This window comes from Castanea sativa, chromosome 6, assembly GCF_040712315.1.
Source record: "Castanea sativa cultivar Marrone di Chiusa Pesio chromosome 6, ASM4071231v1".
Lineage (NCBI taxonomy): Eukaryota > Viridiplantae > Streptophyta > Magnoliopsida > Fagales > Fagaceae > Castanea > Castanea sativa.
In genome coordinates this window covers 25,721,458-25,793,546 of record NC_134018.1, presented here as the reverse complement: position 1 = coordinate 25,793,546, position 72,089 = coordinate 25,721,458, and the positions used below count along the sequence as shown (strand labels likewise).

The 72,089-nt window shown below is 36.8% G+C and overlaps 1 protein-coding gene and 1 non-coding gene across 2 annotated transcripts; one reads left to right on the top strand and one right to left on the bottom strand.

Moving 5' to 3' along the window:
• Positions 1-67,666: 67,666 nt before the first annotated feature.
• On the top strand, positions 67,667-68,491 carry LOC142639706 (uncharacterized). The gene has a single exon (XM_075813849.1). The coding sequence runs from the start codon at positions 67,667-67,669 to the stop codon at positions 68,489-68,491; it is 825 nt and encodes a 274-aa protein (XP_075669964.1).
• On the bottom strand, positions 68,051-68,157 carry LOC142641865 (small nucleolar RNA R71). Its single transcript, XR_012845539.1, has one exon. It is a non-coding gene; the product is annotated as a small nucleolar RNA R71 (small nucleolar RNA).
• Positions 68,492-72,089: the final 3,598 nt, after the last annotated feature.

Below are 72,089 nucleotides of genomic sequence, written 5' to 3'. Positions count from 1 at the left end.
TATTTTTTATTTTTTATGAAATATCTTTTCTTGTAGTGACCCTTTTTTTTCCTTAGTTATCGTGATGTTTTTCTTCAAGGATTCGCGAATTGGTCAAGAACCAGCCTTGTTTATTTGCAAGGAGAAAGATGACAAAGACAAAAAAGCCACAGCTTTGATTGTTCGTCAACCCACAATTGGGAGATTTTCAGAGACGTGGGGCCATAACTATTATCCTCATAATTTGCCGAAATGGTCACAAGTTATAGCCCCTGATGAAGGTTCTAACTTGGAGACAATCATCATTTTTGCCTCGCATCACAAAAATGTTGCTAACTCACAACCATATAATACTTTGGGCCGGGAGACAATTGTGAGATAAGCTAATTGGGATTTTTCCTTCCGCATGATCGGAGGGTTTTCTTATTTCCCACTTTATTAGGAGTGGCTAGAAGTGTTGGAAAAACACATGGAAAATACGTGTTTGTATCTCATACAAAACATGCGCAGTGAAAAATTAACGAATCTACTTCATTCGCAATTGATAACATGTACTATGTAAGTTTCAAAATTTAATAACAAGAAAATGTACCTTGGTGTGGTGAAATTCGAAACCAAAGATTATAAATACTTGGGAACACTTTTAATCTTCACTCCAATTCCACTTAATGCCCAAGAATTGTGGTCTCTTAATCAGTTTCCAAGGAGAGAATAAGAGAGTGTCCAACACTCACACACAAACCATTTCATTCCAAGTATGATCTTAATGAAAACACTTATGAAAAGGACTTCTAAAAACCTTAATGAAATCCTGTATGTTTCTCTCCTTATATATAACCAATTATCTAATTGGGCTAGCCTTTTGGGTCATTCCAATTAGGCTCTTGTGTGTGGCATGGAGTGGGACCAAAAGGGACCAACAAGACACTAGCTCCAATGGGCCTTGGGCTTTTCTGTCAACTCTTGACAAGTCCAAAGTTACCATTAACTCTATTTAATACCACTATATAAATATAGTTGCACTCTAGACCTTATCTATAAATTATATCCCAAGACTTTATTGTACATGCAACCCCTTCATAAAATATTCGTAGTAATACAAAGTCATAGGTGTAGACTACCACTTTGAAGATTACTACATCTTAATCCTTGAGTACCCAGTTTAATCCTTTAAGTTATTCATCATATATTTACGAAATCTAATTCCATAAGTATATACTTTAGTAACTCCTTACTAAAGTGGTTAGGCCTAACTCTCTGAATAACCAAACCCATTAAACTTATCTCAAGGGAATATTTTGTATCTTTGTTAAGAGACTATGAATTTCATCTTGAAAATATATGTTCCATCAACACTAAATGTGGCTGCCCAATATACTGAGGTTTTGAGCGTGACTTATAGATCTCACTCCTGATGTATCAAAGCAACCTACATCTCATGATCAGATCCATTATTCTCTCAGGATTTAGAGTTGATGTAAATAGAAGTCGTGAGTTTATTATTCATTTGACAGTCGTTAGGAGAATAATAAATCTCACAGTGGTCCAATTCAATATGTTTTAACTGTTAAAACATATTAACATACCAACTAGAAATCTCCATTTCCATGATCAAGACAAATCATCTTAGTTGATATGTTATAGTCTTCGCAGATGAAACGCCCAATTTCATCACCGACTATGAATTACATTTTGAGTTTACAAGGAACTTATGATTTACATCTTCTGTGACTAAATCACATACAATGCATCTCATGGACTAAGATAATGTCCCATTAGTTCATTTATAGATAGTCTCATATAATTAAACAATTTAATTATTTATGACATGCCAATAAATTGGATTTTAGGGTATAAACCTCAACAATCTCCCACTTGCCCTTAAAGACAATTTATCATATATCCGAAACTTATCTCCCTTTAGAGTAATTCGTAGTTACTCTAAGGCAAGGCTTGGAAACAAGTTTTAGTCAGATTTATTGCATAAATTATCTTTTCTACTACTATTTCTCATGTACTCATATCTCTCTAATGAGATGATACTATTTACACTTAAGGTGTATCTTTACCACCTTGGATGAACACATATCTTGAAGTCCAACTTCATGATGTGTATCTTCACCACCTAGGATAAACACATATCTTGAAGTCCAACTTCATGATGTGTATCTTCACCACCTAGGATGAACACATATCTCGAAGTCCAACTTCATGAATCACAATCAAACTACAAATCAGTATTTGTACATCTAGTAATAATCAAAACCTCACTTTGGTGGACAAGCATATAATCCCTCATTTTCCTAAGATATTTGAGTATATGCTTTACTCCCACTAAATTAAGTGATCTTTGATTCAATTGATATTTTCTTACGATGCCCACCACAAAATAGATATTTAGCCTAGTATTTAGCATAGCATAAAGACTTCCTATCGAATTAGCATAAGGAACCGTCTTAATATGCTCTTCCTTTTATATGTCTTAAGACCACAGTCCTATATAAAGGAACTTCAAACTTAAAAGGAAAGAATCCTTTTCTTGAATTATCACATGCTATACTTGGGTAGAATCTAATCTATTTAAGCAGTTTAAGATAGACCAAACATCCTAAATTTTGAATTTTAACAAAGTTTACTTCTTAGGATGTGACCAGTCTTTTCCAAGTACTTTATATCAAACTAGACTAGACAACCAAAAACTCCCTTGATGACAATAGCTCTACATCATTCTAAATTATTAGAATGTCATCAACATATATTAAGAAATTTATTATTTTATATAGCTTTTTCACACATAAGGCCTTTTAATACTTGATCAAAATCAAACAATTTGTTTTCTTGATCAAAAATGATATTTTATGATTCAGTTGTTTGCTTTAGTCCATAAATGGAATTTAAGCAACTTGCATACTAAACATTACTGGTTCTTTGTTATGTACAAGTCTAGTTGCATCATATAGATGTCTTTCTCAAGATTGATACTAAAAGAAGCTTTCTTGACATCCATTGCCATATTTCATCCAAATGAAATATAATGGATAAGAGAATCTAGATAGTGTCAAACTTGACTATTGGTGAAAAAATCTTTTCATAGTCGAACTATTTCTTTCTGAACAAATCTTTTTGCCACTAGTCTTGACTTTGAAGGTTTGCACCTTCAATTCTATCAATCTCATTTTCTTGTAGACCTATTTGAGAACAATAGGCTTAATGCCACTTGGCACCTCTACAAGTTCTAGACTTTAAATAGAATCTAATTCTATTTACATAACCTTGATCCAATAATCCATATTCATATCATCTATTGCCTCTACATTGGACCGAGGATCAAATTCATATCCTTGTGGAATGACTTCAAAAGCTTATTCCAAAAGTATGAATTTATTTGGTAATTAACAATCCTCCCACTACGATATTGTACTTGTGTACTAGCTATATATTTAGAATAATGCCTTGTGGTGTATCTAATACAACCTTCTCATTTCTAAATGTATTTCATAGTTGTCCTACAACAAATTCTGACATTGTCCTTCTAGAACAATCCTATGTATAGTTTTAAGATTATTCACATAGACATCATCAAGAACTTTGTATTTGTACTTTACAAACATCTTGTCTTCTTTATGACTACCAAAACAATCTTCTGCAATTCCTTTTGGATACCCAACATAAACACACATTTTTCTATCTTTTGATTTCAATTTGTTAGACTTCCTTTCTAGCACAAGTGTTGGACATCCCCAAAAGTGGAAGTATCATATACTAGGTTTTCACCCAATCCACAATTTGACAAATGTCCTAGGAACAATCTTTTGAAATCAGGTTTAGAAAATGTATAGTAATAATTGCAGTATATCTCCAAAAGAAATAAGCAAATGGAAATACTTATCATGTACTTTACTATTTCTAAAAGAGTCTCATTCCTCCTTCATGTATGCACAGGCTTAAAGAAGTCATTGAAACTACATTCCTTTAAAGGAGCCCTAGATCATATTATCCTCTAAATAGAATTCATAGACTGGGAATATAACAAAATAATAGTTCTAAAAGCCCATCTTCACCAATCAAGAATGCCATTTAGATCAATAAGATCTAGACATAAGTGCCAAAACATTCATTGCTAAAGGATGAAAACTTTCTCTTTAAAAAGTAAAACATGTAAATATCCATCTAGAAAATAATCATGGACAATGCTTAGCTTTACCAAAACTGGAAACACTTTCCTTTGGGCCATGCTTTTAAGTCTAATTTCCTTTTGGCAACTACTAGGGCAACTAGCTTGTCCAACTGTTTGGTATTATAATTCCTCTTCTTAGCACACTTACCTTTCGGTCTAGGCTAAGAATTTGATTTAAATCATATTGATCCTAGCCTTAGCTTTTAGGATGTCTTTCTTTGCGTAGAATTCACTCATCAATTCAGATAATATATATATATATATATATATATATATATATATATAATTATTTTCAAAAGAATCTGAATTGATCAAATGAAAAAAGGACTTATGGATCATATTCATATGAGATTAACATTTAATCTCTACATCCAAGAATTCCAATTCATTTTAAAAAATAAAATATTTTCATAAAATGATATAGAATTGGAACTCTTTAAGCTTTTCTTGGCACTCAATATGACTTATATTGAATATCGTCTAGTAGCACAATATTTCATACCAAAACTCTCATTTAGACTTAATATAAAGTCTAAGTCTAGTACTAACTCTTGCATCTCATGCTGTAGTACAATTGAGATAGAAGCCAATGTTACATTTCAGCATTTCAATGGAGACTGTGATCATATCATAAGCTATCTTCCATCAATGCATTATGCATGGGAAATTATGACAATGTTGAATCGAAACATATTTATGTACTTCAGCTCCTTTAAGCACCATGTCCAAAATTATTTCTTAGTTAATGTGATTCAATTAAAATAGTAGCTAGAGAACAAAATTTATGACAACTTTATTTTGAGACTATGAACATAATTACAGGGACATTATATTTTGCATCCATAACCATATAGTATGGAACTCGAAAAACATACTATACTAGGTGCAACGACAACATAATCCCACAATTAATATTCCTCAGCATAGAGTGAATACCAACCACTATGATTAGGCAAGAAATATTCTCATTATTAATGCTATCATGGTAACTCTTACCAAACAAAAATCATTTCTTTAGCCTCTAAGTCATAATAGTAAGAACTAAACATAGAGGATACTATCAAACTTAGTCTAGTGTACACCATTGCCTAGAATCATGTGTAGCCACATTTTATCCCCTTAACAGGCTTATTATGTAGTGCCATGATACAAAACATCCTCCGCATGGAATGCAAAGCTCGAGGCTAAGACAAGGTGTTTGATCAAACTTCTATAAACCAAGAAATTCAATCCTGTAGCACCATGAAATAAATACTCTTCGCATGGATTGCTAAGCTTGAAGCAAAGACAAAGTATATATTTCACACTACTATAAACCAACAATGGAGGCCATGAGATCCAACCCTTGTATCTCTTCCACTAGAAATTTTAAAACAAGTGGATTGTTTTAAAATCATTGTGATCTCATCACAATTTTAACCCTACATATCATATGTGTTTAATTGTTTAAATTCGATGTGATGTTACTAAGTCACGTCACAATAGCATAACGAACATTCGCGCAATCACAAAGGAGTTTAACCTTGTAATTCCTGAAGTAAATACCCTCCGCATGGAATGCAAGACTTGAAGTCAAGACAAGGTATCTATTCACATTACAATAAACTTAACAAAAGAGTTATTTCAGCACTCCCACTCATTATTTGAGTTTTTCTTAAATAATTGCGATCCCATCACAACTTATAACCTTGCACTTGTTGAAGACTCTAATCTCATTAGAATCACTAACTAAAACGGAAGTCCTAAACCATTTAGGATTCCTTAAACACTGATGAATCAAAAATTAGTTATAAAGAACTCTATCCTTAATTTCCTAAAAGAAAAGTTCTATTCTCATTAGAAACTATATACCTTTTAATTAAGCTTTAATCTCATTAAAACTTCTAATTAAATAAAATAAATTAAGGACTTCCAATCATAGATCAATTCCAATCTCATTAGAATGTTTGTTAAAAGACAAGTCCCAAACTATTTAGGACTAAGAGTTCTGTTTAACTAATACCATTGATCTCATTAGGTCTTTTAGTTAGAACTATGTGTAATCGCATCATACATAGTCTTGTTTTATATATATGTAAAAAACACTTAAAGAAAATTCTGGATCTTCAGACCTCGATCGATCAAGAATGAACCTCGATCGATCGAGAAAAATTTCATGAAGCTCGATCGATGATCGACAGATCCTCAATTGATCGAGAAAACTTCCGGCAACTCGATCAATGCTCGACAGATTCTCGATCGATCAAGCTTCACAAGTTTTGAATTTTCTAGAATTTTTCTAAGACAGTTTTTTAACATTTTTATGAACAAAAAAAACATCATATGAACATAATGGAGAGAGATTGATATCTAAATTGAATATCATTGATGATATAGCCTTAAATTTCAATTTAACATACTTAAACTCAAATTTAAACAACATCATAACATCAAAATCAGTTTTCATCAATCAATAATTTCAACAACCATGCAGAAAATTAATTTCTAACATCATGAAACTATTGTCCCTAACTCCAAAACTCACAAAACATGTTATACAATTCAAAATTGAAGACTGCTCTGATACCAATTGTTGGAAAAACACTTGGAAAATACCAATGATTGTCACTCAAAGGATTCATCTTAAAATACTGGAGATGCTCAAAGTTGATGTATCAAAGATTCGCCGGTCATACAAGTTAAGGATGCCATCAGAATTTCTGAGGAGGAGGTGTGTGACAATTCTGACCACAATTGGAAGCATTTTAAGAGTCCAATGAGAGGTGCTCATGTAGGGACTTCCATTGATCATGCCTCCTCTCTCACGAACTGTGAGTCTTCCACCTCGAACCCATCTGCCGAGGGTTCAGGTGTCAAGAGGTGTAAGCTTGCCGATGTTGTCATGTTGTCCAAATTTCTAACAAAAAAGGAATCTCCGTCATCCTTGCAGCGAATTAATCCTTTGAAGATTTTGATGTTTTAGGCCACGATGCATATTTCTTCCGTACATAAAAAGAGGGCTTCTATGTTGGGAGATGTTCTTCTAAACAAGCTTTCGAATCTTTTTGTTGACAAGATTCTTCTGCAAGTTGAAATAAATGAAATTTATCGTGGGATTGCAAGTGGAGTTGAAATTAAACTCCTCCTTTCTGAAGCATCTCACAAGAAAGCTTCCTTGAAGACCAAGCTTCATACCATTAGATTGAGGATGGATGACTTGCGAACCAAACTTGCTCAATTAGAACAACTGATGTCCTAAATCGAATCTCATCAAGCTAAACAAGATAACATCATGCAAGTCCTAGAAGAACAACTTGAAGAAGTCAAATCAGCTCTTGTTCTTGAAGACTAGGATATGGAGGCTTTAGAGAAGATATGAGCCCTTCTAGAAGATAGTCGTTCTAGTTTGAAAGACTTGAAATGGATTTCATAATTGTTTTATTAATTCTCTATTCATACGCTTTCAAAGGTAATGGGAAGACATCATATACCCTTGCATCGTTGCAGTGAGCAGTTTAAACTCTTACCGAGGAGCGATCTTCAATTTTCAAGCATAGAAGTGTTTAAGGAATTTTTATTGATGGGGTCGATCCTTACACCATCATTGTCAATCAATTTGTAAGCTTGGTTGGTGTAGACTTCTTGCACAACATAAGGTCCATCCCATTTTAAAGTGAACTTATTACCTGTATAATGAGTAGTGATGATAGGTCTTCGAACGGTGAGGACTAAGTCACCAACTTGGAATGATTATGGTCTAACTCTTTTATTGAATGCACTTGAAAGACGAGCTTGATAGCACTTAAGACATTGTTCAGCTTCAAGCATTTTCTTATCGATTGCCTCTAACTCTTGTAATCTGAGCTTGGCATTTTGTTCTTCAGCTAGTCCTTCCTGAATGGCAATAGGTAATGATGGGATTTGGCATTCTAAGGGCAGGACAACTTCCACTCCATAAACAAGGTAATACGATGTCGCTTGAGTAGGTGTTCGAAACGTTGTTCGATATGCCCACAATGCCTCTCCGATTTTTTCATGCCAATCTCGCTTTGTCTTGAATACCACCTTCTTCAACAAACTGCCAAGTGTTTTGTTAACTGCTTCAGCTAGTCCATTTGCTGGGGTGTTATACATGGAGGAATTATATTGCTTAAACCCAAACTTCTCACATGGTTCCGTCATCAGCCTATTGTAGAAAGGTTTTCCGTTATCAGTTATGATGTAACAAGGAATGCCATACCGATAGATCAAATGAGTTCGAATGAAATTGACTACTATTTCTTTCTTCACCTCCCTAAGAGGCATAGCTTCCGCCCACTTTGAGAAGTTATTAGTTGCAACCAATATGTAGAAATGACCGCCAGATGACTTTGGCAACGGCCCTATTGCATAAAGCCCCCATGCATCAAAAGGCCAAAAAGCTATAGTTGGGTGTATAGGTTCTAGCAACTGGTAGATGAAGTTGCATGATATTGACAAGCTTCGTACTTCTCAGCATACTCCATGGAATCTTGCACCATCGTAGGCCAATAGTAACCTATTCATTTGATCCTATAGTGTAACTTAGGACCCGATTGGTATATGCTCCTACCTATTCTCCTTCCTTGGTATATGCTCCAATGTGATGGCCTCAAAATTTGCTAACAACCACTTTGCATATTTGCAATACAAGATAAGGTCTTCTTTCTTGGCATCATATTGCCCCAAAATTTGGTTGATAATTAATTTGGAATCCCCAAATATCTTAAACTGCGATATGCCCATCTTAATGGCCATTTGTAGACCAATAATCAATGCTTGATATTTTGTTACATTACTAGAGCAAAGTTTGCTTAATGAGAATGAGTATAGAAGTATTTTCCATTGTGGAGAAACAAACACTACACCTGGCCCTACTCCTCTCATCGTGCAGTCCCATTGAAAAACATCATCCATATTGGCGATACTTTAATGTAAAACATCTCTTCATTCGAGTAATCATTAGAGAACTCCTAATCAGACGAAACTGGGTGATCAGCTAAGAAATCTACCAATGCTTGTCCTTTAACTGTTAGGATGTGTGCCGTTAAATCTTATTGTATGATACTATGTATGACATTATGTATGACATTAATGTTGTGATTCATAAAGTTGTTTTATTATTATCTAAAAATAATGGTAACATGAATATTGGGAGATTATCATATAATCCATAAGATGCATAGTATGTGATTTATGTGAAAAGTCACAAAGGATATAAATCACAGGTTCTTTGTAAACTCATAATTTTAGTTCGTAGTCAATGATGAAATTGGGCATTTCATCTGTAAAGACTATAACATATCAACTAAGATGATTTGTCTTGATCATAGAAATGGAGATTTCTAGTTGGTATGTTGATATGTTTTAAGAGTTAAAACATATTGAACTGGACCGCTGTGAAATTTATTATTCTCCTAATGACTGTCAAATAAATAATAAATCTCATGACTTCTATTTACATTAACTCTTAATCCTGAGAGAATAATGGACTTGATCATGAAGTGTAGGTTGCTTTGATATATCAGGAGTGAGATCTAAAGTAACGATCAAAACCTCAGTATGTTGGGTAGCCACATTTATTGTTAATGGAACATATATGCTCAAGATGGAATTCATAGTCTCTTAACAGAGATATAAAATATTCCCTTGAGATAAGTTTAATGAGTTTGGTTATTCAGAGTGTTAAGCCTAACCACTTTAGTAAGGAGTTACTAAATTATATATTTATAAAATTGGATTTCATAAATATATGATGAATAATATTAAAGGATTAAACTGGATACTCAAGGAATTAAGATGTAGTAATTCACAAAGTGGCAGTCTACTTTCATGACTTTGTATTACTACGAATATTTTATGAAGGGGTTGCATGTACAATAAAGTCTTAGGATATAATTTATAAATAAGGCCTAGAGTGCAACTATATTTATATAGTGGTATTAAATATAGTTAATGGTAACTTTGGACTTGTCAAGAGTTGACATAAAAGCCCAAGGCCCATTGGAGCTAGTGTCTTATTGGTCCCTTTTAGTCCCACTCCAAGCCATACACTTAAGCCCAATTGGAAAGGCCCAAAAGGCTAGCCCAATTAGATAATCAGTTAGATATTAAAGGAGAAACATACAGATTTTTATGAAAGAGACACTATTGTGAAATGGTGTGTATGTGTGAGAGAAAGCCACTCTCTCTAATACTCCCTTGGAAACTGATTGGGAGACCACACTTCTTGGGCGTTAGTGGAATTGGAGTGAAGATTAAAAGTGTTCCCAAGTGCTTCTGATCTTTGTTTTGAAATTCACCGCTTCAAGGTACACTTTCTTGTTTTTGAATTCTCAAATTTACATAGTGCATGTTATCAATTGCGAATGAAGTAAATCCGTTTATTTTCCGCTGTGTATATTTTGTATGCGATACAAACATGTATTTTACCAACAATTGATATCAAAGCGGTCTTCAATTTCTAATTTGCATAACATGTTTTGTGAGTTTTGGAATTAGAAACAGTAATTTCATGTTGTTAGAAAGTTATGCAATTGATTTTCTACATGGTTGATTGAAATTATGTTTTGATGAAAACTGATATTGATGTTATGATGTTGTTTAAGTTTGATATTAAGTATGTTAATTTGAAATTTAGGGCTTTAACATCAATAGAATTCAGTTTTGATATCAATCTCTGTCTATTATGTCGATATGCACCAAACACAAAACTCTGTTAGATTTTCGCTGTGAAAATGGGGCATCCCCATTTCCATATTCTCGCGTCAAAATCTTGGTGAGAATAGCATTTGGCGTGCTACGACGCATCTGTGGTGAAGCGCTGCTGGATTTCCTGCACAAAAATAAGGCGAATGCTACTGGATTTTCGCCGTAGAAATTTGGCAACGACTTCAAAAACACTTGGAAAGCATCAATCGAAACCACACCCATTCCTAAACCAAACTGCAAAGCCCAACACATTTAAAGCTCCAAAAGCTAATGCCAATAGCTTGTTTTCAATTGCCAATGTCTAAAAATTACGACTTTACCAAAACAAAGGACTGTCTACCGACAGGCATATGGGATGCCTAACACCTTCCCCACATGTAACCAAACTTCCGAACTCAAGAATCAAGATTTTTTATCCATCCATATTAGATTAGGAAAAACGATCTTTTTCTTAAGTTAGGATCGGTATTAAAATCAAATAGAGTCAGGTGACCGATTACACCTTAGAAAAAACCCAATGATTGGTGGCAACTTCACTTACCCTTAGTCATTTCCAAAAAAATCAACTCACAGTCCAATCACACACCCAAGGTACGACACACCTCCTCCACATAGGACGTGCATGTACACACAATGCGCGCATGTGTCACCGTGATGGGTGGTCGAGTAGCCACGAGGCACCAACAAACTGGCAAATCCATTGGGGATACTTAAAGAGTTTAGCCTTTAGAGCTTTTGATAAAATCCTAATCTTTGGATATTGGCTTTCAAAAACATTGAAATTGGCATTAGCCTTCGGGGCTTTCCTTTTGAAAATTGCTTTTACTATACCCTAGTAAACTATTTTCAAAACTCAAAAAAAATATTCCAAAAATGATTTTCAAAATAATTTTCCAAAAACCGACTTTGAGGTATTTTCGTATGTGTGAAGCTTTCCTGCTTTCCCAAAGCATGCTTTACAACTTCCCTTCACATGTACAAACCTAGGGTAGTAAGATTTGTTGGGAAATTTAGACCCCGGTTGATAGAATTAACAAGTTTTAAACCTAGGTTGTTAATTAAATTGATTATGAATAAACCTTGTTAAAACAAACTAACATCAATATCATGTCAAAATCATGCACAGCGGAAAAGTAAATAAGACAAGATATGATGACCTAGGAAAACTAATGACACAAACTAGTTTCACAATAAAAAACCTGGGGGGAAACCTTCCCAAAAAGCAATTCATTATAGTAAAGAAAAGTTTCAGATCTAGAACAAAACCTTTGTCCCTAGACTCTACAATCCTCGTAGATGAACTTACAGTAGAAACCTTCTATCGTTTTAGAACATTTGAACTCTTCAATATATGAAAGCCACCATTTTGATGCACGAATCCCAATACTTGACTAACCAATGATGCACGGCTCCCAGTACGTAACTAACTCACCAACTTGAGGAAGATTGTTGGCTGCAAAGTTCTTCACTTCATTAACAATGAAGATCAAGAAGCACTTGGTTACAAAACCCTATGGCGCAAAGACGCAGTAGCTTCTTTTAGAGAGAATGAGGCCTTCGATCACCTTTTGCTTGTGTTCTCCTTGTATTCTCATATATGACAGCCTTTAAAATAAGTCTTATATATGTCTAAGGTTGTGAGAAAAGAAACCCTACACATACATGTCAGCATGGGCCGAAAATCAGATCTAGAAATCTAAATTTTGTAATTCTCGATAGATACAGCTATCGAGCAATCTATCGAGATTCATTAACTCTCGATTGATATTATCTGTCCAGCTTTAATGAACAACTTTTCTTCACTTGTTTCTTGGTCCAATCTTTATGGCTTTAATACTAGACTTGAACTCTTGTTCTTTGAAGTATTAAACACATCCTTGATCTACCCAATTACAAGTAAAGTGCGTTTTGTCATAGGATTAGCCAATTCTAAATGACATATGTTCTTAACATGATTCACATATGTCCTAACAAGATTTATTTCTGCTACACCTTTATTTGTGCTTGTATCTATTGTGCTTGGAAAGTCTTTCTCCTTTCATTTCAAAATGCATGACATCGCCCCCCACATTGGGTTGAACTCGGACTCATTGTTGAAGGCTAATGTTGGATGCATACACCTTAGATAGTTACTAGATGCCAAATTGTAGGCTTTTCCTAGGTACATGGGTGGACAGGATTATGCTGAAAATGCCCCCTTAATCTGCTCTATCCCACAACTTCTATGAAGGGAATGATTAGATGATCGAGGTCCCCCTTAAGAATAGGACCAACTCACCAATTAAGTCATGTCTCATATAGTTGGCCTAGACTATTTGAAACCCGTGAGGACTAGGAAAAGCCAAATCCAAGTGAACATCCTAGCCTAGGGTAGGATATCCTTCATAGGATTGTTTTCAGAATGAGTTAAAGGGAAAGTGTCCCGTTTCTGTCTGCAGGTTTACCCTTTTCGCTTGCATCAAAGAGTCATGCTGTACTCTAGGTTCTATCCATCCTATTTACACAGCATCTATGACTAACCCTAGGGAAAAGCAACCCTATCACTCACACATTAGATCATACCCAGTCCCTAAGGGTTTCCAACCCTACAAGGGCATGCATGCATACACTAATGGCTCCATTATGTAAATGTGTACAGATAATTTTGTGGCAAGTAGCCGAAACTGCGCACCAAGAAGGACATTGCCAAAGTTCAAGATCTTCTCCGAGAAAGCCAAGCTATCAAGAATGAAGCTTTTCCTTATAAAATCGAATTTCCTTATATTATAAAGGCCCACTATTGGAGCCATTGTCTACGGCCCATGATCTTAAGGCATTGTAAAGAGTCAAACTTTTTTAAAGCATTACTTTTCCATGTAACCAAAAAAGAATGGTCCATCACGCAATTTCAAGCATGATATGAAAGTTCCAGTTACTTGCCAAGCTTGTGCATTAATTCGGCATCACTATAGAACCTCACCATGATGAATACCCGATCAAGGGTCTATGCCAATATTTTGAAATAGGTGCATTTTAAATGAGCAAGAACATGAACTAACTTCGAATTTGTTTTGTGTTTCCACATTGTCAAATTTTCAAATGTACCCCATTTCTTTCCGATCTAATTCTTTTCCTTTCCAAGATCCTAAAGAGAAAATATTACTCAAAGGAAACAGTCCAAGTTACCATCACACCATGATTCTATCATCACTAGGTCTTATGCTAAAAGATGTCTACTAGTGGTCCTTCACTTATCAAGGAAAACACTCATGAAATTGATCTCTTAAAAGAGCAGATGGTGGAAATGATGTGCATGATGCAATAGCAATCATCCACTGCCAAAGTTGAATCAAGACCAAACTACACCAACATTCATCCCATAAAGGAATAACCAAGAAGTGGATCATCCTAAGGATAAGACCTCAAAGTCTGGTTACGGTCATGTCAAAAGTCAAGTAGAGACCCTGATTGAGAAAATCTATATCATAGAGGGCTCTCGCGCCTGAGGAAGTGTCAATCTAGACAATCTGACTAGTTTCCCTCAGGTCATTATGCCTTCCAAGTTCAAGGCACTAGAGTTCACCAAGTATGATCGCACTGGAGATCCTTGTGCCCATCAGCACTTGTTCTATAGGAAGATGGCACCCTATGGAGACAATCATCCTTTGCTTTGCCAAATTTTCCCTAATAACTTGTTGGCCCTGTAGCCACCTGGTATGTGAGATTGGAAAAGACCTCTAGCTGGAGAGAGATGGCCAATGCATTCTTAGAATACTACCAATTCAATACTAAGATAGCTCCCAACTGCACAGTTCTTTAGAAGTTAGAAAAGAATAGTGGGGAATCCTTTTGTGAGTATGCTCAAGATGGCGTGAGCTAGCCGCCCAAGTGCTTCCTCCTATGATGGAAGACAAAATGATCAAATGGTTCATTGATAACCTTAATCCTCCTTACTATGAGAAGATGATTAATGCCCAAGTCACTCACTTTGCAAGCCTGATTCCTATTAAGGAGAACATTAATAAGGGTATTAGGTGCAAGAAAATAGTCGATCCTGAGGCTCTGAATTCTATGATAGAACAACAAGGGAAAAAGGTAACCGATCTCAAAGGGAATGAAGCCAATGTTCATATGATTAACAAAACACCTGAAGGACCAAGGGGTGTTATTTCTGCTTATACAGCCCTGAATGCCCAGCCTTATCATCAACAGGTTCAGCCAGCCCAAGCACCTTACCGAGCATTCAATCAAGGGGAAAGCCCGATCCACCCCGATATCCCAAGGCAAAACCATGAAAATTCACTCCATTACCCATGCCAATGGCAAAGCTTTATGACTATATGTTGGAGAAGAAGATAGTGACTCCATTATTCGTGAGACCTAGAGACGATCCTCCTTTGCCCGGTTTTGATCCATCCAAGAAATGTGAACACCATTTTGGAGCCGAGGGACATACCCTAGGAGAGTGTACAAATTTGAGACACCGAATCCAGGATCTCATCAACAAGAAGTTAGTACAATTCAATAACACGGTCAGGCCGAATTTCATCACTAACCCCTTGCCTCCTCATCAGGAAGGGAGCGTGAATGCAATCTCTATTGTGGAGGAGAGGATCCCTAATTTCTCATCCCCCTCATTCCCTTGGAAAGCCATGCTATGAGCCCTAGCCCAAGAAAGTCACATTGTTCTCGAGAACATAGAAGCTCCAAGTTTTGACTGGGGAGTCTAGTCATTCTGTGACAATAAGAACCGACGTGCCCTATTCGATTGTAGAGTGCTCCAAGCACAAGTTCACAGTCTAGCTAACCATGGTATCATTTGGATTGAAAGAGAATTAGTGGAGCAATTGCACGATAGCCAGCCTATGCCCTCCAAATACCCGAGCGGGACCTAGTCATAGTGATATAACAATAGGATCAAGGAAAGATTGAGGCGAATACTTGCGAGAACGCTTATGTAAGATTCCTTTAGCTCCTCCGACTTTGGTCATTATCAAAGGAATTATACAATCACTTATGGATTCAGGGGCGGCAACTCCAAAGAAAGGACAAACCATGCCAGCCATTAAAGGTTTTACTCCTCTAGTCTTGGCACTGCCTGCAGTCGCAGAGCCATCTATAAGATTTATACAGAAGGAAACCCCTGTCGTCCCTGCCATTCGAGGTTCAATCTTCTAATTTTGCCAAAGTCTATCCAGGGAATCTCTAGTGCTCCTGGCCCAAAAGTTTTAGAAACTGCTCTACCCAACCCAGTTATCATCGGTCTGAAGATGTTCTCCTTGGTGCCAAATCTGCAAACTCAAGAAGGTGTGGTCATCCACATGCCGAAGCCTTTCCCTTACCAGGATAGCCATCATGTCCCATGGAAATATGATGTGACTTTGATTTCCACTAAAACTAAAAAGGAAGAGGTTTGCTCTAATATCTCTTCAGGCCTAGCTAGACTCACTAGAAGTGGTCGATGTTATACTCTTGAGGAACTAGAAAACAGGAGGAAAGAGATTGGAAAGAGCACAACTGAGCCAGTCAGGAATAAGGTCACCACTGAAGAAGCCAAGGAATTCTTGAATACCATCCAAAAGGCCGATTATAGTGTGATTCAACAGTTGAACAAATCTCCAGCTCAAATATCTATTCTAGCCCTATTACTATCTTCCAAGATCCATCGTGAAGCTCTATTAAAAGTATTAAGGGAAACTCATGTTCCTACTAGTATTATAGACTCCTCCTTCGAGGGTATGGTATCATTGGTGTTAGCCACCAACCAAGTCTTTTTTTTTTTTATGATGAGTTATCTCCAAAAGGTAGAGATCACACCTTGGCCATGCATATCATAGTCAAGTGTGAATACATGATTGTCACAAGGGTGCTAACCGGCAATGGATGAGCCCTGAACGTTTGCCCGATGGCCACTCTTGAGCACCTGAAAGTGGATATGTCTCTTATCAAGCCTAGCACTATGATTATTAAAGCCTTTGACGGCACACATTGTGAAATGCAAGGCAAAATTGAGTTAATGATCGAGATCGGCCCGAGAACCTTCATGGTCAACTTCCAAGTGATTAAGGTTGACTCTCCACACAACATGCTTTTAGGGAGACCTTGGTTGCAAACAACAGATGCAGTCGCGTCTACCATCCATAGGAGACTCAAGTTCATCTCCAAGAATCAGTTGATAACCGTTATGGCTAAAGAGCCCATGACTCTTTTCCAAGAGACATCAATCCCCTACATCGACACTAACACTTTTCCGAAAGCATCCTTCCATAGCTTTGAGCCAGTTTCCATGATTCATAATGCTTCAGAGCCTGAGCCCATAAGACATGGGACGTGGGAGCCCTACTCTTATTGACCTCTCTAACAAAAAAGGAAGATTCGGTTTGGGGTACAAACCCTCTCAAGAAGAACTCCTTCAAGCTTCTAAAGGAAATAAAAGGAAGTGCAACACTTCTGGGATGTCTATTCCGCATATCAGAACCACTTTTCTAGCTCTAGTCGAGGTCATTATGCTAGAACCATTCAAGGAATTGGATGATGAAGAGCCTTATCTAGCTTGCATTATTCGGCTCTATCCTAAAGAGTTCTTCATGAACACTATCATATCTCTCAAAGATAATCCGACTTTTACTATCCAACCAAGAATATAAGGCAAGGTGACAGGCCTTTGGACCATTAAGCCTTGCTTTGTGGTTGCACTAGTTGAGTAAGGAGTATTCCATCATTGAGTGTTGGGCCTCCCAATCACCTGAGAGGGTTGGAATAGCATATCTAGTTTGTTTTGCATGCTTATGTTATTTCCTGCTTTATTTGTATTCGCTGTTCATTTCCCAAATTTGCATTCCCAGAAACAACGACAACAAAAAAAGAACATTTCCCTTTTATCATTATCAGGCATGAACTTTGTTTTCCCCCTACCCATAATCCATTAATGAAATATTCAGCGTATTATTTAGAAAATTCTTGCATCTCTCCTTATTGTTTTCTTATGAATATGTGTGTGCAAATTATCTTATATTTCTCTGTATATGTTCCACTCTATAGGATCTATTTTGATTCCCAAAAAGGTATATTGTCCATTTGCCATTACAAAGGTGTAGATGTTGTGAATGAGACAATATAGTTGGATCATGATGTTGAAGGAATGAAAGAGGTCTCGAACTTACCTCAAGACATCTTAGAAGCTCTAAACAGAGAGAGCGAAGGGTCCAAGCCCAATATAGAAGAGACAAAGGTGTTAAACCTAGCCGATGGAGGCGAAACAAAAAAAAAAACCGTCCAGATCAAGGTAAACTTCCCAAAGAAATGAAGGATGAGCTAATAAGTCTATTGAAGTAATTCAAGGAAATTTTTGCTTAGTCTTATCAAGGTATGCCAGGACTGGATACCGAGATCATCATCCACTGTATTCTAGTTAAATCTGAATGCCCTCTAATACGGCAAGCTCTTCGAAGGATGAACTCAAAGATTATCTTGAGAATCAAAGAAGAAGTAGGAAAGCAATTGAAAGCCAGTTTTCTTACCATCATAGCCTACTCTGATTGGGTTACCGACATTGTTCCCATGCCAAAAAAAGATGAGAAAGTACGCATGCGTGTCGATTGTAAAGATTTGAATCGGGCCAGCCCAAAGGATAATTTTCCCTTGCATATCGACACCCTGATTAATAATACCATGACCAACATGTTCTTCTCCTTTATGGATGGATTCTCGGGTTATAATTAGATCAAGATGGCTAAAGAAGACAAAGCCAAAACAGCGTTCACCACTCATTGGGGAACTTACGCCTACAATGTCACGTCATTCGGCTTGAAGAATGCTAGGCCGACCTAACAGTGAGCCATGGTAACTGTGTTCTAGGATATAATACACAAGGAGATGTCTACATGGATGATATGATCATCAAGTCACACACTCCTAAAGATCATTTGATAGATTTGAGAAAAAATTCAAGTGCCTCGTCAAGTACAGGTTGAGCCCCAATCTCAATGATGAGCTTGACATGTCTAAAAAAGGTAATTGAAGTTATTTTGATAGTTTGGAAGTAGTCACAACTAAAAGTGCTCAAATCGCTTTGAAAACAATGCTGAAAAATGACCTTTACTCACTGTTTTGGCCAAAACTTTTTACCCACAAAGAATTTATTTAGTAGACATCCTAAGCTTCAATTTGAACACAAATCTTGACCAATTGAAGCTTAAATTGAGTGAGTTATGACTATTTCAAGTTGGGCCAACAAGGCAGTCTAATTTTTTAGGTTTTCAAACTTCATTGTAAGGGCCCAAAACATACTATTTTGGTATCGGCTCAGGAACCCTTGAGAACTTCCAAAGATCATTAAAAAGTCAAAAAACCCTAATTTTAACTTATAAATACTCATCTTATGCCTCCAAACTCAAACCTAGCAAGAGAGAGCCATTTTTTAGCCCCCATCTTTTCTAAAACCCTAATTCTCTTTTCTAAAACACATACACAGCACCTTTGCATTTTTTTGAAAAATTAAAAACCTCTCTTTAGTTAGGTCTAAGGCAAAAACTATTTTCCCAATCTGATTTCTCAAAAATCTTTTCAAAACTAATCTTGGTTTTGAGTTGTGATTACCTATAAACTATTGAAATCTTCTTTTACCTTGATATCTCATTGAATCTTGTTGTGTATGCATTGAAGAGCCAGTTAAATATCAATTAAGTTTGTATTCCATAGCAAGGTGAGTCTCTCTTCATGGCTCCTTCTTGGTTTTTTTATAATTTGTGTTTTTGTTGTTCTTAGTTAATTTATATGTCATTCATGCTTAGAAATATGTTTTTTTTATATATATATTATTTTGTTTTGTCTCATCATGTTTTGATTGGAAAGTTGATATGATTTGATATATTGATGAATATGATTTAATATATTGATGAATATGATTTGATGTGTTAAGTTGTGCTCTTGTTTGATTGGAATAGATTTTGCTTTGTTTATCTTTAATATCTTTGTTGTTAGTTTAGGTTGTTTAGTTTTATATTAGAAGCATGCTAGGTTTTGTTTGATTGTTATTTTGTTGCTTGCTTTAAAATTGTGTCTTTGGGCATGTATGTGCGCGCATACTTATGTATGCGTACGTATACTAGAGGCTTGCATACGCATGCTCATGTATGCGTAGGCATACTCATGCCCATAAATGCAAATTTAGGGTTCTTGCAACTTTAATTGTTTTGCTTAGTTCTAAATCCTCTATTTAAGTCTCATTCAGTCTTATATTCACATGTTTAGGCCTAGGGTCAGTAGAATAACATGTTCCACATGCTTTGATTGTTGAATTGATAATTAGGGTTTATATCTTGGTTGAATCACATGAACATGCATATGAACATGGACAGGTGAGGTAACTCATGCATAATTACATGGACATGCATTTGATTGGGATGATGAGCATGATATGGTTTATGAACATGATGAATATGCTTGGCTAATACCATGATGCTATTCTTGGATGTTTGGGATATGCTTGATGTTAATGCCTTGTTAATGCTACCGTATTGTGATATGCTTGCTGCCTTGGATGAGATGAGATAGAAGTATGCTTGGGTTGTGATATGCCCTGATAAATGAGTGATTAGGTTTTGGGATGATTGATGCCATGTTGATTGTTAAATGTATGCTAGTGTGTGTGTGTGAGTATAGATGCAATGTTGAATGTGCCTTTAATAGGGTTAAGACATAAGACACAATGAAAGGAAGCCAACCTTAGGGTTGGGCAGTTTTGAGTGCCTAACACCTTCCCTAGACCGCACCTTAACTCTAAACCTATATCTCTGGTAGTAAGATCAAAAGGTCCTTCCTCGAGAGGACGTAATATATATGGTTCCTAGACCATTGCAAAAACTAGGTGGTGACTCCCCCTTATGTCCACAGTGGTGACTCCACTAGGGATAGTGAGTTTAATTCCTATGTATCCTATGTCTTAACTTTAATAAAGGCTCATTCAATACTTGTTTGCACACAAATCACATGGTTCTTTTCTCCCTTTTACCTCGGTTGGTGATGAGTGGGAAGATGGAATGCCCCATTCAGGCCTAAGTCTTTTGAAGTTCATTCCACCAACTCACAATCAGTGCCATTGCCTATGATGGGCTTTGAGTACATTAAAGGTTTTCCATCAATCCACAAAAGTCCACTTAGGCCCTCAGTTGGAATCATGGCCCACCTAGTTATGAGTGACATACTTATCTATCCTATTAGCTTTAAAGAGCCTACCCACACTTAAAGAGATCCCAAATCCTATCAAAAGAGGGTACCTTTTTGTATCTCTTGTTTGTTCAACCATATATCTTGTGATCACATAATTCCAAAGGACAAATAAAAGATGTAAAGGTGAAAGGATAACCTGAGTTATGGTATACCCTAAGAATGTTGGGATAAATAATTTAAAAAAAAAAAAAAAAAAAGTTCTCACACATAAGAGGCTTATCCCAAAGCCCAAATGTATATCTTAACTTGAAAGGTTCATAATACCATAGCCTAATTGCTATCATAAGCCTAAATCAAAAGCCATTTTGAAAAAGAGGACCTTGGGCCTAAGGTAACAAGTATGCTATGGACTTAGCATCCAATATCCTTCAAAGTCCAAAATGAAACTCCATAATCTTGGGTCTCTTCGTTGCATGCCTAGGCCCAAAATGATGAGAATTTCATGGACTTTGAGAGGAAGGCTACAATATATCCTAGCTAGAGGGTTACTTCAAAAAATTTAAAAAAAAAAAAAAAGGAAGTTTTTTTTTTTTTGGCAAAGAAGAAAAATTTCCCAAAAAAAAATGTTTTTTGTAAATAATTTTTTTTAAGAAGTGAAATTTTCAAAAAGAAAATAAAAAAAGAGGGAAAAGTTTTCGAAAAAAAAATAAAAAATTTTGAAAAGAGAAATTCAAAAAGAAGATGAAAGATGATCCACAAAGCCAAGGTATACTCTAAGTTTTGGGCCGATTCAAAAAAAAAGTTCAAATCAAGGGAGCCCAAGAATCATGAGTATACCATAGACTTTGGAGGAAGGCATTAGGCCAAAAAGTCATAACATACCCTAGCTTTTGGTTCGAAATTCCAAAATCTTTTTCAAAAGCAAGAGAGCCCAAGATCATGAATATGTTGTAGGCTTTATTGAAAAGATGTTGAACCCATCCATGCTTTGGGAAAGTTTTGAAATCCTTACACTCAAAGACATGGGTAGGCTCACCAAGAGCCCAATAAAGATTAAAAGAGGAAATCTTTTTGAACTAATTGACCAAATTCTTCGAACTAGGGGCAAGGCCCATGTGAGAATGAAAGATAAAAGTGGATCAAACTTTTGAGGCTAGGGGCAAGGCCCTCATGAGGTGAGAGAGTGAACATTCAAGATTGGCTTTGTAATGGGACAAGTAAAAGATTTTGATGTGTTGAGATAAATCTTGGTCACTTTTTTCTCTTAAAAAATTAACAAAAAAAAAAAAAGAAAAAAGAAAAGAAAAGATGTGGACTTCTAAACGTCATGGCTCATTTTAAATACAAGTTCAAACAAGTTTTTTCATAAGAAAAGAAATTTTCAAAAGCATGATAGACTTGAATTATAAATGGGGCATAGATTTTTGTGTTTGAATTGATTGATGAAACCATTTTCATAAGGTCAAATAGAGCATAAGATGTGGACTAACATTGCAAAATTCATGAAAAATCTATGCTTAAGCCCAAATGAGGATAAAAGGGCGAGATAAGTGACTTGTAATTGGATTCAAAGTCCAAAGAAAAAAAAAAGCAAAGAAAAAGATTTAAAAAAAAAAAGAATGTTGGGCTTGGATCAAAGTGAGGAAGGATGAGAGGGTGAGATGTGTGAATGATGTAATTGGGCTCTAAGCATAGGGGAAGACATGAATTTTGAAAGAGTGATGTAGCTTATTCTATTTCGAAGTTCAAGATAATGAAATGATACAAGGCTTAGAATACAAATGAGGCATACATTTAGTTCACATTTTGAAGTAAGCAAGAAAAGTTTATGGGTCCAAAACTTTAAAAGACATTGGGAGAACATGTTTATTTGATCAACTTCATTTTCAGGGACACTTAAGATAATCTCAAGGCACATCCCTAGCCTTGTCAAGATCTACTCACTAAGGAAGATACCAAGAAGCAATGACGAGCACGAATGAAAGTATCAACATCATGAACAAGACAATTGTTCACATAGAGGAGCTAATGAAGGATATAAGCACTCGACTACAAAGGCTTGAAGGAATGCATGTCCCATAAGCCGAGGATATTTTAGGCAAGCCAAAAGAAAGAAAGAAAGTTATTGCCAATGACATCCACAAAAAGAAAAGGGAATTTGATGACATTCACATATCGTTGTCAGAGACCTTTGAAATCTTATCTAAGAAGGGTTACCTCAAGCCGCTTGAACCTATTCTTCTTTCAATTCCAATCCCAAACACTTGGAACATGAATGAGTATTGTGCTTTTCACCAAAAGTTAGGATACAAGATATATAATTGCTTTAGGTTGAAGCATGAGATTCAAGATTTGATTAATGATGGACTAATTGCCAAGCCAAGATGCTAGAGATGAAGCAAGATCAAATGAAGGGACGTGCTTAAGAGATTTGATCCATGAGAATACCTTTGCTAGAGGATGAGCCATTTCAATTCTATTGAGTCTTTTTCAATTGTCGTGTCTTCAAATTGTTTAGTCTATTTGAGTCTTTCCCATATTGTGTTTTAAGTCTTTCCCTTGTTGTGTTTTCGAGTCTTTCCTCTTATCATGTTGAGTCATGTTCTTTTAAATTTTCAAATCAATGTTATTTCACTTTCAATTACATAGCCCGCTTCATAGCATAGTTGACCGCCACGTGTGATCCCTTGTTCAAGCTCTTAAAGAAGAATACGAAAATAGAATGGACAGATCAATGTCAAGTGGCATTTGACAAGATTAAGAAGTATTTGTTAAACCCCCCTATTCTGGTTCCCCCGGCACCGAGACATCCATTGATTCTCTATCTAGTAATGCAAGAAGCATCCATGGGTTGCATGTTAGAACAGCAAAATGAACTCGATCAAAAAGAGAAGACGATTTACTACCTAAGTAAGAAGTTCACCAATTGTGAGATCAACTACATCACCATTAAGAAGACGTGCTGTGCCCTAGCATGGGCCTCACGTAAGTTGCGGTAGTACAAGTCTACTTCACCATGCGGTTGATTTCTAGCATGGATCCCATCAAGTACAAATTTGAAAAGCCTGCACTCACAGGGAAAATCTCTCATTAGTAGATGTTGCTCTCTAAATTCAATATCATCTCTATGACACAAAAGGCCATCAGACATAGCGGATAACCTAGCGGACCAGCCGTTGAACGATCCAAATTTCTCAAAATCCCTTTTCCAAGATGAGGATGTTTTGGCAATAGAGCTAGAACCAAGCAATGTAGAACCTGTTAGAAAAATACATGGAAAATACTTGTTTGTATCTCATACAAAACAAGCGCAACGAAAAATTAACAGATTTACTTCACTCGCAATTGATAACATGTTCCATGTAAGTTTCAAAATTAGAGAACAAGAAAGCGTATCTTGGAGCGGTGAAATTCAAAACCGAAGATCAGAAGCACTTAGGAACACTTTTAATCTTCACTCCAATTCCACTTAATGCCCAAGATGTGTGGTCTTTCAATCAATTTCCAATGAGAGAATAGGAGAGGGTCCAACACTCACATAAAAACCATTTCATTCCTAGTATGAAAACACTAATGAAAAGGTCTTATGAAAACCATCTGTAAAATTCTGTATGTTTCTCTCCTTATATATAACTGATTATTTAATTGGGCTAGCTTTTTGGGCCATTCCAATTGAGCTCTTGTGTGTGGCTTGGAGTGGGACCAAAAGGGACCAATAAGGCACGAGCTCTAATGGGCCTTGGACTTTTCTGTCAACTCTTAACTAGTCCAAAGTTACCATTAACTATATTTAATACCACTATATAAATATAGTTGCATGCTAGGCCTTATCTATAAATTATATCCCAAGACTTTATTGTACATGCAACCCCTTCATAAAATATTTGTAGTAATACAAAGTCATGGATGTAGACTACCACTTTGAAGATTACTACATCTTAATCCTTGAGTACCTGGTTTAATCCTTTAAGTTATTCATCATATATTTATGAAATCCAAATCCATAAATATATACTTTAGTAATTCCTTACAAAAGTGGTTGGGCCCAACTCTTTAAATAACCAAACCCATTAAACTTATCTTAAGGGAATATTTTGTATCTCCATTAAGAGACTATGAATTCCATCTTGAGAATACATGTTCCATCAACACTAAATGTGGCTACCCAACATACTGAGGTTTTGACTGTGACTAATAGATCTCACTCCTGATATATCAAAGTAACCTACATCTCATGATCAGGTCCATTATTCTCTCAGGATTAAGAGTTCATGTCAATAGAAGTTGTAAGATTTATTATTCATTTGACAGTCGTTAGGAGAATAATAAATCTTACAGCAGTCCAGTTCAATATGTCTTAACTCTTTAAACAAATCAACAAACCAACTAGAAATCTTCATTTCCATGATCAAGACAAATCATCGTAGTTGATATGTTATAGTCTTTGTAGATGAAACGCTCAATTTCATCACCGACTACGAACTACATTTTGAGGTTACAAGGAACTTGTGGTTTACATCTTCTGTGACTAAATCACATGCAATGCATCTCATGGACTAAGATAATGTCCCATTAGTTCATTTATAAATAGTCTCATATAATTAAATTATTTAATTATTTATGACATGCCAATAAATTGGATTTTTTAGGGCATAAACCCAAAAAAAAACAATGGCGTTGGAAGCTTTATTTCGATGGAGCTGCCAATAGCACTAGAAATGGAGTAGGAACTAAGAGGCCAAACACGTATTGACCCCTTTGTGATGAATTAATTGATTAATTAACCAAGTTTATTAATTAATCAAATTAACATGCAAACACTTGGTAGCACAAACAAATCACCAATTAACTAAAATATGCAGCGGAAAATAAATTGACACGGTGATTTTTTTACGAATGCTGAAAACCTACACGGCAAAAGCCCCACCAGGTGATTTTAAAGTCACCACTCCCGAGAATTCACTATTATCAAAGCAAGCAGTTACAAGTAAAGGAATCCCAGTACCTTATACCAACCTACAGTTGAACCCTTACCCCAATACCCAATTGGACTTGTTCTGCAGTAACAATCTCTCCTTTTAGTGCACGGCACCCAATATGTGACTAAGCAATTGTGTGGATCCCAGTATGCGACTTCAATCAACAACTAGAGAAGGTTGTTGGCTAGAAAGTTCTTCAGTTCATCACAAGATGAAGATTGAGAAGCTCCTTGGTCACAAAACCCTACAGTGCACAAACACAACAGCTTCTTCACAAGAAAGATGAACTAGGGCAAATTCTATCTCCGGTCACAATTTACATGAACAAAATTTGTTCAACACTTGTGCAACTTGTGTCACCTTTGACGGCCATTAAAATAATCCTTTTATATGTCTAGGTTTGTGAGAAAAGAAAGCCCAAACATACAATCACAGATTGGATGAAAAACAGACCAGAAATTCTGAGTTTCATAAACCTCGATAGATACCCTAGCTGTCGAGCAGCTGTCGAACCTTGAGCTTAAAGAGTTCTTTTTAAACCTCGATAGATACTAGTTGTCGAGCTTTAATGAACAGCACTTTTCACACTTGAATCTTGGACAAACTTGCATGGCTTTAATACTTGAACTTGAAACAAGGTTTCTTGAAGCATTAAACATCCTAGATCTACCCAATTACAAGTAAAGTGCGTTTTGTCAAAGGATTAGTCAATTACATAAAATAGTAACATATGTTCCTAACATTGAATCACATATTTCCTAATAATCTCCCCCTTTGGCAATCCATGACAAAACCACTACAAACAAATGAACATATGAGAGAAGTCATAAATCACTCAACTCATACTCACTTGTTAAGTACAATTAAATCTAACCTAACACAAACTCTTGAAAAACTTTGCAAGAAGAGAGTTCATGGCAAGGAAGACTTTAACAACCTATATTTCTTAAACACTTAAACAAAACTCATCAAGGCATCATTGTGTGAAACAGAAATAAAAGATTGCATACAATAAAATAAGAAACATGTGTATAAAGAGAGAAAAGAAACAACACATGGAGAGATAGGTGAAAGAACTGTAATAACAACCTCACAATATGTATATATCAACAAGTACAAGGTTTGCTATCACAATATGATCACAAGATCCAAGGTACATGAACAATGTATCTAAAAATAGAGAGAAAGAAAAAAATACATGAAATCCTCACTACATCCCTCAAAATTAACACTCCCCCTAACAACAATCTCCTATACTAACTCTCCGCCTAAAATCCTAAAAATGACTACTCTCATATCCATCCAAAACTACTCCCTTTTTTTGTCACAAGTGACAATGGGTAAGAGTGTCAAGTAGACATCTCATCAGCACTAGAAGAGCTAGCATCTCCATCATCCTCATCATTGGAAGCAGTAGCATCATCAACATTATCCTCATCCTCAAAAGCCTCTAGAGTAGGTGAAGGAGACGCAACGAAGCCACCCATGACCGCCTGCCATCGTACAATACAACCAACATGGGTGTTCCCCTAACACAACTCATCACTGAGAGTGTCAAGGCGAGCATCAATGCGCTAAAGCTACGCCATGATGTCCTCGAGAGTCACACCACTCGTAGAAGAAGAGGGAGCGGATGTGGATGGAGCTAAAAGAGCTGGAGGAACCATCGATCCGGACCGCCTCAAACGTAGCTGGGCCTTGCTCCGTTTAACAGTAGCGACGTCTATGGCACATATAACATGGAAGTGGTCGGACACGGGAAAGGGAATAGAAAAATGGCGTAAAATCCTCGTGATAGCCAAAGGGAAGATGAGCTTATCACGGGTCGCCGTATCCCTATACACATCTATGATAGAAAGAATGAAGTGCGAATGGAAGTCTATAGTAAGATGCTCAAGAAGGGAAAGCAAAAACTGAGCACGGGGCTCTGTGATAGAGTTATAGTGAGATAAGGGATGAAGAACAAAAGTCATAACCATGTTCAAATACCGAGGGCCTTTAGCAAAGACCGAACAGTAAGTGAACTGATGCTCACCCCAGTCAGAAAAACGCTCACAAAAAGCTGATATAAGCTCGTCTTTAGACACAATCTTAAGACGTTCACAACCAGGGTAGTCAGGATGGGCTACCCTAGGGACATGGAGCACATCGGATACAATATCTGAAGTGACCACGATGCACGTACCTCAAACGTGAGTGGAAAACTGAGGTACTGAATAATCAAATCCATGCATGTTGGAGTAGAAATCCTAGATCAGCACGGATGGACATGTGACCGGGACGTCACACAGTGACTCCCAACCCCTACTGTGAATGACAGTGGGTAGGTCAATGTTGGAGAAGTCCGACAAAATGACTTGGCGGTCCGAATGAATGCCTCATCTGGAAAAGTTATCCGAAGAGTCCTTGCAGGCTTTATCATCACAGAAATGAATATGTGAAGGAGGAGGGTCAAAAAAAGAAGATGCCCCAGAATGTAGAGGGTTCCGGGACGGAACATATTTACGTTTAGGTGCCACAGAAGCAAACTAACGCAAACAGAAGAGAGAGAGGGAGAAAGAGACAAACAAAAAAGTCCCAAGCAGTTCAAATATATCCAAATATATTGAAAAGAAGGAACTTATGCATGGGAATGCATGAACATGTGACATGCAATAGAGAAAGCATCATAGGCTCAGCCCAATCATATCCTATCAGCACACAATCAGATAACATATATAACACACATCTAAATGCATGAAAATATAGTTATAATGCACATGAGATGCAATGCATGAAGTTTTTAAGATCAATTCTTCAAAACCCATCCCAAAAATTTTGTAAAAAAAAACTTTGATTTTGAAAAACCCCAAAATTTTCAACAAAACCCAAAAAGTTAGGTCAAATGCATGAAATTCATGAAAAAGAAGGATTAGGACACTTACTAAGTGAAGAAACACTTGATCTAGGCCGAAAAATCCTTGAGGAAGAAGTTTGGGGGTAAGAAAGAGAGGTTTTAGGAGGTGAAGAGGCGAAAGGAATCGAGAGAGATTGAGAGAAAGGAGATCTAAATCGCGTTGACCCTATATATAGAAGCTCAGTAATTCTCGACAGATCGAGAGGTGTAGAGAGGTGTCGAGCTTTAAAAGGGTTGATAGATGCAGCTATTGAACAAGGTCCAAAGGTGTCCAAGCAAAACAAGCTCGATAGATCGAGGAGCAATCGAGCAGCTATCGAGGTGACAAAAAAATTCTCGATGAATTGAGAAGCTATCGAGATTTCAATAAGAAAGACCTGAGGAGCTCAATGGATAAGCCAGATGTAGAGAGGTACAGAGGAGTTGTCGAGATTACTTAAAAACAGTTTTTCAAGAAGAGAGAAACACAGATACAAATGCAATCAAACATGCAACTTAACCAAGGATCCAAACAACATTTTGATCTCTTAAAAACATCTCTTAACAAAAATTGTTAAGCGCATAGATCCCAAAACACACACACACACACACTAAATAAGTCTAACCAATTTTATATTTCAAAAACAAGTTAAGACAGTTTAGTGAGCATACATTAGTGCATGTAAACCTTGTGATGGCCAAATCACATTATACCTGCACATGTATCAAAAGTAGCAAAGAATATTGCGTGTTGTGTGTGAAAAACATCGCAAGATTGCATAAGTGTATACATGTTATGACGATTTGAGATATGAGTAAATCAATTTAACTCACACACAATCATAACTGCTTGATGGGGACTATCACCTTCGAGGTATATCCTATAACTCCCACATCTCCTAGAATACACACTTGCAATCATATATAAAGCATTTTTATCTTTTTTCTTTTATTTTTCTTTGCATATTTTTCTTTTATTAAGCATATCATGCATGGGCATATAAGAGAGAGAAAAGAAATACCTAATTATGTTAACCTTTTTGACATTGCACTTTTGCTATGCCGAAGCATACAGATGTCATTTCATGATTGGTAGGCAACAGTGGTGAGATGGTTATTTATGCCTTTCTCTTAGGACATTTTTAGTCCTTCCCATCAAAAAGAGTGATACGAGTGTTAAGTACAAGAGATAACTTAATCTTACTCATCACAAACAAAGAGCCACGAAACTCACTTGCTTAGTTATGCACAAAGATGCTCATCTAAGCCACAATAGATACAAAGTTAAGAAAACTTTTTTTCAATGGCCATTCAAGGTACACAAGTACCAATGTACACAAACACACACTATTTTTGTATTTTTCTAATTTTTCAATTTTTTTTATTTTTATGAATGAAAAACAAAATAAAAACAAAACTGAAAAACAGCCAAAGACATGTAAAACAAAGCAATGCAAAGCATTAAACTAGACTGACTCAAAAACACTAAAGCAAAACACACAAGTAATGCAAAAACAAGAAAGGGAGAGAGAGAGAAGAAGTGACAAAATCACTTGGAGCCCTTTTCCTTCCACACCTTGGAAGAACCTTTCCTTTGAGCAAAGCCTTGAATCGGCGGTGAGGGGGAAGAATCGAAACCGTTCAAGTTCGAAAGGAACATGAGGGTTTTGAGGAGATCTCCAAGAGGAGCAAAAGAGGATGGAAACTGATTCTGGTTTCTTGATACGATCATGTCATTACTCTGTTGAGTGGCTAACCACTTATAGCAATTAGGTCGAGTATAACCAGCTGCTCCACAATGATGATAAAGATGCTGCTTCTTCTGTTTAGACTTTAGAGAATTACCCTTCTTAGCCCTAGGGTTTTTAGTTTCTTTCTTATCCTGCTTAGGGGGTGCTCCTAAGATAGATTTATCCTTGCCTATGTTCTCACTAGATATATCAGTGTTGACATTAGTGTTCTCAATTTCAATATTATTACTAGAAGGAACAAAAACAGTAGTACTAGAAGAAGTAATACTCCTATAGCCTAATTGGCTACATCAAACTTTGTGGAGAGTTCTTCACGTTCAAGCTCTAGATCACAGAGCTTCTTGGTGGCCAACCTATACAACTTTTCATGTTTCTCCTAGACCTTGTATAGCTTTGCATAGGCAGTATGGATGTCATCTTGCTCATCCATCTTCTCAAATTTTGACTCCACCAAGTTTTCTTCTTCTTCCACATCTTCTATAATCTCTTTAGTAGGATTGACAGTGGCGATGAAGGCATTCAGGATTCCGTCATCCTTATTTTCGGAATCATCCTTAGGTTCAGTGTCGCTTAATGTAGTAGCAAGCGCCTTACTCTTCCCAATGGTCTTGAGATATGTGGGGCACTCTTGTTTCATGTGTCTAAGGCCTTGACACCCAAAGCACTTGGGTCCTAAGGGAACAGTGTACTGACCGCCATCTCTTGCATCCTTCTTCCCTTTGTCTTGGCTCTTGAACTGAGAAGAACTAAATTGCCTACGGTCCTTGTCAAAGCCCTTTGTATTAGCATTCTTCATGAACTTCTTGAATTGTCAGGTGATAGGGGACTTCATTTTAGAATCTTCATCATCGGAAGACTCATCAGTTTCCCTGCTCTTGGCCTTTAGTGCCATGCTCTTGCCCCTGCTCGATTTCCTGATCCTTGTCAAACCCAACTCATAGGTCTGCAGATTGCCAACCAACTTTGTCAAAGGAATTTTGTCAATGTCCTTTGATTCCTCAATGGCAGTGATTTTGGCATGGAATCTTTTGAGTAGAGATCTGAGCACCTTTCTCATTTTCTTGGGTTCAGGAATGGTTTCCCCAAGATTAAAAGCTGAGTACACTATGTCCTTAAGCTTGGCATAGAACTCATCGAACAACTCATCCTCCTCCATCTTAATCTCTTCGAAGCTTGTAGTGAGCCTCTGAAGCTTCGAATCGTTGATAGTCTTGGTTCTCTCATAGGTTGTCTGAAGGATGGTCCATGCTTCCTTAGCAGTTTCAGTGGAGGATATCTTCTTGAACTCCTCATTAGTGACTGTACTGAATAAAGCATACAATGCCCTGCTGTTGAAGTTTGCCGCCTTGATCTTAGCATCATCCCAATCGGCCGGTGCTTCCTTTGGCTTATTCCAGCCAATCTCTACAGCTTGCCATACCTTCTCATCTAGAGACTGCAAGAAAGCTTTCATATGTACTTTTAGTATACATAGTTAGTACTATTAAACAATGGAGGTATAATAAGAGATTGTCCTCTATCCATGATAAACAAGAGTCAATAGATCACGCACAAAGATTAACCCTAATCAAAGTGTGCCTACTCTGATACCACTTGATAGGCCAAACACGTATTAACCCCTTGTAATGAATTAATTGATTAATTACCCAAGTTTATTAATTAATCAAATTAACATGCGAACACATGGTAGTACAAACAAATCACCAATCAACTAAAGTATGCAGCGGAAAATAAATTGACACGGTGATTTGTTTATGAATGGGAAAAACCTACATGGCAAAAACCCCACCCAGTGATTTTAAGGTCACCACTCCCGAGAATTCACTATTATCAAAACAAGCGGTTACAAGTAAAGGAATCTCAGTACCTTATACCAACCTACAGTTGAACCCTTAACCCAATACCCAATTAAACTTGTTCTATAGTGAAAATCTCTCCTTTCAATGCATGGCTCCCAGTACATGACTAACCAATTGTGCGGATCCTAGTACGCGACTTCAATCACCAGCTAGAGAAGGTTGTTGGCTGCAAAGTTCTTCACTTCATAACACGATGAAGATTGAGAAGCTCCTGGGTCACAAAACCCTACAATGTACAAACACAGCAACTTCTTCACAAGAAAGATGAACTAGAGCAAATTCTGTCTCCGGTCACAATTTGTATAAACAAACTTTGCTCAACACTTGTGCAACTTGTGTCACCTTTGACGGCCCTTAAAGTAATCCTTTTATATGTCTAGGGTTGTGAGAAAAGAAAGCTCAAACATACAATCAAAGATTGGATGAAAAACAAACCTGAAATTCTGGATTTCATAAACCTCGATAAATACCCTTGCTGTTGAGCAGCTATCAAGCCTCGGGCTTAAATTGCTCTTTTTAAACCTCGATATATACTAGCTATCGAGCTTTAATGAACAGCACTTTTCACACTTGAATCTTGGACAGACTTGCATGGCTTTAACACTTGAACTTGAAACAAGGTTTCTTGAAACTTAAACACATCCTAGATCTACCCAATTACAAGTAAAGTTCATTTTCTCAAAGGATTAGCCAATTACATAAAATAGTGACATATGTTCCTAACAGGACCAGTTCTAGTATCCTCGAAGGGCTAGCAAATCTCTATTTCAGTCAAGCTGAATTTTGATTACACCAACAATGTCACAGAGTACGAGGCATGCATAGTAGGCCTGCAAGTTGCCTTAGAGTTTGGTGCGTATGATCTAAGCGTCTTTGGAGATTCCCTATTGATCATATCCCACATAGAGGGGAAGTGGCAAGCCCAAGACATCAAGTTGATTCCACCGCCTAATTCTGAAGTTTTGGAACATTACCTTTGATTATTTTCCCCGAGCACATAACCAGTTTGCAAATGCTTTATCAACCCTGGCTAGCATGGTTAAGTTAGCAAAAAGAGATGATATGCGACAATTGCACATAAAGGTCCGCAGCATGCCGGCCTATTACACGAATATCAAAGAATGCATGAACATTGAAGCTAAAATCGATAGGAAGCCATGGTACCATGATGTCAAGGCTTATATCAAGAATAGTGAATACTCATCCAGGGCCACAGACAGTTAGAAGAAGTTTATCAGGCGCATGGCGTGCCAATTCTTTTTGAGTGGGGAAGTCTTGTACAAGAGGAACCTCGATACAACTTTGCTTCAATGCATAGATGCCCCCGAGGTTAACCATTTGATGGAAAAGATGCATAAGGGCTTGCTTGGAGCCCATGCCACTAAACCCCTGTTGGCCCAAAAAATCATGAAAGCCAGCTACTATTGGCTCACCATGGAAAGCGACTATATCAAGCATGTCAGGAAGTGCTACCGTTGCCAAGTCTATCAGAATAGAAAGAATGTTCCTCCTTAGCCTTTGCACTCTCTAGCAGCGCCATGGCCTTTTTCAACTTGGGGGATGGACGTCATTGGACCCTTGATTCTAAAAACCTCCAATGGGTATGAGTATATCTTGGTGGCCATAGATTACTTTACCAAGTAGGTGGAAGCCGCTTCCTACGAAAGCATCACCCAAGCTGTGGTGGCCCGATTCTTGAAATAGAACATCATTTACCACTACGGTGTACCAGGAGAGCTCATTACCGATAATGGGAAAAACCTAAATGGGAAATTAGTCAAGCAACTTTGCCAACAGTTCAAGATCGAACACCGGAATTTGCTTTTCTACCGTCCTCAAATGAATGGCATAGTAAAAGCTACCAACAAAAACATAAAGAAGATCTTAGTGAAGATGACAGACACCTATAAGGATTGGCATAAGTTCTTGCCATTCACCTTGTGCACCTATCGCACTTTTATTCGTACTTCCACAAGTGCGACCCCATATTCCTTGGTCTAAGGCATGGAAGTCGTCCACCCCATGAAGGTAGAAATCCCATCTCTTAAAATCTTATTACAAACAGAGCTGTCAAAAGTTGAATGGGCCCATTCCCGATATGAGCAATTAAACATGATAGATAAGAAGCGCATAACCGCAATGTGCCATGGACAGTTGTACCAACGCCGCAATGAGCGAGTATTCAACAACAAAGTTAGACCCAGAGTCTTTGAAGAAGGTGACCTAGTCTTGAAGAAACACAACCAGGCCATACCTGATCACAAAGGAAGGTTTGCCCAGACTTACGAGGGCCCATATGTGGTGAAGAAGGCCTTCTCTAGAGGAGCCTTAATTCTAGCTGACATGGATGGGCATGACTTCAATATGTCCACCAATTTTGATGCTATTATACAGTACTTCGTATGAGGGAGCCTCTAAGTACAATCTCTTTTTCTACATTCCTACGTAAACAAACAAACAAAAAAACACACAAAAGGCAAAAAATCAAAAATGCAAAAAATATATGAAAAGGTAGATTGAAAACCCGAAAGGGTGGTCTACGCAAAAGGAGAGTGAAAGAAAGAGTGTGAGGTAGCTTGCTAGATTGAAAACCCAAAAGGGTGTTCTAGGCAAAAATTACGGCAATTAAAAATTCCAATTTAACTACGTGATGACTTGATCCTTCCCAATGGAGGTACGTAGGCAACCACCTTGGCCCGGTCGCATTTTAAAAGAAAAATTAGTCAGTTAAATCTGTTTAGGTTATGATCAAGATCAATGGAAGAAGCATGCACCCTCTTAGGTTACTTTATGTTTGCAACACACGTGGCCCACTGTGGTTTTATTCAAAGATTTTATGGCCCATGCCAATGGAAGATGTACCCCAATAGGAAAGGAAAAGATCCGTCTAGAACAGGATGTGTCCTTTGAAGCTTGAGATATTGATATGCATAGACTTACATTTACCATTTTAGTTGTAAGATCCTGCATTTTCAAAGCATTTGTGCACATATTCGTTAAACATGCCCGTTTTGTGCCTTTCTAATTGTAAGGGACATATTTTTATGTAATTGGCGTATCCTTTGACAAAATGCACTTTACTCGTATCTTTACTCGTATTTGGGTAAATCTAAGTAGGTTCAAGATGATCATTACAAGTGGTTACATTGATGACTTGAAGATTACTCAAGAACTGCTCAAGAAAAGTGCAATCTGCAGGTCCCAATATCTCCTCGACAGAAGCTCGATCTGTCGAGATTCATTAAAGCTCAACACATGTCTTGATCTATCAAGCTTATGGGATTCAGACTATAGCCAACAATGTTTTTATTCTAAAAGGCTATTTGTTTATGGGTTTGTATAATCCTTATTGGACTAGGAAAGCCCAAGGTTTGTGTATACCTATTTGGAATAGGAAAGCCCATTGAGCTCCTATTTAAACAAGGAGGTGGAAAAAGAAAAACCTAAACCTAAAGAGCTTCATAAGCTTTTCTTTTTGAAACCCTAGCCTCCTCCTATAAAAGAAAGAGTTCTTGCTACATTTCTTGTACAACTTTGGGTTCTGTAACCAAGCAAAGTCTCTCACACCATCATTGAAGATCTTATTTGTGTTTCTATGTGAAGCTATTTCAAATCAACTACATCAATCAAAGGGTTGATGTGGAGTTAGTCACGTACTAGGATTCGTGCAAAGATATTAGTCACTTACTGGGATCCGTGCATCATTGATAAATTATATCCCAAGACTTTATTATACATGTAACCCCTTTATAAAATATTCGTAGTAACACAAAGTCATGAATGTAGACTGCCACTTTGTAAATTACTACATCTTATCCTTGAGTACCCGGTTTAATCCTTTAAAGTTATTCATCATATATTTATGAAATCCAATTTCATAAATATATACTTTAGTAATTTCTTAACAAAGTGGTTAGGCCTAACTCTCTGAATAACTGAACCCATTAAACTTATCTCAAGGGAATATTTTATATCTCCGTTAAGAAACTATGAATTCCATCTTGAGAATAGATGTTCCATCAACACTAAATGTTTCTGCCCAACATACTGAGGTTTTAACCGTTACTTTAGATCTCACTCCTGATATATCAAAGCAACCTACACTTCATGATTAGGTCCATTATTCTCTCAGGATTAAGAGTTCATGTAAATAGAAGTCGTGAGATTTATTATTCATTTGACAGTCGTTAGGAGAATAATAAATCTCACAGCAATCCAGTTCAATATGTCTTAACTCATAAAACATATCAACACATCAACTAGAAGTCTCAACTTCCATGATCAAGACAAATCATCTTAGGCCTTTCTGTTATAGTCTTCGCAGATGAAATGCCTAATTTCATCACCGACTACGAACTAAAATTCTGAGTTTACAAAGAACTTGTGATTTATATCTTCTGTGACTTTTCACATAAATCACATACTATGCATCTCATGGACTATATGATAATGTCCCATATTCATGTTACCATTATGTTGGATAATAATAAAACAACTTTATTAATCACAATATTAAGTCATACACAATGTCATACATAATATCACACATAGCATCATACAATAAGATTTAAGGGCACTAATCCTAACAAGAACTTCACCTTGTATATGTTGGCAAACCATGATCAAAACAACGAGTCTAGATTTAGACTTGCTTAAAGTTTGGTTAAGTGTAAGTTTGGAATTGATTAATTGCAAGAAATTATTGGTCAAATTTTGCAAGGCTTGATCAATCAAAACTCGCAGAACAAGAACTTTCTGCAGTATTTTCAAACCAGCCCAGGCCATATGACGTGTAGGGTTAAGTGTTTCACTCCAAGTATAAAAGGAAAAACCCTAGCCACGTTTTTAGAGTCTTTGTTGAGTTGTGTGTTGAACCTTTTGTGAGATCTAAGAGGTGTTTACCTTCATACGCACATAGAGCTATCAAGATCAAGATTTGCATCAAGAACTTGATGGTGAATTCAATTGCTACATAAAGAACTTTCAAGAAGATCTAAAACCTTTGAGAGGTGTCTCAAAGTCACAAGTAGGAGAACTTGTGGTTGCAATAGATCAAGGAAAGAAGTAGTTTGTGGACTTGGAGCTATCACGTGGTCGTGGTAGTAAATTTTATACATGAGGTAGCAATAGGATGTTAGTGGTCTAAGTCTTATTATACAAACTTCAATTCTTTCATAGTTGATCTGCTTTTAACTTGAGGATAGCTATGTTAAATCCTCCCCAAGTTGTTTACCGGTTAGGTTTTCCTGAGTCATCAAATCTTTTTGTTCTTTACTTTTCACATTATTTTTTTTTAACACATATTTGTTTAACCTAGTTTTAGTTAACAAACTTGTTAATCAACTTGGCTTAATATTAGGTTAAACATATTGTGTTAAGGGGTCTAAAAATTAACACTTGTAACCGCTTGTGATTGATAATAGTGGATTCTTAGGAGTGGTAACCTTAAAATCATCCAGTGGGGTTTTGTCTCGGTGGTTTTCCCCTTTCATAAACAAATCACCCGTGTCAAATTTATTTTCTGATGCATTTAGATAATTTGTTGATTTGTTTGTGCTGCCACACTATTGCATGTAATTGAACCTAATTAATTAACTTGGGTAATTAATTAATTTGCAAGGGGTCAATTCATTTTAACCCAACAAGTGGTATCAAAGCGGCCACACTCTAATTAGGTTTTAATCTTTGCTGTGTGATCCATTGACCCCCGTTGTCATGGAAACTCTTGATTGTTTTGATTTGCATAATCTTGTGTTGAATGATGATGATGATGATATTCAAGATGCCTATTGCAAGCTTTATAATTTTTGTATGAAATCTCTTGAATGTTCTACAAAACTAAAAGCTAATTTTAAGAAGGTCAAACTTGAAAGAGATGAGTTTATTGCAAAATTGGATGAATTTAATAATTTGAATGAGAAATTTAAAATCAAATTTCATCTCAAGTGAACAAAATTTAGAGTTTTGAAGAGCAACTAGTTGAATCTAAAACCGAAGTTGAAAAATTAACTAGTGCCAAACTTGTTGTTGAGCCTAACTCAAAAGAAAAAGATTTTTATATTCCTCCATTTAAAAGGAATAATGAAGAGTTGAATGCTAATATTGCTAGGATAGACAAAGGTAAACAATTTGTTTTTAACACTGAAGTTTCTAAGCCTATGTCTAAAACTCCTCCTAGGTTGAATAAAAATTCTAAATTTGTCCCTACTTGTCATCATTGTCATATTGTTGGTCATATTAGGCCAAATTTTCCTAAGTTGTCAACCTCTAAGGTTAGACCTCCTTCTAGGAAGCCAAATAGCTCTAAAACTACTCATGTTTGTCACCATTGTTGTGGTTCTGGTCACACTTGCCCTAATTGTTTCAAGTTGTTTCCTCATAAGTAAGTGTCCAATAGGTTCAGGATGCCTATTGCAAGCTTTATAATTTTTGTATGAAATCTCTTGAATGTTCTACAAAACTAAAAGCTAATTTTAAGAAGGCCAAACTTGAAAGAGATGAATTTATTGCAAAATTGGATGAATTTAATAATTTGAATGAGAAATTTAAAATCAAATTTCATCTCAAGTGAATAGAATTAAGAGTTTTGAAGAGCAACTACTTGAATCTAAAACTGAAGTTGAAAAATTATATAGTGCCAAACTTGTTGTTGAGCCTAACTCAAAGAAAAAGATTTTTATATTCCTCCATTTAAAAGGAATATTGAAGAGTTGAATGCTAATATTGCTAGGATAGACAAAGGTAAACAATTTGTTTTTAACACTGAAGTTTCTAAACCTATGTCTAAAACTCCTCCTAGGTTGAATAGAAATTCTAAATTTGTCCCCACTTGTCATCATTGTCATATTGTTGGTCATATTAGGCCAAATTGTCCTAAGTTGTCAACCTCTAAGGTTAGACCTCCTTCTAGGAAGTCGAGTAGCTCTAAAACTACTCATGTTTGTCACCATTGTGGTGGTTCTGGTCACACTTGCCCTAATTGTTTCAAGTTGTTTCCTCATAAGCAAGTGTCCAATAGGTCTCATCCTTTGTCTAAAGGCTCTGTACCTGTTCTTGGTGAGTTATTAAAAGTTTTAAGCTTTTTAACTCAATTTTAGGGGAATTCTAATTTCTCTATGTCCTTTAGTAGTCACACTAGGACACATGCCTTTTAATCTTCACGGCCAAAGACTCGTGTTGTGTGGGTGATGAGGGATCCTAATACTTAATTGTTTGTCCGCTACTTTAATTCTTTCTATCTAAAGTTGGACTTTCTTGCTTGATTTTTTTTTTTTTTTGGAATCATGTTGTCATGCATTTGCATCTAGTTTTTATGCTTTATAGTTGTTTGCTTGTTTTTTGTTTATTTGTTTTCAGTTTTTTTTTTTCAGTTGTTTTTCAACAAAAAAAAAATGAGAAAAATACTAAAACAATGTGTTTGTGTGTATTGGTACTCTTGTACCCTGAATGGCCATTAAAACAAGGTTTTCTAAACTTTGTATCTCTTGTAGCGTAGATGAGCATCTCAATGCACAACTATGCAAGTGACCTTTGTGGCTAGTGTTTTATGATGAGTACGATTAAGATTGTCTCTTATATCTCATACTCATATCACTCTTTTTGACGGAAAGAACTAGAAAATCCTAAGAGACAATGCTTTTAAAATGATTTTAAGCATGTTTCTAGGAAATATGGGAGTTATATGATGTACCTCAAAGGTGATAGTCCCCATAACCAGTTATGATTGTGTGTGAGTGTATTAATGTTCTCATATCTCAAAATATCATAATATGATAAACTTATGCACACTTGTTACATTTTCACACACAACACGCATACTCTTTGCTACTCTTGATACATGTGCAGGTAAAATGTGTTTTGGCCATCACAAGGGATACATGCGTTAATATATACTTGCTAAACAGTCTTAACTTTTTTTTTTTTTTTTTGAAATATAAAATTGGTTAGACTTGTTTAGTGTGTTTATGGATCTAGGAATGCTTTGCATCTAGAGTTAAGGTGTGGTTTGAGTGCTTAACATGTTGCTTGGATGCTTGCTTGAATCTCCATCTTGTTGTTTTCTCATCTTATGTGTTTTTCCCCCTTGAAAAACCTATTTTTTGCATCCTCGATAGCTTCTCGATAAATACCTCTTCCATCGAGAATTCTAGGTTTGACCTCGACAGCTTCTCGACAAATAGGTTGATCCATTGAGCCAAAATCTTGTGCTCTCTATCTACTCGATACATCCTCAATAACCATCGAGGTTGCTTCTTCTCGATAGATTCTCGACACCTCCTTGATCAAGATACCCTTGCATGCATTTCATTTTTCTTTGTTTTGCATTTTTTTTCTGTGTCCATAGCATCTTGTTTTCCTTTTTCTTGTAGGTCTATGGTCCCTTGTGATAGGCCAAGAATGTATTAACCCCTTTGGTAAATTAATCAATTAATTAGCCAAGTGAATTAATTAGATTCAATTTCATGCAATAGCATGGTAGCACAAACAAATCACCAATTGTGTTAAATGCAACAAAAAATAAATTTCACACGAGAGATTTGTTTACGAATGGGGAAAACCACCGAGACAAAACCCCACCAAGTGAATTTAAGGTCACCACTCCCAAGAATCCAATATTATCAAAACAAGAGGTTACAAGTAAAGGAAACCCAACACCTTATACCTGATGGAAAAAATGCATGCTTGTATCGCATACAAAACTGGAAATCAGAAGCACTTGGGAACACTTTCAATCTTCACTCCAATTCCACTAACGCCCAAGATGTGTGGTCTCTCAATTAGTTCCAAAGGGAGAATGTCAAAGTATTTAACACTTACAAACACCACTTCACAATAGTGTTCATACAAAAATTCTCTACAGAAAACTCTGTATGTTTCTCCCTTTGTATCTAACTGATTATCTAATTGGGCTGGCCTTTTGGGCCTTTCCAATTGGGCTTAAGTGTGTGGCTTGGAGTGGGACCAAAAGGGACCAATAAGACACTAGCTCCAATGGGCCTTGGGCTTTTCTGTCAACTCTTGACAAGTCCAAAGTTACAATTAACTATATTTAATACCACTATATAAATATAGTTGCACTCTAGGCCTTATTTATAAATTATATCCCAAGACTTTATTGTACATGCAACCTCTTCATAAAATATTCGTAGTAACACAAAGTCGTGGATGTAGACTGCCACTTTGTAAATTACTACGCCTTATCCTTAAGTACTCGGTTTAATCCTTTAAGTTATTCATCATATATTTATGAAATCCAATTTTATAAATATATACTCTAGCAACAATTTACTAGAGTAGTTAGGCCTAACATTCTGAATAACAAACCCATTAAACTTATCTCAAGGGAATATTTTGTATCTCCGTTAAGAGACTATGAATTCCATCTTGAGAATATATGTTCCATCAACACTAAATGTGGTTGCCCAACATACCGAGGTTTTGATCGTATCTTTAGACCTCACTCCTGATATATCAAAGTAACCTACACCTCATGATCAGCACTAATCTAACTCTCATCTCCTCCAAATGTGACTCGAAAGTCCTTTGGGGCAAGGTTTTGGTAAAGGGATCCGCTAGATTCCTTGCACGATCAATCTTTGCTACTATCACATCTCCATGAGCAACAATGTCTAGAATGATGTGATACTTTCTTTCTATGTGCTTTTCCTTTCTTGTGATTCCTTGGATCTTTGGATTGTGCAACCGCTCCACTATTGTCGCAGAACAATGTAATAAGAACTTGCTCAATTCTCATAACACCAAGATCGAAAAGGAATTTCTTGAGCCAAATAGCCTCCTTTGTTGCCTCACAAGCAGTAACATATTCAGCTTCCATGGTGGAGTCGGCAATACAAGATTGCTTAACACTCCTCCAACTTATGGCTCCACCTCCCAGGGTGAAAACACATCTCGACGTGCATTTTCTGAAATCTAGATCCGACTGAAAATCTAAATCTGTATAGCCAATGGGAATCAAATCCTCACAACAGTAAACAAGTATATAATCTCTCGTTCTCTGTAGATATTTGAGAATATGCTTTACAGCTTGCCAATGTTTAGGTCTTGGATTTAATTGATATCGGCTAACCATGCCAACTGAATAACAAATATCCGGTCTAGTACAGAGCATGGCATACATGAGACTTCCTACCACAGAAGCATAAGGAAACTTTCTCATCATGTTTTCTTCCTCTTGAGTCTTAGGCCTTTGGTCATCAGACAAAGGAACTCCATGTCTGAAAGGAAGTAATCCTTTCTTGGAGTTTTGCATACTAAACCGTTCTAGAACCTTATCTATATATCCAGCTTGTGACAAACCTAACATCATATTCTTTTGATCTCACCAAAGCTTGATCCCTAGAATATAGTTAGCTTCGCCCAAGTCCTTCATATCAAATTGGGTTGACAACCAAACTTTAACCGATGACATTACCCTTACATCATTTCCAATGAGTAGAATGTCATCAACATAAAGCACTAGGAACATTACTACTTTATCTTGATGTCTTTTGTACACACATGGTTCATCAAGATTTTGTTCAAAACCAAATGATTTGATTGCCCAATCAAATCTGATGTTCCATGACCTAGATGCTCACTTAAGTCCATAAATGGACCTTTTCAACTTGCATACCATATGCTCTTGATTCTTTGCTATGAAACCTTCCGGTTGCAACATATAGATTTCTTCTTCAAGATTGCCATTCAGAAATGCAGTCTTGACATCCATTTTCCAAATCTCATAATCGTAATGAGCAGCAATAGATAAGAGAATTCTGATAGATTTAAGCATGGCTACTGGCAAAAAAGTTTCATCATAGTCAATGCCTTCTTTTTGTGTATACCCTTTTGCCACTAGTCTTACTTTTAAGGTTTCAACCTTTCCATCTATCCCTCTCTTCCTCTTGTAAACCCATTTGCAACCAACAGGTTTAATGCCGTCAGGCACCTCTACAAGATCCCAAACTTGATTGGAATACATCGAATCTAATTCAGATTTCATAGCTTGGACCCAATGATGTGCATCTATATCATTTATTGTTTCATCATAAGTGTAAGGATCCAATTCAGCCTCTTTTGAGATAACTTCATAAGTTTCTCCCAAACCTATAAATCTCACAGGAGGCCGACCAATTCTCCCACTATGACGAGGCACCTGTGTACTAAACATCTCGTGAGTAGTATCTTGTGGTGTATCTAATACAACCACATCATCCCTAGCTTCATTCATTGGTTGTTTAACTACAAGTTCATTCATTTCAGCTAAGACAACTCTACTTCTAGGAGTAAAATTATTCATATAGTCATTTTCCAAGAATTTGGCATTTGTGCTAACAAACACTTTATTATCCTTATGACTATAGAATAAACCTCCAACTGTTCCTTTTGGATACCCTACAAACAAAACCACTTCTGGTTTAGACTGTAACTTGTCAAACTTTCCTTTTAACACATGTGCTGGACAACCCCAAATATGGAGATGTCTCATACTAAGCTTACGCCCATTCCACAACTCTACAGGTGTTATAGGAACAGACTTTGAAGGTATTAAATTCAGAAGATACATTGCAATACTTAAAGCATATCCCCAAAAGGAAATTGGTAAAGTTGAATAACTCATCATGGATCTATTATATCTAAAAGAGTCTGATTCCTTCTTTCTGCTACACCATGTTGTTGTGGAGTTCCAAGTGCAGTCAACTGGGATATAATCCCATTTTCAATCAAGTAATCCTTGAAGTTTCCAAGAAGATATTTGCCACCTCGATCAGATCGAATGGCTTTTATGCGTTTACCCAATTGATTCTCAACTTCAGCCCTAAACTCTTTGAACTTGTCAAAAGCTTCGGACTTCTGTTTCATTAGGTACACATAACCAAATCTAGAGTAATCATCAGTGAAGGTGATGAAATACTCATAACCACCTCTTGCTTGGATTGAGATAGGACCACATACATCTGAATGTACTAGTTCTAGAAAATCTTGAGCTCTTCTACCTTTTGCATTAAAAGGTCGTTTGGTCATTTTACCTTCCAAACAAGATTCACAAACTAGAAATTCATCAAAGTCCATGGGCTGTAAAAGTCCATCTTTAATTAGTCTTTGAATCCTATTTGAATTAATATGACCCAAAAACAAGTGCTAAAGATATGCTTCACTAGTAGAAGGAAACTTTCTCTTTAATGATTTTACATGAGAGTTATTATCTAATTCAGAATTGTATAATTCATGCTTATCAGGAGTTAAAATATAAAGCCCATCCACAATATTGCCAGAATAGATAAACATTTTATCCTTCTTTATTACAACATTGTCTTTCATGATAATACAATACCCATGTTTACCTAAATAAGTTGCAGAAATTAAATTCCTACGAACAATAGGTACAAACAGACAGTCTTCCAATATTAAAACCCTAGAAATGAAACACAAATTAAGCACTCCAACAGATACAACTGGAACTCTACTCCCATCCGCTAAAGTAAGAAACAATTCTCCTTTATTTAGCTTTCAGGTCTCCTAGAACCCCTGCAAAGAATTGCAGATATGATTAGTACAACCTGAATCCACACACCAGGAATCTGTGGGATTCTGTACCGAACATATTTCAAGAAGAAAAAGAACTTTTCATACCCTCGTTCTTGGCAGCTTTAAACTTTGGACAATTCCTCTTCCAATGTCCTTTCTCACCACAATGGAAACACTTTCCTTTGAGCTTCTTTCCTTTGTCAGCAACCCTAAGGCAATTTGCATACCTTCTTGTTTAGTGAAGTCCTTCTTCTTCTTCTTCTTACCCTTGCCTTTCGACTTAGGTTGAGAAGTAGAAGCTTCACCAACATTGACTTCAACACTAGAAGTACCAAGGATGCCTTCCGCCGCCACTAACTCATTCATTAATTCAGACAAAGAATAAACCTTTTTGTTCATATTATAATTCAGTCTGAATTCCTTGAATGATTCCGGTAGTGACTGGAGTATCATATCCACTTGGGATTCCCCATCAATGTCGGCACCTAAAACCTCTAATTTATTCAGATTAGAGATCATTGTAAGACAATGCTCTCTCACTGAACTACCTTCAACCATTTTGGTATTATAAATTTTCCTCATGGTTTTTTGCCTTGCTGAACGACCTTGCTCACCAAACATCTCCTTCAGACTATGAATAATGTCCGAAGCTAGTTCTACATCCTGCATTTGATGTTGTAGAACATTTGAGATAGATGCTAGGATATAGCACTTGGCCATTTCATTAGATTTCTACCAACGATCATATCGTTGTTTTTCCTCAAGAGGAGCATCTAATGAAGGAAAGCTAGGACATGGTTGAGTAAGCACATATTTATGCTCTTCAGCTGTTAAAACAATGTCCAAATTTCTTTTCCAGTCAACATAGTTGGATCTAGTCAATTTGTTTTGATTAAGAATAGAAACAAGTGGGCTAAATGATGCCATGTTCAAATCTGAAAATAATAAACATGAATATAATAAATAAACTGGACATTATCCATTTAGCATATAAACATATAGTATGGAACTTTAATAAAACCATAACATAATATATGCAACGACAACCCAATCTCATATTCAATATCCCTCAGCATAGAGTGAACTTTAAATACTATGATTGATTGAGAACAATTCTCATTATTAGTGCTATCATGATAATTCTTATCAAACACTAATAATATGTCGTTTTTAAATTTACCCTCTAAGTAATAATAGTAAGAACTCAGCATAGAGGATACTATTATACTTAATCTAGAGGATACACATTTCCTTGCTCTTTATATATGTAAAAACACTTAGAAAAATTTTGAATCCACAGTCCTCAATCGATCGAGGATGTACCTGAAGGAAAAATTCTGGTTTTGTATCTCATACAAAACCCACAGCGGAAGCAACGAACTAGGATCTATTTCATTCATGATTGATAACGTGCACAATGTAAATTTCAGAATTTAAGAACAAGATAGCGTACCTTGGTGTGAAGAAATTCAAAACAAAGATTAGAAGCACTTGGGAACACTTTTAATCTTCACTCCAATTCCACTTTACGCCCAAGATGTGTGGTCTCTCAATCAGTTTTTCAAAGGGAGAATGAAAGTGTGTCTCACACTCTCTCACACACCGTTTCTTTTTCTTTTCTAATCTCTTCTAATAAAAATTATGTATGTTTCTCCCTTTATAACTAACTGATTATCTAATTGGGCTGGCCTATTGAGCCTTTCCAATTGGGCTTTAGTGTGTGGCTTGGAGTGGGACCAAAAGGGACCAATAAGACACTAGCTCCAATGGGCCTTGGGCTTTTCCGTCAACTCTTGACAAGCCCAAAGTTACTATTAATTATATTTAATACCACTATATATATATAATTGCACTCTAGGCCTTATTAATAAATTATTTCCCAAGACTTTATTATGCATACAACCCCTTCATTAAAATATTCGTAGTAATCCAAAGTCATCAATATAGACTGCCACTTTGAAGATTACTACATCTTAATCCTTGAGTAGCCGGTTTAATCCTTTATGTTATTCATCATATATTTATGAAATCCAATTTCATAAATATATACTTTAGTAACTCCTTACTAAAGTGGTTGGGCCCAACACTCTGAATAACTAAATCCATTAAACTTATCTCAAGGGAATATTTTGTATCTCCATTAAGAGACTATGAATTCCATCTTGAGAATATATGTTCCATCAACACTAAATGCGGATGCCCAACATACTGAGGTTTTAACCGTAACTAATAGATCTCACTCCTGATATATCAAAGTAACCTACATCTCATGATCAGGTCCATTATTCTCTCAGGATTTAGAGTTGATGTAAATAGAAGTCGTGAGATTTATTATTCATTTGACAGTCGTTAGGAGAATAATAAATCTCACAGCGGTCTAGTTCAATATGTCTTAACTCTTAAAATATATCAACATACCAACTAGAAGTCTCCACTTCCATGATCAAGACAAATCATCTTAGTTGATATGTTATAGTATTCGCAGATGAAGCGCCCAATTTCATCACCGACTACGAACTAAACTTCTGAGTTTACAAAGAACTTGTGATTTATATCTTCTGTGACTTTTCACATAAATCACATACAATGCATCTCATGGACTATGATATTGTCTTAGTTCATTTATAGATAGTCTCATATAATTAAACAATTTAATTATTAAATACATGCCAATAAATTGGGTTTTAGGGCATAAACCCCAACAGTACCTCGATCGATCGAGAAAAATTCTGGTTGCCCGATCGATCCTCGACAGATTCTCGATCGATTGAGAATAAGTTCGACGAAGCTCGATCGATTCTCTACAGATCCTCGATCGATCGAGAGATCTTCTGTCAGCTCGATAGATCCTCGATCGATCAAGCGTCGCGAATTTTGAATTTTCCAGAATTTTTCTAAGATAGTTTTTCTACGTTTTCATGTACAAAACAACCAACATACGATCATAATGATCACAAATTGATATCAAAACTGAATTACATTGATGCTATAGCCTTAAAGTTCAGTTTAACATACTTAAACTCAAAATTAAACAACATCATAACATCAATATCAGTTTTTTATCAAACAATAATTTCAACAACCATGCAGAAAACTATTTTCTAACAACATGAAACTATTGTCAACAATTCTAAAACTTAAAACATGTTAAATAGATACGAAATGAAGACCTAGCTCTGATACCATTTGAAGGAAAAAATGCATGTTTGTATCGCATACAAAACATACGCAACGGAAAAGTAACGGATCTACTTCATTCATAAATGTTAACATGTACTATGTAAGTTTCAGAATTTGAGAACAAGAGAGTGTACCTTGGAGCGGTGAATTTCAAAACCGAAGATCAGAAGCACTTAGGAACACTTTCAATCTTCACTCCAATTCCACTAACGCCCAAGATGTGTGGTCTCAAAATTAGTTCCAAAGGGAGAATGTCAAAGTATCTAACACTTACAAACACCACTTCACAATAGTGTTCATACAAAAATTCTCTACAGAAAATTATATATGTTTCTCCCTTTGTATCTAACTGATTATCTAATTGGGCTGGCGTTTTGGGCCTTTCCAATTGGGCTTAAGTGTGTGGCTTGGAGTGGGACCAAAAGGGACCAATAAGACACTAGCTCCAATGGGCCTTGGGCTTTTCTGTCAACTCTTGACAAGTCCAAAGTTACCATTAATTATATTTAATACCACTATATAAATATAGTTGCACTCTAGGCCTTATTTATAAATTATATCCAAAGACTTTATTGTACATGCAATCCCTTCATAAAATATTCGTAGTAACACAAAGTCATGGATGTAGACTGCCACTTTGTAAATTACTACGTCTTATCCTTGAGTACTCGGTTTAATCCTTTAAGTTATTCATCATATATTTATGAAATCTAATTTCATAAATATATACTTTAGCAACAATTTACTAGAGTAGTTAGGCCTAACATTCTGAATAACAAACCCATTAAACTTATCTCAAGGGAATATTTTGTATCTCCGTTAAGAGACTATGAATTCCATCTTGAGAATATATGTTCCATCAACACTAAATGTGGTTGCTCAACATACTGAGGTTTTGATTGTATCTTTAGACCTCACTCCTGATATATCAAAGCAACCTACACCTCATGATCAGGTCCATTATTCTCTCAGGATTAAGAGTTCATGTAAATATAAGTCGTGAGTTTATTATTCATTTGACAGTCGTTAGGAGAATAATAAATCTCACACTGGTCCAGTTCAATATGTTTTAACTCTTAAAACATATCAACATATCAACTAGAAATCTCCATTTCCATGATCAAGACAAATCATCTTAGTTGATATGTTATAGTCTTCACAGATGAAATGCCCAATTTCATCACCGACTACGAACTACAATTCTGAGTTTACAAAGAACTTGTGATTTATATCTTCTGTGACTTTTCTCAAAAATCACATACTATGCATCTCATGGACTATATGATAATGTCCCAATATTCATGTTATCATTATTTTAGATAATAATAAAACAACTTTATTAATCATAACATTAAGTCATACATAATAAAATACATAGCATCATACAATAGGATTTAAGGGCACTAAACCTAACAATACCAACCTACAATTAAACCCTTACCCCAATACACACTTGGACTTGTAATGTAGTGACAATCTCTCCTTTTAATGCACAGCTCCCAATATGTGACTAACCAATCGATGCGCAGATCCCAGTACGCGGCTTACTCACCAACTTAAGAAAGAAGTTGGCTGCAAAGTTCTTCAATTCATCCACACAATGAAGATCAAGAAGCCCCTTGGTTACAAAACTCTATGGTGTACAAACGCAGTAGCTTTTTCAAGAGAAAGATGAATTAGGGAAAATTGTCTCTGGTTACAATTTGAGTGAATAATCACTTTGCATCAAGTTGCATCACCTTAGACGGCCTTTAAAATATTCCTTATATATATATCTAAGGCTATGAGAAAAGAAACCCTACACAAATAGCTTGGATATGCATGAAAAATAGATCTGGAAATCTGATTTTCATAAACCTTGATATATAGGCTATCTATCGAGCTGCTGTTGAGCTTCAAGGAAAAAGCTTCTTTTAAACCTCGATAGATTCAATCTATCGAGCTATCTATCGAGATTTAAAATACAGCAATTCTTCACTTGTTTTTTGAGCAGATTTCCATGGTTTTAACTCTTGACTTGAACACAAAGTTGCTTGAAGATTTAAACCATCCTAGATCTACCCAAATACAAGTAAAGTGCGTTTTGTCAAAGGATTAGCCAATTCTAAGTGACATATGTACATAACAATTTCCACATATGTCCTAACACATTGTTCTCCTCGTTCCCTCTATATCAGTTTTCTAGTCTATCTCCGGTCAAGTTTTTTGACCTTTTATGCCTTTTGACAATCGTGTCAAAAAAGTGGAGAATTTTGAGAATTAAATGTCATTTCTCAAGGGGGAGTAATAGACTTAGGGGGAGAATTTCACGTTAAAGGGAAGAAAGATTTTGATGTAACCAACTTAGGGGAAGAGTTAGCTTAATACACTTTGATATTGATATATATTTTGTGTTGTGTATCTTTTGGTTTTGTATCCATTTACATACATCATGTGTTATTTCTATATTTGATTATGATGTATGTGTTTCACTATTTATCTCACATGTGTTGTTTCTTTTCTCTCTATATACACATTTTTCTTGTTTATTTAACTTGTCATTATTTTCTACATGATACCTTGATGTGTTTTGTTTAGTGCCTTTCAAGAAAGACAAGTTAAAGCCAAGTCAAGATTTCGAGCCTTCTTCTTGCAACAACTTCCAAGGTTTAGATCTTTTAGACTAGGTTTATTTATTCTGTAATCTTGAGTAGAATGTATCCTAGGAAATTCATATGTACTCTTGTGGTTTTGTCACGGATTCCCAAAGAGGGAGATTGTAAAGGACATATTTTTATGTAATTGGCATATCCTTTGACAAATCGCACTTAACTTGTATTTGGGTAAATCTAAGTAGGTTCAAGATGATCATTACAAGTGGTTACATTGAAGACAAGAAAATTACTCAACAACTGTTCAAGAAAAGTGCAATCTGCAAGTCTTGATATCTCCTCGATAGAAGCTCGATCTATCGAGATTCATTAAAGCTCGACACAAGTCTCGATCTACAATCTTATGGGATTCAGACTATAACCAGCAACATTTTTATTCTAAAAGGCTATTTGTTTATGGGTTTGTATAATCTTTATTGGACGAGGAAAGCCCAAGGTTTGTGTATACCTATTTGGAATAGAAGAGCCCATTAAGCTCCTATTTAAACAAGGAGGTGGAAAAAGAAAAACCTAACCCTAGAAAGCTTCATAAGTTAGCCATACGAATGTCGAAGACGAACCAACTCCCTCTCTATACTGGGACTCGAGGTGCAGCCCTGCCTCTATATATCAAGCAAAGCCTACAAGGTGCCAACCTCTCCAATAGCAACTCTCAATGCCTCCTCCTTCTACCTCTACCTGAAGGTGACAAAAAGCCAATTATGGCTCACTAGGCACATCAGCCGGCCCATACTACAAGTTCAAAGTGGAATGAATGAAGGACCTAGCCTCCAATTACCTCAGTGCTAAATCATCGACCCTACTGCTCGCCTCAGCACAACTGGCCCCCACTATGGCCCTTTCCCCATCACTTGTCTGGCCCAAAATAGTGAATCTTTGAGTAAGATCTACCAGCTCACTCTCCAAGCTAGTGACTCCAGATCTCTGCTCTAAGGGTCCCGAGCTCAACCTCATAGGCTCTCCCCATCTTATCATAATCCTCCACCGTGGTGTCAAGAAGCTTCTTACAGTAATCCTTGTCCCTGATAGCCTCTGTCAGGAACTTTCTAAGGTCCCTAAGAGTACTCTTAACTCTAACCTCAATCTCGCGGGCGATCCAGCAGCAAACCAATTCATTTAGAGATTTTTTGCACAACTGAGACCGCACAAAGCCTACGCTGGGGCAATTTATCTTTGTTCATCTCATCTGGCATCCCAGAATATCTTGAACCTCATTCTCAAAACCCGGTTCACCCGATTCAAGGGTCAGTTCAACCCTCATCATCAAGACATATAATGGGATAGTGCTAAGGCCATTCCCAATCACTAACAGCAATCCATCCAACATGGTATGATGGTTGTAACGATCAATTCCTCAAGGGAACTTTTCTCAAAGCATTAGTTGATTCAATCAATAACCAAGACAATCAGTGTATTCCGCGACGAGTCCAAAATCCCACTAGGGAAATCCACGATCATCATTAGGATTGTCAAGAAACCCATACCGTCCAGTGCAATTCTAATCCCGCTTCAAGTCAGTTGATCATTTTAGAGCCACACAAAACCCTACACTGGGGCAGTTTATTTTGCGTGGTTCAGTCCATTTCCTACTAATCAATAAGCTTAAGAATGGGTCCATCTGACTAGGAACCTTTATTCTCATGATAAGAACCGCATAAAACCTACACTAGAGCAGTTTTATTCTATGTGGTCTTTCCTCTCTCCATATCCCTCAGCGGGTCAATCAACATCTAATTTTATCAATAAATCCATGAAAGTACGGTGCAATGCAGAGTGACCACAATGGTGCAACCAGCTCCTAAATGCTAAAGTGCTACTGGCATACATATACATAAGACCTACTGAGAGGCAATGTTCATACATACATCAAGAGCCTATCAACAGGCGAGATCCAGAAACATACATGTAAGACCTACTGAGAGGCAGTGTTCGTATATTCATCAGGGACCTACCGACAAGAGAAATCTAGAAACATACATATAAGACCTACCAAAAGGCAATGTCAAATCATACATTTGAGCCTACTAACAGGCAACATCTAGAAATATACATGTAAGATCTACCAAAAGGCAATGTCAAATCATACATGTAAAACCCACCAAGAAGCAATGTCAACTCATACATTTGGGCCTACCAACAAGTGAAATCTAGAAACATAAATGACGGCCTACCAAGAGGCAATGTACATACATGCATCAAGAGCCTATCGAGAGGCAATATCATACATCAAAGCCTACCAAGATGCAATATAATACATACAGTCCAAGCCTACCAAGAGGCTATCTAATACATACAATTCTAGCCCACCAAAGGCCAATGTTTACAAAATACAAGAAAAATGAGAAAAACATGCCCGTGCAGGGGCTACATCATGGTACAAAAATACACGGATAGCCTAAGGGGAGTCATCATCTCTAACAACATCATCAGCAAAGCACCCACACTACCGTCATCAACATCCTCATCCGAAATGGAACCTATAAAAGAACTAGCTCGATCCACTAGAGAACCTGGGACATATCCTAGGGTAAGGCCCCGTGCCCAATCATCTAAGAGGGCATATCCCCAATATCGACCAATCCAAGAGGAGCAGGCATGTACTTTGACTCATGTTAGTGAATAGGAGGATCTCTACCAAGAATATGAGGTGCGGGAGGTACAGGCATCCTATGCCCCCTCATCTCACCATTCAAAATGCCGATGTACCCACGAAGTAGACCTATCTCAACCTGAAGCTAAGCCCTCTCTCTCTCTCTCTCTTTGTGGCAATGGCATGGGCCTCCCTCTCTCTCTGCCATAGGTTCCTCTCTTGAGCTAGTGACCTAGTAATCTCCTCCTATTTATACCCCTCTCTAGCGATAGCAACGCCCTTAAGATCTCTCATCCTAGCCTGTAAGGTATCTACATGCAACCTCAAGTAGGCCTTCAAAGCCCGACAAGTATGTGCTATACCACCAAGCACTCTACCACCATTCACAAGGCAATCATCCATGATGGGTCTGGCTGCAGACGGCAAGAACCAAGTGAAGTAATTGGTGTCCTCCGTGACAAAACCATCAAAAAAGCCTGTCATATAGTTAGGTGAAGGAAAAATTCTGGTTTTGTATCTCATACAAAACACATAGCAGAAGCAATAAACAAGGATCTATTTCATTCATGATTGATAACATACACTATGTAAATTTCAGAATTTAAGAACAAGATGGCGTACCTTGGTGTGGGAAAATTCAAAACAAAGATTAGAAGCACTTGGGAACACTCTTAATCTTCACTCCAATTCCACTTTACGCCCAAGATGTGTGGTCTCTCAATCAGCTTTTCAAAGGGAGAAAGAAAGTGTGTCTCACACTCTCTCACACACCGTTTTTTATTTCTCTTTTTTCACTTATAAAAATTCTGTATGTTTCTCCCTTTATAACTAACTGATTATCTAATTGGGCTGGCCTATTAGGCCTTTCCAATTGGGCTTTAGTGTGTGGCTTGGAGTGGGACCAAAAGGGACCAATAAGACACTAGCTCCAATGGGCCTTGGGCTTTTCCGTCAACTCTTGACAAGTCCAAAGTTACCATTAATTATATTTAATACCACTATATAAATATAATTGCACTCTAGGCCTTATTAATAAATTATATCCCAAGACTTTATTATACATGCAACCCCTTCATAAAATATTCGTAGTAACACAAAGTCATAAATGTAGACTGCCACTTTGTAAATTACTACATCTTATCCTTGAGTACCCGGTTTAATTCTTTAAAGTTATTCATTATATATTTATGAAATCCAATTTCATAAATATATACTTTAGTAATTTCTTACTAAAGTGGTTAGGCCTAACTCTCTGAATAACTGAACCCATTAAACTTATCTCAAGGGAATATTTTATATCTCCATCAAGAGACTATGAATTCTATCTTGAGAATATATGTTCCATCAACACTAAATGTGGCTGCCCAACATACTGAGGTTTTGACCGTCACTTCAGATCTCACTCCTAATATATCAAAGCAACCCACACCTCATGATCAGGTTCATTATACTCTCAGGATTAAGAGTTCATGCAAATAGAAGTCGTGAGATTTATTATTCATTTGACAGTCATTAGGAGAATAATAAATCTCACAGCGGTCCTGTTCAATATGTCTTAACTCTTAAAACATATCAACATATCAACTAGAAGTATCCACTTCTATGATCAAGACATATCATCTTAGTTGATACGTTATAGTCTTCGCAGATGAAATGCCCAATTTCATCACCGACTACGAACTATAAATTCTGAGTTTACAAAGAACTTGTGATTTACATCTTCTGTGACTTTTCACATAAATCACATACAATGCATCTCATGGACTATATGATAATATCTTATATTCATGTTACCATTATTTTAGATAATAATAAAATAACTTTATCAACCACAATATTGAGTCATACATCATGTCATACATAATGTCATACATAATATCATACATAACATCATACAATAGGATTTAAGGGCACTAATCCTAACATTAGGATCATCCAAAACTACCTCGGAACACGTAAACTCCTAAGGGGGGTCCTTGTTGTTGGAACAATACATGAAAATATGTGTTTATATCTTATACAAAACATGCACAGAGAAAAATAAACGGATCTGCTTCATTCATAATTGATAACATGTACTATGTAAGTTTCAGAATTTAAGAACAAGAAAGCGTACCTTAGTGCGGTGAAATTCAAAACCGAAGATTAGAAGCACTTGGGAACACTTTTAATCTTCACTCCAATTCCACTTAATTCCCAAGATGTGTGGTCTCTCAATCATTTTCCAAGATGAGAATAGGAGTGTCCAACACTCACATACAAACCATTTCATTCCTTGTATGAAAAAAAACACTAATGAAAAGGTCTCATGAAAACCCTTAATGAAATTTTATATGTTTCTCTCCTTATATATAACTGATTGTCTAATTGGGCTAGCCTTTTGGCCATTCCAATTGGGCTAGCCTTTTGGGTCATTCCAATTGGGCTCTTGTGCGTGGCTTGGAGTAGGACCAAAATGGACCAATAAGACACTAGCTCCAATGGGCCTTAGGCTTTTCTGTCAACTCTTGACAAGTCCAAAGTTACCATTAACTATATTTAATATCAATATATAAATATAGTTGCACTCTAGGCTTTATCTATAAATTATATCCCAAGACTTTATTGTACATGCAACCCCTTCATAAAATATTCGTAGTAATACAAAGTCATGGATGTAGACTGCCACTTTGTAAATTACTACATCTTAATCCTTGAGTACCCAGTTTAATCCTTTAAGTTATTCACTATATATTTATGAAATCCAATTCCATAAATATATACTTTAGTAACTTCTTACTAAAGTGGTTGGGCCCAACTCTCTAAATAACCAAACTCATTAAACTTATCTCAAGGGAATATTTTGTATCTCCGTTAAGAGACTATGAATTCCATCTTGAGAATATATGTTCCATCAACACTAAATATGGCTGCTCAACATACTGAGGTTTTGACCGTAACTAATAGTTCTCACTCTTGATATATCAAAGCAACCTACATCTCATGATCAGGTCAATTATTCTCTCAGGATTTAGAGTTGATGTAAATAGAAGCCGTGAGATTTATTATTCATTTGACAGTCGTTAGAAGAATAATAAATCTCACAGCAGTCTAGTTCAATATGTCTTAACTCTTAAAACATATCAACATACCAACTAGAAGTCTCCACTTCTATGATCAAGGCAAATCATCTTAGTTGATATGTTATTGTCTTTGCAGATGAAATGCCCAATTTCATCACCGACTACGAACTGAAATTCTGAGTTTATAAAGAACTTTTGATTTATATCTTTTGTGACTTTTCACATAAATCACATACAATGCATCTCATGGACTAAGATAATGTCTCATTAGTTCATTTATAGATAGTCTCATATAATTAAACAATTTAATTATTTATGACATGCCAATAAATTGGATTTCAGGGCATAAACCCCAAAACTTGTGAACTCTAAAGATCGACATAACCAAATGATGGGTCCTTTTAACCAAGAAAAACTCCTAGATCAACAAAGCCCAGATCTAGTGTCACGCCCGCGACTCAACCATAGCCTAGGTGACCTCACACCTAGCTAACAACCACCCATCATAGGAACGATTAAGTATCTCACCCTAGGTGACATAATCCAACACAGCGCTGATAGTGGATGGCTGTGTCAAGACAACTCCGGTGATCTCGCAGAGAGATGAAGCATATGCCCTAGGATAAACCTCTAAAGAAAGGCCAGAATACTATGGGCACAAGGCTGGGATATACTCGTATGCCCACCATATCAAAAATTTCCAACAACCCTCGAGGCTCCTAAAGCCACATCGTAAAGCTTGCCTCAGGAAAAAGATAAAAAATCCATAAGAGAGGGACCCCCAATCATAGGCCCCTATATCCAACACTACTCTCATGGCTCCCAACAGCTTGCAAGTCAGCACCGACCGGTTGTTGCCAAACAAGCAGGGACCGATGATGAAATAGAAGAAGAACCACCTGAAAGTAATGTCGTCTAGCTCCGCCTCCCAAGGTGTGTTCATCTTCAACCACTCCATACATATCTGAGGCTTGTCGGTAGGTCCAAAGTACTATCGCTTCTCCAGAGTAAGGGGATAGCAAATGCGAAAAAGCTTGCTCACCGAATCTACAGGATCGGTCGAGATCGAATACCCACCGAATCTAAGGCCTAGAATAGCCGTCTAGTCAAGGGGAAGGACTACAAACTCCCCAATACTCAAATGAAAGGTGCCAGTCTCTACATGGAATCACTGCACCAAAGTCTTCGATATCGCATGCCTCATAAAATAAGGAGTAATCCTTAGGAACTCCTCAAAGTCTTGCTCAACCAAGAAATCGAGATAGCACCCATTCATCTCAAGGTCATACAAATGAAGGAGGAATGAAGACCTAGCTCCCCAACCGCGAATCTTGTCAAGGGCCTATGCTTGAAATTAGAAAAGCTACCAGTTACCATACATATCTACACATTTAGATTTGACAATTGAAAGAGAAAACGAGCACATACCTGAGCCTTCCAAATCTGAGTGGAAGGCTGCCTCTTCAGACCATGCTGAAGATGAGTGTTGGCTATACTGTCATCATTGATATCTCCAGTATAGGCCTCAACCCCGAAAAAACTGGGCAGAAACCTCAGTCTGCGACTGCAGCACCTTTGAGCACCTGAACATGGCTTGACATTGTCATCAGCCTCCAAGTCAGCATCAACATCAAACATGAGCTCCTCCTCTAGCTCCTAGCCCCTTGGGCCTTCTCCCTTCTTGCTCTAAGGGAACTATGAAGAACTGCCTCCGAAACCAATGCGGGATTGAGCGAGGCACTGGCCGTCTCCACAGACACCAACTCCTAGTACGATGTGCTACATGAATGGCTCTAGAAGGCGCAGGATCATCACCTCCTCGGTCGAACCACCTTTGAAGAGTCCGTGCAACCTGAAGACTAGCCGAAACAGTATCGTCGTCACTACTAGACAAATCGACTCTAGACAGAACAATGGTGGAAGCCTTCCGGCAAGCACCACTGGATCTCGTCCGTCAAGACATAACTATGGAAGCAAATTCAAGATTGGTTAGTAAGCCCAAAAATATTTGGCAATGCAAGTAAACACGTAAGTATGTCAAACCCTACTGCCGAACACATGCCATACATGTCCATACCCAAAATATCATGTTTTCTTTAAAAAGTCAAGGTTTTCAAAATACAACTCTTTCGAGATTCAATTTGACTGCATTTGTTTAATCCTATTTCTTTTTTTTTTATCTCAAAATTTCAAGAATTTTAAAAATGCCTCTCTCTTACGATTCAATTCGGTCATGATCATTTAATCCTATCTATCTTTTCAAGATTCAATTCAATCGTGCTCGTTTAATCTTATACAGATTCAATTCAGCCATGATTGTTTAATCCTATCTATCTTTTCGAGATTCAATTCAACCATGCTCGTTTAATCTCACACGAATTCAATTCAGCCATGACCGTTTAATCCTATCTATCTTTTCGGGATTCAATTCAACCGTGCTCGTTTAATCTCACACGGATTTCAATTCAACCGTGCTCGTTTAATCTCACGCAGATTCAATTCAGCCTTGATCATTTAATCCTATCTACCTTTTCGAGATTCAATTCGACCGTGCTCATTTAATCTCATGCAGATTCAATTTGGCCATGACCGTTTTATCCTATCCTTCTTTCCGAGATTCAATTTGACCATGCTTGTCCAACCTCACTCAGATTCAATTCAGCCATGACCGTTTAATCCTACCTTTCCCAGAAACTAATCTCCTTTAAAATTTCATTGTTCCCATGTTTTCAAATCTCCCAAAACTTTCCCTGTTATCATGCATAGTTTCTCATGTTTCTCATTGTCATTTTTGGTAGTATATTAACAGCTGAACCTCCATTAATGAGAATATGATCGATCTTTTGTTCACGAGCATAACCAAAGACATAAAGTGGATGATTTTGGAGCTTAGAGCCTAACAACAGATACTCATCAATAAAAGTTAAGATTGGAGAGCATGCACAACATTCCTAGGCTTGTTGAAGCATGATGGTATAAGGGGTGAACATCTCTGGCTTTTCATGTGCTTGGGTGAGCACTTCTCTTGGTGAGGTGCAGGATTGCAAGGGTTCAACTTCATCAGCCTATGATTGAAGTTCCTTCAAGGATGAAAAAGTCTCGTCTAGACTACCATGGTTTGTATCCTCCTCTTTGTCAAGAATGTCATAACAAAAGACAGCGTGAATGGCTTCTGCCGAGTCATTTTGACAGAATTTTCTGGGGAAGAATTCTTCCAGTGTGATGAGATTTCAAAGTTTTTGGGCATGTGCCAAATCACAAATTTTTTTCAGTATTTCTTGCCTTTTATCGTTCCTTCCTTTTGACCGAGTATGAATCTGGTTTTGTGATCTTCTGGGCTCTTGGGCGATCAAATGAAGAGGGAATTCTTGCCTTTTCTTCCATCTCCTACAAGTAACCATCATCCAGCCTTCCTCCTTATGGAGTAAAGGGCAAGGGAACAAATTAGTAAGAGGGAGGAAAGACGGGACCAAGTACCACCATTAATGCTACTCACACTACAAAATCCCATCCATTAACTAAAGTTGCATCCATCGCTGACCTTTTATCATCATATGAATTACAATCAGATGTTTCTTGTGAGAGACAAATTTGAACAGGTTCAAGAGAACTAAACTTGATAATTGTAGTATTGCCCCCTGCTTAGTGGTCGGAGACATATGACTAGGTAACCTGTAGGGAACTATTGCAAGGTTTGACTCGACAACATCATCAAAATCCAAGTCGGTTTTCCTTTCCTTGGCTAACTTCATGATAAGTTCCTTGAGAACAAAGCATTTTTGGATTGGATGGCTTATAATGCGATGATACTTACAATAGTTTGGGTCATCAAGTTTCCCCATCTCCTTCGATCATTTGCACTCTGGCAATTCAATTAATTTCAACTTGAGCAGTTGTTCTAGCATTTTGGGTACATCGGCATCTGGGAAAGGATATACCTTTTGTTCTCATTCCTCAAGTGACGAGCAACATATCTCATGCTATTAACCTCCCTCAGGCCTCATTAGTCTTTGCATTTCTTGTTGAAATTTTGACTAGGGCAAAGTTGTTATTGATTAAGTCTTTGACATTGCTTTTTGCATTCCTATCATTCTTCTTTATTTCCCTTCTTTCTTTCCTTTCCTCATGTTTGGGACGTTTCGTATTTCCGTGGCTAGAGATACTCAGCTTCATGTCATGCGTACGATGTAGACACTGCATTTTGTATCCCTTACGACTCGGGCCCCCATTCCCCAATGATACTATGAGGCCCAAGACCAACTTAGAGCCCAATCACATATCAAATTGACTTGAGAAGTGTTAAAATGAAAAATATAACCTTTTAAATGAGCAAAAATCTATTTTTGGAAATAAATGACCAAAGAGGCCCTTGGCCCACGTACGTGGGCCAAGACATGCGCACACAAGCACTCTCTAGCATACGCAGTTAGGGTTTGTAATGAGATCTGGAATGAATCCCACATCGTCTGGGAGCCATTCCAAACTCCATTTTTTCCACTATATAAAGCCCTACATGGTACATTTTCAAAACACACAGAAAATCCTAAGGGAAAACATAAGATTCACTAGAAAATAGTGAATCAAAAGGGAGTTTTTCACAAAACACCCTTAAGTCATTTTTATTTGATTGGAACCTTTTATGTCCCTGATCCTTTGAGTTTAAAGTTTCTAATCAATGTTTTATTGAATTGTGATAGATTTGACTGAGGGGAGCAGTCAAAAATCAAGCTTGAAGAGCTTTTTGTTTAAGGTTTCCCTTAAACTCTTCCTTTTTTCTCTATTGCCTTTAATCTTTGATTTAGCCTGTTTTATTGCTTAGTTTATATTTATGCATGTTTGTTTAGGTTAGTTGTACAGTTCTTTTTATGTTCTGAGTATGTTTGGTTGTTAGAATTAGGGTTTTCATTTTTGCTCTATTTCTCTACTAGTTTGTTTCTAGGTTGGAGTTTTTGAACAACCCTACGCACATATGCCATAAGCATGCGTATGCAAGTCAAATCCTATGTACATGGGATTTGGCCTGCGTATGCAGGCCGTTGTCAAGAAACCCTAACTTAGGTTTTTGCTTTATTTCATTTATTTGTTTCATATGTATTGCCTTTGTTTAAACCTTTTTCATATGTGTACACGTATCTGAGCCTCTGTTTCACATGCTTTATTTGTTATTTATCCCTCATATGCTAGATTATGGTTTTCTTTCATTTTGATGCCATAAACATGCATTCACATGTCCATACATAATGGCATAGGTGCTGAGTTGCTACAAGGTAAGGTAGGTCATGCATTGATATAAACATGCATCTTTTGTGATGAATATGTTTGTATGATGTTTAATTTTGAGTATAGATGTTTATATGATCTTATGATTGCCATGATTAAGTTGCTGCCATGATTTATTGTTGCCTCTGTTTGAGATAAATGGTATAATATGGTTTCACATGCTAGGGTTTTTCATGTGCGTATAGGTTTGGCACTCTTTTGTTTAAAGGTAGATATGTATGTGTTTTGGGATGAATGATGTCATGTTGTATGGTTAGATGTATGTTAGTTTGTGTGTGAGTTAGTATACAATTGATGAAGACGATTTTATCAAGGTTAAGAAATAAGACACCATGATGGGAGGTCAATCTGAGGGTTAGGCGGTCTTGGGTGCCTAACACCTTCCCAAGAACGTACCTAAACTCCAAACCCATATCTTTGGTAGTAAGATCAATGGTCCTTCCTCGAAAGGACGCTATATATATGTTTCCTAAACCATTGCAAAACTAGGTGGCGAATCCATTTTAGTTGTGTTTACACACAAGTTGCTAACTTTTCAAATGTCTAGGGTTTTATCCCTTGAAGGATATAAAAAAATCCCCAATGCATGCCTTGTATGCACATCTCCACAACTGAAATTTCAAAAAGTCTGTCTTTGTAGTCTAAACTCAAAGAACGCCATCGATTGATATAATCAACAACAGGCTCATTCTTCCATTGCTTGATATTAGTAACTTCCATCATGTTTACCGTGCGACGCGTGCAATAGAATTGATTAAGAAACTCCCTTTTGAGTTGTTCCCAACTGTCGATTGACTCAGGCTCTAAGTCAGTGTACCAATCAAACGCATTTCCCTTAAGCAAACGGACAAACTGTTTTACAAGGAAGCTTCCTTGAGTTCCTGCATTCTCACAAGTCTCTACAAAGTGAGCAATGTGTTGTTTTAGATTGCCCTTCCTGTCAAATTTTTGGAACTTAGGAGGTTGGTATCCATTTGTCATCCTCATGTTGTCAATGAGCTTTGTATAGGGTTTTGAGTATATTAGGGAACTAGTGGAAGAACCCCCATACAGTACTTTTTTCTCTCAATAGGCTCCTTGCCATTTCTAAGGGTAATGAAGGTATATATAGTATGAGTGATGGGAATATGAAAAGTCATAATTTTCAGTAAAACAGGGGAACTCCGTAGGTCACTCGCGATGGTCCGAGTCGTAAATCCAAGTCGCGAGTTAACCTCCGGCATAAGCTGTACTGAGCTGGACACCTGGTTTGACTGTTCACCTTCCTACATGTGCTTCTCATGTGACCTTCAGCTGTCTTGATCAAATCTTCACCACTTCATACTAAACCCATTACAAATAAATTCCACAAAAATACAAAGAGATAAATTAATTAAATTACAACACCTTTTTGTCATGGAATAAGCCAATACAAATGTTATGAGAAAAATCATAACTTAACAGTTATCATGTCTTGCAGTTGTTGGACAGATAACGAGGCAATTAAGGTGGAATGTCCGTGTTGAGAAGCGTCTTCAACTCCTTTTCCCTTGTTGACTTTAGCGTTTTCTCCTTTCAAGGTAAAGCCAGGCAGGTGCTCAAGCTCAAGATTGATTCATTAGAATCTTGTACCTCCAGTTTGTTCATTAGGGTTGCTATTTTGACATCCCTATCTTCAAGTGTCCTCGTGAGGAAGGCAACTTTTTGTTCCATTTCTATCATCTTTTCTTCCATGGTAGAGGTGTCAGTCATCATCACTGGCATGACCTTTAGGTATGATGGAGAAAATAGTGAAATAGCATGAATCAAAGGCACGTCATTCCTTAAGTTTCTTATGACAAGTGAAGAGTTCATAGAAAAGCTCTTCGTTGGGATGATTGGTTATCAATATATGTACGTGCAAGTTAGATTTTTAAGACTATGTGAGAGAATGGATGATGCATCTAACAATACATTTAAGTGGAATAAAAAAACTTAAGAACAATAAAAAAAGAAAGCTTTAACACTTCAACATCGAGAGAAATGGAAAGTAAAGAAGGCATGGGAAAAATATGTGGAAAACCCTTTGGAAGGGATGAAAAATCACAGGTGAGCAAGGGGAGAATGTCCCTTACTAGTTAAATCTCTCTATTATGTGAAATGAAAGCCTTTGTACAGGGTTGATGTTCTTCCCAAAGAAAGCTTTTTCTCTACCTCACTTTCCTGCACAAACTTTCTGCTTTTTCTCTTATTGTTCTCTAGGTTCTTTCTATAATTGTTCAACAACATGTTCCTCTTATAGTACAAGGAATGTTGTGAGGTACATCAAGATAGGTGCCAAACCCTTATTCGCCCATTACAAATCCTAATGCAGCTATTGTATTATACTGCGGTTGGAAAAGAGAAAAAGCAAACCAATGTCAAGGGAGTAAAACGGAGGGTGGCTCTGCTACTATGTGGGGAGCAAATCTTGGACAGGGAAAGGGACATTAGGGATACCAGGAGTGATACGCGTGTCCTTAATAGTGGTCCAACAGAAGCTCAACCAATAAGGGGTGTTCTATAACATTTGACCATAGGGGATCGCTATATCCCTTTTGTGCAAGTGCTAGGTGTCCATGTCAGGTGCAAATCTCACTCTTCCCCAAGATGGTCACACCATTGGCATGAACCAAAGATCCCCTTCTTCAGCCAACCTTTCCTTTCCTTTGCTCACAGCTATTCCATGTGTAGGGTATGGATCTAGCCACGTCAGCACTCTCACGTGCCTTGGCTGGTGTTATGTACAATCTCCAAATCTTTCGAGACAAATGAATCCTTAGCGGTGACTTTCTTATTTTCAAGAAATTCCAGAGATATGATAGTATAAGTCTCGCTTTCTTTGGTTGGTTGGGGTTGAATGGGCTAGTATAATCATTGGCAATGGAAGCATTAATTGTTGAATTTCGAACATTTTTGAGAGGCCATTGAAGCTGGTAGCAAAGTGATGTTGAATTTCTTTTCTTTTGAAGGAGAAAGAGATGAAAGGCAGAGAGGTCCCACCAGGCATGCCAAAATTTGTGGACGACTAAATTTTGAGTTTGAAATAAATCAAACAAGTAAAATAGTTTCACAATGTGAATTTGTATTGATGAATATATGTGGTACAATACTTTATGATTACAAATGAGTGATCCTTTGATTCGATCTCCTTGAAAGACTTGTTGATTGGAATTGTAGTAATGTGATTTTGACTCGAACACCAAATATCTTTCAATTTGGTAGAAGGATGGATCAAAGATCTTTGAAATAGAATTATGACGAATCTCTGGCTATGAGCATGTTAGAAATCCTTTGTTCTTTGTGTTCTTCATGTGTTCTTTGCGTGTTCTTCGTCTTCAAAGGTTTGTGATGGAAATTCTTTAGGAATTTGGAGGCTTGAATCTGTAAAGCTTCACTAGTTTGTGGTTTCTTAAAGTTTTCGGAGGCTTTTGGGCTTGATTCTAGCAAAATTTAAGATCTAGGCAGGTAGTTTAGATCATTCTACATCGAATTTTCTTCGCTTTAAAGGTTGGAAGTACTTGATGGCTTTGAAACTTGATTCCAATAGAGCTTCTGTACTTCTGAGTGCTTCTGAATCTTCTTTAATGCTGCTTGTGGTCTAGATGTCTTGGTGTGTGTAGAAATGCCTTAGGAAGGCTTCTATTTATAGGATTTTAAGGGTGGGTGAGCGACACATTACAGAGTCTGATTGGTGTCACATGTCACAGCCTGATTGGTCATGTTATGTCATTACTTACACGTGCCGGACTACTTATGTCATTGCTTACATGCACTGGACTGCTTACATCATTTCTTACACGCGTCAATGTGTGATTTTTTTTTTTTTTTTTTTTTGCATGCATTTTATGCTTTTATTTCAAAGACAATTGGCAAATTTCTGTTTGTTTCTGAATTAGTGATAGCAAAACCTAGTAGCAGTATGTGGTGCTTTGTGATTGGCCATACTTTGACAACTTGGTAGTATGATGTGCCAGCTTGTGATAGGTCAAGAATGTTTCCTCTCTACAGTAGCCAACTCATATGAGTTAGGATTAGATGAAACAACAATGTTAGAGCTAAGTAGGTGTCATCGAAAGATTAAAGGTAAATGACATCATTTTTTGTTTGTGTGTATTTGACATGGGATAACATGAGGTGGCTATGGCTAGGTATATATAAAGAATTTGAAGTGCAACGAGTGAAAAGGGTGAATTAAAAGGTAAAGAGGCTTGTGTGTATGTGTGAGGGATGAAAAGTTTTGAAACATTGAACCAAATGATGCAAAGAATATTTATTTTTGTTAATTATAAAAGTCTTGAAACATTGAACCAAACGAAACAAAAGGTCAATATGTAATTTGTTCTTATCTTTTATGTGGCACTTGAGAATATTTCAATTCTCTTTACATAGAATGTGCCACTTGGCAGAACCTCATGCTTTCTCATGTGAGGTCTCTATTTTTATATCTACTAGTGTATGACCCGCACAATGTGCGGGCTAGTTAGTTTTATTTATTTATTTTGAATTAGGATACTCTTATTTGTTATTTATGGTAAAATTAATAAAACTCTCTAATTTATAGGTATTGTATTTTAAAATTTTAAAGAAGCTCTATCAATATGGTATTACAATTTTCACTTATTTTATGAAGCCAACAAAAGGAAAATGAAGTGACGATAATTATTTTTGAATAAGCGGGAATAGGATTCCTTGACCTATTTAAAGGCTCATTAGGGAAAAAAGAAAAAAAACCGGAGAGGAAAAGGGGGCGCCGCATAGAAGAACTTGTTTTGGGAGTCATTATGAAGAGGAGGATCTAAGGACAAAGGCGAGAGCTTCATGTTGATCAACTAATTCAGATGAAAAACATAAGTTTTATTTGTTTTCTTTTCAATTTTGTTATGAACTAAATTTATTTTCTAGAGCGTTGATGTAGTCTAGCAATGAACACACAATTTATATTCTGAGTTATTTTATTTTTAATATTTCCATGATTAAGTGTTTAATTCTTATTCTTAATGCTGACTATTTTTTTTTTTACGAATTATTGTTTGATCAATTGAATTACAATGAGACCGAGAGGTGATTTGTTATTTTAGTTCTAGAATTAAACATCATTAGTTGAGCAAAAGTAGAGATGCTTTACCGCGATTAGTGTGATTTTTCAGAAAATTCAAAGTACGTAATGAGTCTCCAATTAATTAAATTCACATAGAGATATGGAATTGTTAGTTGAAGATATTTTTGATATTATTCGAGAGAAGATATTGAATACTTAAGGAATTTTTAATCATCAACGGGAGATTATTAGAATTTAATAATTAGGAAGAATAAATTGTGTGGGATTTGTTAGGTGAAATCAACCGCTCTAGATCCATTCTTATCATATGTCTACACTTTTAGATTTTTGCATTTTGTTAATCTTTTATTCGTAGATTTATTTTTATTAAATAGTTTAACTTAATTCAGATAGTAGAACATTTCATTTATTTTCGATTTTCGAAATAGTAATTAATTTAGTGAATTTCGGTATTCAATAGCATAGTTAATCCCTGTGGGTTCGACATTCGTTTTCTAAAAACACTTTACTACTTGTTACGATTCTGTGCCCTTGCAGATTATTTTACGCGAACAAGTTTTTGGCGCCGTTGCCGGGGATTAACTTTTTTGTTATTGATATTGATACTAGCTACATATTTACTACTTTGGATTTTATTTTATTTATTCAAATATATATATATATATATTTATTTATTTAAATTAGGTGCATCTAAGTTTGTTTTCTTTCTTTTCAGGAATTAGAAGTGCATGACCAGATCTAAACTATTAGAGCATACACTCTTTGATCCTGAAATTGAAAGAACCTTACGTCAACTCAAGAAAGAAAAGAAGAAAGAGGCCAACACATCTCTATCTAATATGGCCGATCAAGAGCAAAAGGCGTTAAGAGATTATGCTACGCCCTCGGTAAATGGAGCTACATCGAGCATAAGGAGGCCAACCATACAAGCCAATAATTTTGAGATCAAGCCGGCCATCATTCAGATGATACAGCAGACTATCCCGTTCGGGGGGTTGTCACAAGAGGATCCTAATGTCCATATTGCAAATTCCTTGGAAATTTGTGATACTTTTAAACATAACGGAGTGACAGATGATGCGATTCGACTAAGACTTTTTCCCTTCTCACTTAGGGATAAAGCAAAAGTTTGGTTGAATTCTTTGCCACCTGGCATCATTACTACATGGGAGGAATTGGCTCAAAAATTCTTAGCAAAATATTTCCCTCCCGCAAAGACAGCAAAGCTAAGGAATGATATCACCACGTTCATCCAGTTTGAGGGTGAATCATTATATGAAGCATGGGAGAGGTACAAAGATTTATTGCGAAGGTGTCCTCATCATGACCTTCCAACATGGCTACAAGTGCAAACATTCTACAATGGTCTAGGAGCTACAAACAGGTCTATGGTTGATGCAGCAGCTGGTGGAGCTTTAATGAGTAAAACTCATGAGGCAGCCAATGAACTTCTGGAAGAATTGGCATCCAACAACTATCAATGGCCTACAGAAAAAGCAATGCCAAGAAAGACAGCTAGAGTTTTAGAACTTGATTCTATTACCTCATTGGTGGCACAAATGGCAACTTTGTCTCAACAACTAGGTAAAATGAATGTTAATGCTATTCAAACTAATGTTGTTTGTGATCATTGTTCAGGAAATCATTCAAGTGCTGACTGCTAAGTGGGAAATCCTTTTGCCTAATCGAGTTATGGACAAGCAAATTACGTGTCAAATTTTCAACGTCAAAATAATCCATACTCGAACACGTACAATCCTGGATGGAGGAATCATCCCAACTTTTCATGGAGCAATAACCAAGGGCAGGCTAAACCACCTCAGCAATTTCCACAGCAAGAGAAGAAGCCGACACTTGAGGACATGTTCATGCAATACTTGCAGAAGACAGATGTGGCGATCCAAAACAACTCAGCTTCAATCCGTAATCTTGAGGTGCAGATCGGTTAGCTCTCAAGCATGCTCACAAAGAGGACTGCAGGAACTTTTCCAAGCAACACTGTCACCAATCCAAAAGAACATGTAAAGGCAATATCATTGAGAAGTGGACGAACATATGAGGAGCCAAAAGTAACAAATGCAAAACAAGATGAAGCTGTAGATAATGAGGAGTCAAAGATGAAAGAGGCCGAGTCAGAGATGAAAGAAGTGGAGCAAGCTGAGAAGACTAAGGAGAATGAAAGAGCTTCAAAATCAAAAAAAATCCAGGGAAGTTACTTTTGAGACTTATTCTCCTTCAATTTATGATCCACCCATTCCTTTTCCGCAAAGATTAAGAAAAAACAATGTGGATGATCAGTTTTCTAAATTTCTAAGTATATTTAAGCAATTGCATATTAATATTCCTCTCATTGAAGCTTTGGAACAAATGCCTAAATATGCTAAATTTTTGAAGGATATTATATCAAAGAAGCAGAAATTGGAGGAGCGTGAAACAGTAATGCTGACAGAGGAGAGTAGTGCAATCTTACAAAAGAAGCTGCCGCCTAAGCTGAAAGATCCGGGGAGTTTCACTATCCCTTGCACTATAGGAAAATCTTATTTTGATAGAGCTTTATGTGATTTAGGGGCAAGTATTAATCTAATGCCTTTCTCTATTTTCAGGAAATTGGGTCTTGGAGAAGTAAAGCCAACCACTATCTCTTTACAATTGGCGGATAGATTCATTAAATATCCAAGAGGAGTCATTGAAGACATATTAGTAAAAGTTGACAAGTTCATCTTCCCAGCTGACTTCATTGTCCTTGATATGGATGAGGACAAGGAGATCCCTTTGATATTGGGTCAACCTTTCCTTGGGACGGGGAGGACCTTAATTGATGTCCAGGAAGGAAAACTTGTTTTGAGGGTCAGAGAGAATGAGGTCACTTTTGATGTATTTAAGTCTATGGAATTTCTTTCCGAGACACATTCTTGTTTTCAAATAAGTGATCGAGACGTGATCATGGCTGATGAGACTTATGCAATTGATTTTCTAAAGTTACCACTTGAGGTATGTCTTACTCGCTCTACACCTGTTAAATTCAATGATGAAGAGGTTAAGGAGTGTGAAAGATATTTGGAGGCTACACCACTCTTTCCTCTTTCAATGCAACCAAAAGTGGAAGACTTGAAATCATGTCAGCCAACATCTCCACCAGAAGAACCACCTAAACTTGAGCTCAAACTGCTTCCATCAAAGTTAAGATACGCTTTCTTAGGTCAAGACTCTACTCTCCCAGTTATTGTTAACAATTCTTTGAGTGATGTAGAGGAGGAAAAGTTGCTGAGAATCTTGCGGGAACACAAGATGGCTTTGGGTTGGACCATCTCTGACATCAAAGGAATTAGTCCTTCAATTTGCAAACACAAGATTTTAATGGAGGAAAAATATAAACCGATTATCCAACCCCAGAGAAGATTGAATCCATCAATGCAAGAAGTGGTGCATAAAGAAGTGCTGAAGCTATTAGATGCCGGAATTATTTATCCTATCTCGGACAGCGCATGGGTAAGTCCAGTACAAGTCGTCCCAAAGAAAGGTGGAATAACCGTGATCAAAAATGATAATGGTGAACTTATACCAACAAGGACGGTCACGGGATGGCGAATGTGCATAGATTACAGAAGGCTTAATGATGCAACTCGGAAAGATCATTTTCCTTTACCTTTTATTGATCAAATGCTAGAAAGACTTGCAGGGCATGCTTACTACTGTTTTTTGGATGGATACTCTGGCTATAATCAAATAGCCATCGCGCCTGAAGATCAAGAGAAGACCACTTTTACTTGTCCATATGGAACATTTGCATATAGGTGGATGCCTTTTGGCCTTTGCAATGCGCCAGCCACATTTCAAAGATGCATGATGTCCATCTTCTTGGACATGGTGGAAAATTTTTTTAGAAGTCTTCATGGATGACTTCTCTATCTTTGGATATTCTTTTGATAATTGTTTGTCTAACTTATCTTCAGTTTTACAGAGATGCAAGGAGGCAAATTTAATATTGAACTAGAAAAAATGCCACTTCATGGTAAAGGAGGGGATAGTGCTGGGCCACCGCATTTCCTCTAAGGGAATTGAAGTTGACAGAGCAAAAATAGAAGTGATCGAAAAACTCCCACCACCAGCCAATGTGAAGGGCGTGAGAAGTTTCTTGGGACACGTCGGATTCTAGAGACTGTTTATTAAGGATTTTTCCCAAATTACTAAACCTCTTTGCAATTTGTTGATTAAAGACACTCGATTTGAATTTTCTGAGGAATGCTTGCATGCTTTTGAAACACTGAAAAAGAAATTAATTTCAGCACCTATAATTGTGTCACCAGATTGAAATTTACCATTTGAATTAATGTGTGATGCCAGTGATTATGCTATAGGGCCTGTTTTAGGGCAGAGAAAAGATAAAAATTTTCATGTTATTTATTATGCAAGTAGTACCTTAACAGAAGCTCAACTGAATTATCCCACTACTGAAAAAGAATTATTAGCAGTTGCTTTTGCTTTTGACAAATTTCGTTCTTACTTGATAGGTTCGAAGGTGATTGTCTACACCGATCACTCTGCTCTGAAGTACTTGCTTGCAAAGAAGGATGCTAAACCAAGATTGCTTCGATGGATTTTGCTTCTACAAGAATTCGATTTGGAGATTAAGGACAAGAAGGGTACTGAAAATTTGGTGGCGGATCACTTGTCTCGGATGGAGCTTCAAGGTACGGATGATGAGCAGCAAGTTCAAATAAAAGAAGCATTCCCGGATGAGCATTTGATGGCTATACAAGTTGTTCCATGGTACGCCGACGTAGTCAACTACTTGGTGTCGCAAATTCTACCTCCTAGGATGAAATATCAACAAAAGAAGAAGTTCTTCTCCGACTTGAAATATTTTTTTTGGGAAGAACCTTTTTTATACCGGCACTGTGCGGACCAGATAATCAAAAGATGTGTGCCCAAGGAGGAGATGGAGAACATACTCAGACATTTCCATTCATTGGAAGTTGGCGGCAACTTTGGTGGTGCAAAAACAGCGGCAAAAATTCTACAATCAGGGTTTTATTGGCCATCTATTTTTAAAGATGCATTTAAATTTGTTAATTTGTGTGATCATTGTCAAAGAGTTGGAAATATTTCTAGGAAATATGAGATGCCTTTAAACAATATTTTAGTTATTGAATTATTTGATGTTTAGGGTATAGATTTCATGGGTCCTTTTCCATCCTCATATTCTAACAAATTTATTTTGGTGGCCGTAGATTATGTCTCCAAATGGGTGGAAGCAGTTGC

What these genes read in the sequence shown, in the direction of transcription:
- LOC142639706 (XM_075813849.1), top strand. Translation starts at nt 67,667, where the DNA reads ATGGCCGATCAAGAGCAAAAGGCGTTAAGAGATTATGCTACGCCCTCG.